The sequence below is a fragment of the Triturus cristatus genome, chromosome 12 (assembly GCF_964204655.1).
Source record: "Triturus cristatus chromosome 12, aTriCri1.1, whole genome shotgun sequence".
NCBI classification, from domain to species: Eukaryota; Metazoa; Chordata; class Amphibia; order Caudata; family Salamandridae; genus Triturus; species Triturus cristatus.
Genome location: NC_140595.1, coordinates 87,820,168 through 87,892,256, shown reverse-complemented (window position 1 = coordinate 87,892,256; position 72,089 = coordinate 87,820,168). Strand labels below are relative to the sequence as shown.

The 72,089-nt window shown below is 46.9% G+C and overlaps 1 protein-coding gene across 4 annotated transcripts; it reads left to right on the top strand.

Moving 5' to 3' along the window:
• Positions 1–12,826: 12,826 nt before the first annotated feature.
• DPM3 (dolichyl-phosphate mannosyltransferase subunit 3, regulatory) lies at positions 12,827–50,183 on the top strand. 4 transcript variants are annotated; one of them, XM_085637431.1, is made up of 2 exons: positions 12,827–12,847; positions 47,145–50,183. In XM_085637431.1, the coding sequence occupies exon 2, from the start codon at positions 47,193–47,195 to the stop codon at positions 47,469–47,471; it is 279 nt and encodes a 92-aa protein (XP_085493557.1). In that variant the 5' UTR covers positions 12,827–12,847; positions 47,145–47,192; the 3' UTR covers positions 47,472–50,183. The 4 variants fall into 4 exon arrangements, with proteins under 4 accessions (XP_085493557.1, XP_085493555.1, XP_085493556.1 ...); XM_085637429.1 differs by lacking the exon at positions 12,827–12,847 and adding an exon at positions 42,039–42,179; XM_085637430.1 differs by lacking the exon at positions 12,827–12,847 and adding an exon at positions 42,124–42,162.
• The last annotated feature ends 21,906 nt before the right edge of the window (positions 50,184–72,089 follow it).

Here is a 72,089-nt window from a genome sequence, read left to right as displayed (position 1 = left end):
TCACAAAGATCAGCCCAGAGTAGACTGCGCTGGAGAGAAGGCCAGGAACAGTGTTGTCTCTAGTCTATTGACGCTTAGGGCTCCTGCATCTATCAACCTGTCCTTGGTCCAAGCAAAAAAAGAAAATAATGCTTCAATAATAATAAAAACATAACATTTTAAAGAGGGGTAATATTGTTCGCTTCCCTTTTTTGTGTGCTTTGGGTCTCCATTGGAGGTTTTTGTAGGCCTCAGATATCTGCTGGTGGTGTCTGCAGTGTTGGTATGCATCAGGTCTTTACCGGTGTTGTCCACAGACCTTCGGTCTCCACTGATGGTGTCTACAGGCTCCAGGTCATTTATGGCATTGCTTCCGGTCATTACTGGTGACTTCAGGTCTCCACGAATGTATGTCGTTACAACGAATTCCGTTGCAACGCATGCCTTTACCACGCATGCGTTACAACGGAATGATTTTTCCTCGCATAATCTTTACCACTTATATTCCTTTACCACGCATACTTGCATGGTAATGGAATACTCTTGGTAAAGGTTATACCCCTCCCCTGTACCCTTACGTGATCCCCCTTCCCTCAATACTTTTTATAATTACCCCTGCCCGTTACCCTCAATTTATATATATATATTTTAAATTTGTATTTCCCTTACCTCTTCACGTCGTCTCTTCGTTCTTCCTTCGTGACTGACGTTATACGCCTTACATTTGAAGCGTCATTTCCTTTCACATAAAACGACGTTGATTTCCTCTACTTCCCCACGTTATTTCATTTTTTTTTGGGGGGGGGGGGACCCCTCCCACCCCCCTTTCTTTTCTCATTTTTCTTTTTTTTGGGGGGGGAGACCCCCCAAGCCCCCTTTTTTTCTAATTTTTGCCTTTAACTCACGTCTTCGCCGACACTAAAAAAGGACTAAATGGGACGAGGAAGAAGACGTTTCAGCTTGCGTGGTAAAGACGTTCGTGGAAGGAATACGCGTTGTATAGACGTTTACGTGGTAAGTGTACCGTTGTAAACGTAACGCGTGGAAATGCCTTTGTGGTAAAGGATGTTTCCCGTCTCCACCAGTGACTGTTGGCCTCTGGTGGTTGCAGGTGGCGTCTTGATGGAGCTGTCTGTGTGCTTCCGGTTTCTGCAGGAGATGATTGTAGGCCTTGGGTATCTGTTGGTAGTGCATAGAGATGTCTGTTTGCGTCTGTTCTCTTCTACCAGTGCATCTAGGCATCAAAATTCCTCTCCAGTGTCTATAACCCTCATATTTTGGGTGACCGTGTGGATAGGTCCCACATCTCATTGCCGCTTTGTCTACATCTAAACTTATGTTGGCAGCAATTGCAGCTTTTGGTCTCCTCTGGCTGGCACTGTGGCGTGGGGTGGTCACCTCATTCAGTATAATCACAGCCATTGTATGAGGGTTCAGGCCTCTGGCATGTGAGGCTACAAAGCTCGTGTCTCACCTGTAGTTGTGTTTGGCCTCATCCCTGTGCAGGCTGCATCAGCGCGTGGAGGCACCATCTGCCGTGTTCTAAGCCCGGGGCTTTGCTGTGGCTGTCTGAGTGTGTGTGTGTTGTTTATGCTGGGGGTGTCTGTGTGCCCCATCCTTCTGCTGGCACAGAGACGGCTCTGTGCACAGCTCTCCAAGTCATCCTTACTGTACCTCTGTCTAGACACGCAGTCTGTGCCTCGGTACACCTGGGCAGGCTGTGCACGAGGCGGAGCGAGCGCGGCCCTCCAGCTGCTTTCACTGTGTGTGTGTTTTTAGACTTTGTATTATAATTGAATCTATATTTGTCGGCCCCTAAGGCCGGGGTAGATCGCATTCCCTGCAGCGGAGGCAGAGCACCTCTCACTGCTGATTGGCAGATGTTGATGCGAGTCTGACGTTTGATAACGTATCTCTTCACCCAGGCACCCTACAGGTCTCCACGAGCCGAGGGCATGTACAGTCTCCAGCTTTACCTCGTTCATTACTTTTCTGCTGCAATGTCAGCTGGCGCTCGCGCACAGAACGAATGTTGTGGCTGTGCGCGCGGACGGAATTCTGACACTGTACGCGCGCACAGATGGAATGATGACATTATGCGCGCACGCACAGAATGGAATGTTAAGAGGCTGTGTGCGGAGATGGAATGTTGATACAGTGCGCGTGGATGGAATGTTGGCATTGCGCGCGCGCGCACACCAAATGGAATGTTACGAGACTGTGCGCAGGGATGGAATGTTGATACTGTGCGCAGGGATGGAATGTTGATACTGTGCGCGTGGATGGAATGTTGGCACTGTGCGCGGACATCTGATATATAACACTTCGGTCTCTGATGGTCGAGGCCAATTGCTCTCCTCAGCTGGCTCTCGCGACGTTTCCACTTTCCGGTTAATAAAACCTTCTGCACTACCCCATCATCTCTTACTTCGCTCTCCAGTTTGTGACGTCATTTCTCTTCACACCCTCGTTGTATCAGATGAATAAAGTAATTAACAATTCAGTTTACAGATTGTTAAGAACTCGACAGGAAAACCATCAAAAAGCAGAGGACCACTCGATGAAACACAATGTATATAGACACATACACAACAGAGAATATATTAAACATACATGTTAAACTGCACTCAGAGTATAAGAGGGGGGAATAATGTGGGCGCATTTAGCAACGTAGATTAATGCATCCGCTCCAGAGATCTGTGTGGGGTATAAGGTGTGCTGGCTCCAATCTCCCCCATTCAACTTAACCTTTCATGCTTCTCAGGTAGATAAAAGTGACGTGACTAAACATTGATATATAACCGCAATTTTGCCAGCAAGCAATATATAAAAAGTGAATATTATTTTATTATAGCACTGTTATCAACTGTATTCAGTGGCGGCTCGCGGAGGGAGTGCTGCGGGGCTAGGTGGGGCAGGGTGGGGGGTTAGTGGAGTCGGACATACAACGGCATGGAGTAAGACGTAAATAAATAAATAAAACTATTTACCTTGCGCTCGCTGCAATCCCATCTCGGCGGTGCAGCAAGCGCAAGGTAAATGTTTGTATTAGTTTAATGCAGAGAACATTGGGCACGTTAATCGTTTACTTTAGCAATGCGGGTAGTATGGCAGGTTTATCATCGAGGATGGAGTGGCGGAGGTTTCCGCGTGCAGTAAACTTTTGAGCGGGTTAGAATATCACGACAGCACTCAGGGGCTGTTTTGTTAATCACTGTGTTTGAACAGGGTACTGTTATGTTTGACAGATCGATCCGATCATTACCGCACGTGTTTATGCAAAGTTATTATAGCATCTAAGAAAGGATGGGTTTTATGTTATTTTCATACTTAAACAGCTTCCCCTGACGAAGTGCACTATAAAGGCCCAAAATGCATTGGGATCAAGTTTTCAAGTTGTAAAACGTGAATTAAATGTCCCTACGTGAAGCGGTAAGAGGCCTGGATAGACACAACTGTCTCAAGAGAAGAAAATGGGTCTTCGGACAGTATTATCGACAATAAGAAAGTCAAGTTGAATGAACTCTGGAAAAACATGGAATAAAATATTGAACATGAAAAGGTTGTAAATCACTTTTTGGAAGCTGTGCGATTGGTAACGCAGCACTGAGTTGCTGCAATCTGAGTTGGCAAGGCCAGTTTTCCCCCTGGAGCTTGTCTGTCATGGACTCACTGTGTTTAGATGTTGATTCTCCGTCCTCCCATGCAGTCTAGTATTGATTTGAAGCTCCTATTTGTGACTTTTATGTGTGTCGCGTGACTGCATTGTAGTGTATATTGTATTGCAGCATTTCTATAGCTCTTTCCTACCTGTGGTTAGGCCTCAAAGCACATTCCAGATGGTCTATTACTTGGATGGGGACTAGCGCACGGATGGGGGAAGGGTGGTGGATCTACAGGCGACCATTTTGTTTTTCGCTTGAGTTAAGTTGAAGATGATTCTTAAGCATCCGTTGTTCCACCACCATTAGACCACGGTTGAGTCCCAGCGGCATGACTCGCACTGGTTGTTCCAGCTGTAAGATCTGAGTATCATCGGCATAGATTGGGAAGGGGAATAGGTAAAGATTGAGCTGCAGGGGTGGTAACCGTTTAGCTGTCTGGGATGCTAGTTTGATAGGTAAATGGTGAAGAGTATAAAGGAGATAATGAGACAATTTAGCATCTACCCTGATGGGGCCTATAATCCAGCTGCGGGCTTCCCCCGATCCCAATGTAATATAGTCTTTTGGCAAATAGTTGGTGGTTCGCCATGTCACATGTTATCGGGAGGTCGATTAGGAGTAGGGCAGCAACTCAAGCATCAACAGGGTTCTTGTGGTCATCTCTGATGGAGATTGATGATGGTTCCATGCATCTCCCGGGCCTCCAAACATTCTATCTGTATCTTTTATGTTAAATGAAGGTTGAACTATAGGAAAAAGCTGTGTTTTTACCTAAGAATGGCCCACTAGATATTGGTCTGTAGCTTACTGGATCATCTTAGCTGAGCCTCTTTTTTTTAGTATTGGTTTAATGTAATATGTTTTCAGGTCAAACAAATTCTCCAGCTAATGTGGAGGAGTTGAAGCTCTCTCTCACCTGTGACAAAGTATTCTAGTTGAAAGGTTGTGAACATATTTGGCATCAAGGGTCCCTCAGGGCACTTGCCATGTTTACACTTTGAAGCAGATCGTTTTTATTTCTCTGTCAGTCGTTGTACAGGGGTAGCTTACCTTGTCTGCTCAAGATTGCCTGTTTTGCGGACAATGCCGCAGGAGGCTGCTGTTGCTTGGTGTTGGGATGAAATAGGTTTGAAGGTTATTCGTTTTTCAATGAAGTGTTTTGCTAATGCATCACCCAGCCCTTCTGATTGGTTTACACTTGCTGGGCTGCTAGCAGGGTTACTGAGTTCATTGATTATTTTGAAGACCTCTTTGGGGAATCTTGTAATGTCAGAGATGTGTTTAGAGTAGTGGCTTCTCTTGGCCTCTTTGATGGAGGTTATGTACTTTCCTGGCTGCTTCAGATGTTGATTTTTATCGTCGCAGAGGTGTGTGTCCTCCATAATCCTTCGAGGGATCAGGATTCTGTTGTTGTGCTTATGAGTTGAACCAACCCGCCTTTCTTTAGCTTGCTCAAAGCTGTATTGTTTTGAGTGGGACCACTGCCTCGAATGCATTTGTTGAACATCGATGGAGCTATTGTGTAGCCGTTCCTGATCGAAGGGAAGGAAGTGCGGAGTTGGTCTTGAAATGAGTTTACATAACAGTTCTTTCGTGTATAGTTGCTGTGGTTGTCATGGGGTCTGAAAACCTTGTGTTGCCACTGGTAGCTTGAAATGACTGAGGCAGTGAGGGTATTTTCTATGACTGATTAGACTTTTAGAAGACGAATGTAGCAGCAACTGTGTGGCCAGGAAAGCGGATGGATCCACTGATCAATTGGTGGCAAAGTGCTTCATTGTAAGCAAGAAGGCATGAAGTGTTGCATAGGCAGTAGCGGCTGGCAGGGAATGGGAGTGAAGGGTCGGGGGAACAATATTTAAAAAAAATACTACTTATCTCTTCCGCCGGCCGCGTTTCTGCTCCTCTTCTCCTGCAAGTCCCGGAATCAGGAAGTACCCAGTCTCCCCATAGCCAATCACAATGCTGCGATGCAGCATTGTGATTGGTCTGAGCGCCATGGATCGGCGCTCAAATGAGGACTGGGGGCCTGGTCATGTTTCCCACCATGCTGTATATGCAGCCTGTTGAGGAACATGCAAAGTGCGCATGACTGTTTGCCAAGACGGCCGGCCAAGCAGCCATGCGCACTTGGAGTGTGCAAACCACTCCTCTCTTTGTGCCTCAAGCCCCACCTGCCCTAACCGAGACCCGAACCTGAGAAAAATAAAATGATAATAACTGCGTTAGTATCATTTTATTTTTCCTGCTCAAAGGGCAGTGGGGCGACGCTCCTCCGCCTTAGTAGAGGAGCCGCCCCTGTGAGTAGGACTAGTTAATCAAACCAGGAGTTAAGATTGCCTGGGATACATAGATTCAGATTGTTCACTGAAATAATCGCAATTAAATCCACCAAGGCATTGCAAAAGCAGTGTTGTGAGAGGGCGGTCGATAGAGGAGAAGAAAGGGGGCTGAGGGGGTTGTGGATGGAGAGCAGTGAAAAAGTACAGATTTGTGTTTTGAGACAGTGAAGTCTTTAATGTTTGATGTGGATAAATTCTTTTTGTGAACTCCACCTGTTGTTATTTGGTCAATGTCGGAAGAAGTTTAGGTATCCGTTGGGAATTGCTTTGTGCAGTGTGGGCGCCTTCTCATTGCTTAGCCAGGTTTCAGTGATAAAATAGAGTCATGGTATGGGGTCTACCAGTGTGTCATAGATGTGATTTGTTTTTCTTCGTTCGATTTTTGTTTAGTGATCTGAAATTGATTGTCATGTAAGAGAAAAGATCATTGTCATGTGTGGAAAGAGTTGTTGTATCTGATTAGTTGTGTCTCGCTATTGATTGCTTCTGAAATCTGGTTGGCTGTGTTTTGCTAATGATTGCTTTTACTCGAGGGTGAGAGTTAGCAACTATCAAAGTCACTTTTTAAAGCCAGGTCTGAATCTATAATAGCAGCTGGGCTTTTAAAGTTCCTTCATCCAATGAGCATGGCAGGTGGGAAGGTATTACCAGATCCTCGCAGTTGGTGGTCTGTAGCGCCTACTAGTGTTAGTAAGCATGCCCTTTGTAGATTCCTTTAGTCAATACTGCTGCAGGTCTAAACTTTGTGATAGTGCGATTAAGTAGTGACTGAGAATGATTTGAGGTTTTCTGTTCCTAAGCTGGCCCATGTGCGGCAATAGTTCCGATGAGTGGTCTGGACGTGACTCTAGTTGCAGCTCAGGCCGGTGAGGCTGCAGCGGTGAACAGCAGGTGTAGTGGTAGGTTTGTCAAGCTGCTCCTGTAGGCAGAGCTGGAGTGTTTGTTCTCATATCCAGCTAGCATTACCCAAACCAAACTAGTCCTCAGTTATTTTGATCAGTGCTGAGTCAGGACTAAAACCCCATACTTGGCACTTGTTACAAAATGGAGTTAGCTTTATTACTGGTTAAGTAGCACATAAGGTTGAGCACTTGCTGCAGAGACCTGTAATGATGCAGCTAAAACCTTCAAATCCCTGTAAATCAGACTTAACCATAGACCCTACTGAGGGCGACAGAAGTACAATTGACTTGGACAATGGGCCACTTATTGTTAGACCCCAAGAGACAATTCAGTGTGTGGTGTGTTCTACAAAAAGTTTAAAAGCGAATGTTGTATAGATGTCACCGAGTCACAAACCTGTGTTCATTCAAGGGTGCCTACTCAGAGCTTGTAGAGTGCAGTGAGAACTAAGGACCCCTTAGTACTCCCAAGACCTGAGCGTGTTTGTCTCTCTCTCTCTCCCAGGCCACTAATAAGAATATTTATTCCCACTAATTTGCTGTTTAGTGACTGAAAAACAAACGAATCCCCGGATTCCTCCCTTCTACCCCTGCTCTGTCCAGGAAGAGGTTAATTGTGTTTACTTTCCCAGAGGAGACCTTGACAAAATACAAACAGAGCAATGTGCAGGAAGTGTGTTTGAGGTCAGCAGTGAGGCGCAGTGGTGGGGAGTTGGGGCATGGGGAGAGAAAAAAAACTACACAGTGTTAAAAAAAACTGTTGAGTTTCAGCCTCTGTCCTTACCTTTATTGTCCCTTACAGGAGGGGTAGCAAGGGACGTGCCAGGGGTACAGAAGGGCATGACAAGGGGCAGGTTGAGCCAAGGTGGGCCCGAGCCTGGCACCGGCCAGAGGATAACTCTAACCCAGCACTGGGTCCAATTGAAACACCAGCCTGGGTACGGCCCACTTTTCCCTTCTGTACCAGCCAGGGTACTGCCCACTTTTCCCTCCTGTGTGCAGTTTCGTAAAACAAATAAAACCAACCAGAGGCTTCAAAATGAATGAGATCTGTTATGAAGCACCATGAGCTTGGAAATGGGCATTTTTCACTTTCCAATTGGATTGTAGTACAAGAAAAGGAGAGTATGTCTAGCAGCCTGCAACCGGTTGAACCTCGAACTCTAAGCTTGTAACCTGCGAGCAAGTCCCAGGCCACATTCTGAGACGTTACAAAGTATTTTTCTTTCTGAGACTTCACAAAGGATTCTTATTTCGATTGCCTTCCCTCCATCGCTGTATAGAGAACTTTCATAAACAGTTATTGGTGGTAAGTAGGCGTAGGCATGAAATTCCGCTCTGCTTGCGGGGTTTGTGGAGTTTTTCCCACTCCACGTAGCACGCGGAGTTCCGAAAAACTCCGCTACGCAGATTTTTTTCCTCGCTCACGCTCACCAACATTAAGTTGGGGAGCGAGGAAAATCTTACTCCAGATCACATCCCGGTGAGGTTCCTCAATGTGGGCTGTCACGGATGATCGAGTTGAGATGCTTCCGTTTGCGTTGAGGAAGCTGCCGCTCTAGTAGAACATCTACTCAAGCAACAGAAAGAAGCAGCGCCGTCTTGCGCTGCATGTGGCGCCGTTCGCGCTGATTTTACAGCCCAGGACAAACAACCGGTGCTAAAAAGCAGTGCGAACGGTGCGACGTAACACACTCCGCTACTTGCATGACTCCGCTTAGCACAGCAGAGTTTTTTGGTCCGCCCAGGCCTGGTGGTAAGTCAAGGAAGGGCAATGGATGTGTACCAGTAGATGGAGTACCCTGCTCGTCTTGCAATGCAAATTTGTACTATGGGGAACATATGATGTGTTTTTAAGTCTGGTTTTTGACAGCAAAGTTGTCAAACCTGCCTATTGCTTACAATATACAAAGAGTGGGCATCAGGTTCCGCCCTCTTTCAATCTTTGCCGTACATGGAACAGCCTCTTTCATCCATAGGTTTGAAAGTCTGTCAATTACATCTTTGCTCATCCCAGAAAAGTAAGTATGTCTCACCTAATGCTATAATCAATCAATCAATCAGGGGGTTTATAAAGCTCGCTACTCACCCGTGAGAGTCTCAAGGCGCTGGGGGAGGAGTGCCACTCTGTTTAGCCGAAAGAGCCAGGTCTTGAGGGTCTTCCTGAAGGTGTTCAGGTTGGAGGAACGTCTGATGTCTGCCGGTAGCTCGTTCCAGGTCTTTGCCGCGATGTGGGAGAACGATCTTCCGCCTGATCTGGCTCTGTGGATCCGCGGGGTGTTGGCCAGTGCGAGGTTGGATGATCGCAGGTTTCTTATGGGTACGTGGAAGTTAACTCTGTCATTTAGGTATTTGGGTCCGTAGTTTTGCAAGCACTTGTAGGCGTCAGTGAGGATTTTGAAGGTGACCCTCTTCTCCACGAGCAGCCAGTGGAGTCGCCGCAGGTGTTGGCTGATGTGTTCGCGCCGGGGGATGTCGAGGGTGAGTCTGGCTGCGGTGTTCTGTATTGTTTGCAGTTTGCGGAGTAGGGACTTGTTGATGCCGGCGTAGAGTGCGTTGCCATAGTCAAGTTTGCTGGTGACGAGTGCGTGGGTGACTGTTTTCCTTGATTATGGGGGGATCCATTTGCAGGTCTTTCGGAGGATGTGGAGGGTGTTGAAACAGCTGGAGGTGACGGCATTGACCTGTCGGTTCATGGAGAGTGATGCGTCGAGTACGATGACGAGGTTCTTTGCGTGGTCTGATGGGGTGGGTGGGCTTCCGAGGGCGGTGGGCCACCAGGTGTTGTCCCATTCTGAGGGGGTGGTTCCAAAGACGAGGACTTCTGTTTTCTCAGCGTTGAGTTTTAGGCAGCTGTTAGTCATCCAGATTGCCACTTCTTGCATTCCTCTCTGAAAGTTGAGTTTGTCGTGGTGGGGTCTTTGGCGAGGGAGGATGAGCTGGGTGTCGTCGGCGTAGGATATGATGTTGAGGCCATGTTGAGGCTGTTTGTGCGTATCCTCCCGCATCCACTCGAGTACCTGGATTGAACTGCATGAGGGACTACTTCACAACTTTGGCCCCCTCTAGTGACTCCTGCTTGCTCCCTCTTGTGGATCTCCCTCTAATATTCTAATTCAAAATACCTTAGTACATTAAACCCAGACCTACTGACTTTCCTTGTGCCAGCTATGAATCCATGTATTTGGTGGGGAGAACTATTATAATTTAGCATTTAGTGATCAAATAATTCTGTGCTTACCCAAATTTCCAGAACGATTTCCTAATTTTCCGGGTAGATTTCTCTTGTGTCTTGCATACTTTTTAAGTTTCCTTTATTGACCACCTTGAAAACAAAGTAGTCTAGTGCTGAACACGTCACACCTTGGCTAGTAGGACCATGCTGGGCCCCTAGCTCAGCTCAGTTCTCCCTGTAATACTATAAAGTGTTTGAAAACCACAAAATTAACTGCTAGCCCTAATTGTGGAAACAGGGGCCACTGATCGTCCATGAGGCGCTTCTGATTAGAAGTCCTGGACAATGGCAGAGATGGGTGTGGGTCCTGTTACTTGAATGGCAGAGCAGAAGCGAGATGCAAGTAGAAACTAGGGTTTTCTTGGTATGTGTGTTTCACTACTAGGCTAACCTTGGGGACAGCAGGCCAGGATTGGATGCACTGCAGTTGTGTTTGCCTGTCCCAATTGTGGTGAGGACTGAGGTGCATCATGTGAGCTACTTTGGATCTGCTGTGGCTCTCAGGACTAGAATCCATTTGATGCAGGTAAGGACTAAGGTGCCATGACTCTGGACAAGGCCTAATCAGTGACAGAGCAGGGAGTGATTAAACTGGCCATACTGTGTGTTGGTCCCTGTACTTGAATAGCGAGGGTGCTGTGGCATGAAGGACCATTTTGTCCTCTGGGACCTCTTACTGCCTTGGTACCTCCTGATCTCAGAGGTCAGGGAAACAGGGACAAGAACAGCCATGTTTCTGCCTGAAGTTACCTTATCTTGTTCTTCCCATGCCTTTCAGTAGCAAAAATTGAGTCTACTAAAGGAATAAGTCTGGCAGGAGGGGTCAAAACCCTGAGATGCCATCACATGTAAAGGTTTTATGATGTCACTTCCTGTACCCGGGTATATAAGAGCAATCCTATTCCTCCCAAGTGAACCAGGGTTTATTGATAGAACAGACGTCCCTGGGATACATTATATTTGAGGTCCAATGGCAGAGCCTCTTGTGGGTCTGACTGCAAGGACAGGAGGGCACTGCAGATCAGGCTGAAGGCACTGTGTCATGTCTATGGAAGGCTCTAATGTCTGGGATAGCAGGGTGGGGTATGGAAGACAGGACTGAGGAGCAGTGACAGTGCTGGATTTTACAACAGCGAGGAGTGCGAGTAGTTAGGGTTGAGGTACTTTGGCAATGAAGCATGGGGGTCCCAGTGTTAGTACAGCAATGAGTTCAGCTGATTAGGATTAAATAATGTGGCAGAACCGTGGTCTGACACCATTACTGCAATTAAAGGATGGTCAGGAGGTCTTGATTGGGGTGACGCCGTAGAACTGTAAGTGATCACTTTACTGGGGTAGTGAACTGTTTATTGCAAAGCATTCGGAGCGTCATAGTACAAATGTCGCGGTGTCGATCAGGACAGGGTGCACGGATACAACTGTGTGTAAGCCCTATAATTGCTATGGCTTGGGGTCACTATTGAGGTGCACTGGTGGGGTTGTGTGTGGCCCCAAATGAGAGGAATATTTGGGGACAGCATATTAAATGGAGGCGCGCTGGCAGAGCAGGGTGAGGACACCAATCCTGGTGAAACCGGGCACTTCGGGAGGTAGTTGTAGGTGAGAATTGTAGTGCACTGTTTGTGGGTCCAAACAGTGGAGTAGCAGCTGGAAATCTGGATTGTGGTGCACTGAGGGTAGGGAAGGAGGGAGGGAGTAAGGGAGGGAGAGGGTAAGAGAGGGAGTGCGGGAGAGAGAGAGATTGTGTGTGTGTGGCGTGTGTACGTCCAGTTAGTGTAGTAGCAGGGTAAGATACAGGTCAGGCCTGGGGGGGCCCAGCAGATATGTTTGTAGAGATCACACTACGGGAACAGAACAGCATGGTATGTTATTGTAGATCAGCATTGAAGTGCTGTGTGTGGGGCCAGTCAGTGGAAACACAGAGGGGTCTTGTTATCAGGATTGAGGTGCATCGACAGAGCTGTGAGTAGGGGTTCCGGATGTAGTTGTAGGTCAGTGTAGAAGTGTTCTGTGGGGAGGGGGTGGTGCTGTGGAAAAGCAATTGTAGTAGGAAGTAGGAAGTCAACACACACACACGCATGCACACCCACCCACACACACACACACACCCCAATCTTTATTCGGTCTAATAAAGGCCATAAAAGTACAAACGTACATAAGATTACAAAATTCATCATTGCACATTGAAGTTTAAAACTATTCAGCAATCGATAAAACTACTTTAAAAGAAGACTTAACTTTAGCATGTTTTAAAATTCCATATTTCAGCAAATAACACGTTCAGGGGGCGATATATTAATTAGTGTGCAGTCCTGTCACTATAATAACTGAGGGAGGTGGACTGACAGAGCTGTGCATAGAGGCCGGCTTGTTGTCGTCAGTCAGTGTTGATCTGCTGTGTGGACCCAGTCAGTTGAATTGCATAAGGTGTCAGGCGCTTTTTGGCCGTTGCGGGCCATTGTTCTTCTAGTCTGTGGGGAGCTTTCACAACACCACCGAGTGTTTTTCTTCCCGCCTTGATCTGCTGTCTGGACAGCCCGGCTGGGCCACTTTCCTTTCTGGCCTGTGAAAAGGTGGAAGTGAGTAAATTCAACGTGGCGTGTCGCGGAGAGGGCCTGGCGAGTGAGCTGTGAACAGAACCTTTCCCAGGAATATTTGCCCGCGTCTGGGAAGTGCGATGTTTACTGGTTTCCATTCCCACCGGCTCTGCCTACACAGCCCACGGTAGGAACAATAGGCGGTGTGTGGGAACCGACGTGCGCACGCACTGCCGGCGTCAGCACGTCACCGGCAGTCCCACATCACTCAGGGCTCGCGGATCACCTGCTCGGAGGCATACAAAGGTCTCACTGGGAGTATGGTATTTACACAGACAAGTTATATGCAGGGGCCCTAAAATCCCTGTATTCTGCAGCTACAACGTGTAAGCAAGGGTTTACCATACTTGCAACATAATCAACCACTTGCTGCACAGTTTATAGATTTCGACCAAAAACAAAATATGTTTAAAGCTCAAGCAGATGAAATGTTACTTTAAAAAAAGTGGCTAACCTGGTGCCACACAGTGGTAGATTCTTTGCAGAGGTTAACTGGTCACCTTTCAGTTGCATGTTAAATTGGTATTAATAAGTTGAATTTTTTGCCCAGACAGTAACAGTGTGTGTTAAAATAACAAAGCAGCAAACTAATACTGCTACAGAAAGCAGCCGCAGCCTGTGCAGGGGAGAGCGGTGGGGCGTAGGGGCCGGGCACGGGGGGGGGGGGCGACAGACAACGACAAGGGAAAATGTATTATTTATTTAATATTCCGTCGTCGTCTGTCGAACACCACTCCAACACGGTCCCACCACTCTTACCTAAATCGGCAGCGGCTGATGGAAAGTGTGGCATTATACCCTTTAACCTCTTCAATGCCCGTGACGAGCTGGTCTCGTCATGGGCCGCGGTTGCGCTGTGCCCATGACGAGACCAGCTCGTCATAAACCCCGCCCGCTAATGCAACGGCCGGCACAGGGCGGGGAAAGGGGCGGGCACTGAAGGGGTTAATCGCCTTTCTTGCCGTTAATTTAGACAATCCTGCTAAACATTTTGCCCACCACTGCTGCATATGTCCAGTAGCGCTGATTGTAAGGTATACCCACACACATATAATTGTCTTTGAGGTTGGTTAATCTTTTTTTTTCTGTTTTGTTTATATCATGTTTTTTATTTTTTCTTCCATTTATGGTCGAAGGGTGTGTGATCTCACTTACTGGGATTTTGGTGAATGGGCATCCAGGTGAAGGATGATGAGGATCAGTCAAGATGGTGCCTCGGGGTAAAAGCATGCAGCATTTAATAGGCCCCACGTAAAGCTTGTTACAAGAAAGGGTACGTTGTGTAGTGATGCACTGTCTCCTATTGGATGTGGTTGATTGGACCACAGGGTCATTCGTTTTTTGTTTTTCAATAAAAAAAATCTTCCACTCTGAAAGTTTGTTTTTCAAAAAGAAAAATTGTAATAGTTTGGGTGGCTGGCCATCAAAACAGTTACCAACCACGCACCAAATGTTTAGTACCTTAATAAGAACCACCATGATGATGCGGATTCCTTTCAGGGCACAGAGATCACTGCTAGGGCAGCAGGGATCTCATAATTTGGTAAATAGTAGTATCTCTGGGTGGCTGATGGAATGTCCTCCGCCGCCCTGGCGGAATACAGTTCTGCCAACCAAACTCTAGATGTGGCCCTGTGTTTGCTGATCATCACGGTCATTCAGGTATATATGAAAGGGATATCCAGGTTCATTGAGACCGTACACATTATGGAAGTCTGGAGGAATGTTGTTCCTTTGGCAAATGAGGAAAAAAAGAAGAATGGAGAGGTTGTGCAGAGCCAAAGAGGTTGTGGTGAAAATAGGAGTCCATGATATAAGTGGGGCAGGCAGAATGAGTCGTGAATGTGTGCCGGCAGATTTGCTGTGTGGTGGAAAATTTAAATCAAGGCGCAAAAGACTTCCTGCATCAATTTCCAGTATAATAGTTTTGTTTATTTTCTCCTTGAAAAAAAGATATCAAAAACAATTAAGGCAATGGCTAGATTCGACAGATGCACTCTACCGCATAGTCTTATAGGAGGTAAAAAAAGTATTTGTCCATTCACAATCCATGTATCTTCTGGTGCTTCAGGAGGAGAAGGAGCCATCCATTCCTTTTCGGTTAGACAGAGTCGAGAATATGCAAATCACGACGTCTCCAAGCACACAGAAATCCAAAGCTGAGGTTGTGGTTTCAGTAGTCTTTTTATTCAATCATATAAGACACGCCCCTTCGCCTTGGGATTTCTGTGTGCTTGGAGACGTCGTGATTTGAAAAAAAGATATGGCTTGACCTTTTCAGTTTCAGCCTATTCAGTCTCTTCGGATGAGGATTTTTCTCTGCTTAAGCTGCCAGTTGCTGAGTGGTACTGCTTCAAGGTTGTTGTGATAAAGCACCCACAACGTATAGAATGGTAGAAAAACTTTGATTCAACAAAGCCAGATGAAACGTGATCCTCCACTCGCCAGCCACAGATTAACTGACAAAGTAAGAATCCATTCTGTACCAAAATTCCATCAGAAGATAAAAGAACATTCTAAACATTAAAGGCATACATCAAAACAAAAGCACATTAATGCAATAAAACAACTACGTATTACTACACATCCCCTCCCTTTCTACTCAAACAACTAAAAACAAAGAATGATATAACACATTATAGCAATAACAAATGAAATGAATATAAACTTCAAGAAGTCTGCAAATAATTCTCCAAATAGCTAGGAGTTCTGCAGTTCCTAGGATTTTGCTATTTTCTCACTCCTAGGGGCGGTGAAGTGTTGTCATAAACACGCTCGCTTATATCCCCACCAGCATTCTCACTTTGCCTCCTCGCCCCAACCACCGCATCCCTCACCAGCTCTTCATCATCCATCATCATGTAACTGTAGAGTTCTCCTTGGACATGTTCCTTGTTTTCGCTAACAGTGCATCTTCTTTGGTACAGAGTCACCTTGCACTTATTCCACTTGTTTCCATTCTCCAACTCGACATAACCATCAAACAATTCCTTAACCTTGAACGTTGCACGAATCCCAAAATTTGTATAATCCTATACTCACTCTTCCATGCCTTATTTTCACCCAGTCGCCAGCTCTATCACACCTTTGGTTTCCCCTTTTCCTTTGTTCTCTCTCTTCTCGTAGCTACTGCTGGTCAGCCGCGCCAGAGTCAACTTTGTGTCCAGCTTCCTCCTCCTCATCTTTTCAAAAGGAGAAACATTGGTTGCTCTATTTGCTGTGGTGTGATGGGAACAAATCATGTCATTCACCGTTCACCATCTTCTTAACAGCTCTTCCACTTTGACTGGCCATTAATATGACACCCTTCACTAAGTGGTTGGCCTTTTCCACCATTCCATTGGCTTGGGGGTTGTACAGTGAGGTACGATGGTGTTTATTACCCCAATTTTCCAAATATTACTTCATTTCATGCGATGTGAGTTGCGTCTGATTATCTGTAATTAATATGTGAGGAAATCCTTCCCCCAAGAACACTCCTTTTAATGTTTCAGTAGTACAACTCATGGTCACTTCAGGGATAAACTTAACAATCAACCACTTGGAATATACATCCACCATTACTAATGCATTCTTCATACTTTCCCTCAGCCTGTGCTAGGGTCCTATGAAATCCAAGCACAGCGTTCTCAAGTGTCTTCGATATGGCCCCGTACTGCCTGGATGCCTGTCTTTAGTCTTCTCTCGCTCTCTTTACATATTCGCATTTCTCCACCCAAGACGTAATCTGATTATTCACACACAGCCACCAAACATTCGCCCTCACCCTTTTTTTTGTCATGGTTTGCCACAAGTGGCCCTCAAGGGGTCGATTGCTAATCCTTTCCTTCAGTGCTTCAGGTGGCACAAATGTATTACTCCTCATAATGACATCCTTGTCTGCAAGTGTAAGCTCATCCAAGATCTTCACAAACATACAACCACACCACAGCTCCCTCCTATGCCCTGGCCAAAATGCTTCAACCATCAACTCCAGCCCAATCTAAGGATAAGCGTGAGAGACAGTCCACTTGCGCGTTCTTCCAGCCTGGAATATTGTAAACACGGAAACGATAGTCTTGATGTCTGGAGGCTAGCCTCACCAACCTGGCTGACCCTTTGCCTGCTCCTCCAGGGCTCAACACCTTGTTGAGGGGTTTGTGATCTGTGCGGATGCATAACCCTTACCCCACAGGAAGGTTCTGAAATTTTCCACAGAATAATTATGCTCACTTTCCGTTAAGGAGCACAAGGCAAAGGCCACAGCTTTCTCCCTAATACCATGCATCTGGGATAGAACTGCTCCCACAGCACATGCGCTTGCATCGACCGTCAATACCGATATGCTCCGGGTTTCAAAAGGCGCCAGAATGCCCGCCTCACACATGTCTTTCCTCACAACATCAAATGCTTTTTGTTGATCCTCCCCCATCTAACCATACAGCTGTTTTGCAAAGACATCCTTAAACCTGCACAGGAGACAGTTTGTAGGCCCCAGTAAAGTGCGGTTCTGCACGCTAGTGAGCTCCAAAGTAAGACGGCTTCACAAGTAGCCATAAGCCTGTGGAGCTTGAAACTCAGCGCGCGTGAAACATGTGTGGGTGAACGCGCTCAGAGATTCTAAGAAACAGGTCCGGACTGGCCGTAGCAGGCACCGGGCAATCCCCCGGTGCGCCGCACGGGTGGGGCCCGGTTTTTGGCCCCTGGAGGGATAACTGCAAAATCGGCCCTGTAACAAAATCGGACGAAAACCGGCCCTGGCAAAGAGCTCGGCGGCACCCCCAACCCCCTGGGAAGGGGGGGGGGGGGCGGCCGAGCACTTTGCCAGGGCCAGTTTTGGTTCCCAGTCCGGCCCTGCTAAGAAAGCCACGCAAAGAGTGCTAGAGCCGTTCGAGCCTCTCAATACATTGCAGCTTGGGGTTTATTGCTTTTATTGACAGACTTGCCTCTGCCGAATACCGTTTTTTGCATTGGAAATCTCACTGAGGAATATCTTTGCCTTTGAGAGCTCTGTAAGTGTAGCGGTGCCGCTTGTAGCCCGATACAGGATATGGGTCACTGAAGCTGGATCACTTTCTAGTCTGGCCAAAGGTGCCTTTCCTTTGTGGCTGGTGATTGTCGCCACAATGTATAGAAAGGTAGTAAAACCTTTAATTAAACGGAGCTAGATGAAAATTGATCCTCCGCTCGCCAGCCACAGATTAACGGACAAAGAATCCACGCCGTACCAAACTTCTATTAGATCTAAGATAACAGAACATTCTAAACATCAAAGACATACATCAAAATAAGAGCACATTATTGCAATAAAACAACTACTCATTACTACAAAGGTGTATAGCTGTGGCTTAATTGTATGAAAGTGCCCTCTTTTTGCATGGTTGCCCCCACATTTTGCTGAACTGCTGATGTACTGTGACTGAGTGTGCCCTGGGTTCCTGCCACACAGGTACCCATAGCCTATGTTCTTTCCCTAAAACTGCATTAAGACAAAACCCAATTGGCACTCTTTGGCCACAGGTCAGTCCCTTGTAAATGGTACCACAGGTACCAAGGGCACTGTGGCCAGGCAAGGCCTCTAAGGGCTGCAGCACTTATTGTGCCACCCTTGGAGGCCCTGCACCTTTACACATACACACTTCCTTTGCAGGCTGCATGTTTTGGTGCAGAACAAAGTGAAGAGTCGACATGGCACACATCCCTGTGTGTCATGCCTACAACCCACTGCCCTGGCATAGATCAGCCACCCCTATAGCTGCGTGCACTATACCAGTGGTGAGGGTACAGGTGCATGAGCCCTGTACCCCTACAATGTCTAAGCCAATTCTTAGACATTGTAAGTGCAGTAATGTTATTAAGAGTATATGGTACTGGGAGTTTGTCATTATGAACTCCACAGTACCTTAATGGCTTTACTGAAAACTTGGGTGTTTGGTATCAAACTTCTCAGCACATTAAACCCACACTGATGCCAGTGTGGGATTTAATGACAAATGCACACGGAGGGCATCTTAGAGATGCCCCCTGAAAAATGAAATAACACCAGTGTCCAGGCTGAGTGCCTGCTCACCAGCTGCCACCACCAGAGCTTCCTCAGGCCTTTTGCTGCTTCCAGCAACTGGCCCCCACCGGTTCTGACCCCCACTCTGGGCGGGAGAATCGGCGGGAAAAGCAAGGGAGAAAGGGAGGTGTGCCCCCCTTTGCCAACCTCACCCCTCAGATGGGGGAGGCAAGGTGAAGCACAAATCTCAGTCCCCGCCATCTTGCAGATGACCAACCAGAGTGAGGCATATGCCGCCCTCCCACTGGTGGGTGGCATAATAGGGGGTGTACCCACCCCAAGGAAGGGACCCATTGGTCCCAACCTTTACTTAACTGTAAAACCTCTAAATTTAGTATTTAGGGGTAGCCCTGAACATTGCCTCCTCAGATAAAACCAACCAAGAAGAAGAGAAGAAGAAAGACCAAAGAGCCTTGCTGAAACTAAGAAGAGGAGGACGCCCACTGACTTAGCCCCAGCCCTAAAGGCCTGTCCCCACCTCGAACCTGCTCCAGCGAAATCCCAGTGTGTCCTGCAGCCAGCAGCCTCAAGAACCCACAAGAAAGACGTTGTCTCCTGTGAACACCGGATTTGTTCACCCACAGACTCTGGCTCCGACCAAATCCGGGAGTCTGCACTACTCTGCACCCGACGCCCATGGCCCGATTTCAAGTGGCCCAACACCACGAGGAGTTCTCCCTGGTGGTCCTGACCTAAGATCTGGTGATCTCTGACTGGCCTCGACTCTCCAAGCGAAGCCTGCAGCCTCTTTCTGGAGTATACCCCTGACCGCGACCGGAGCTGGTAAGAAAACCCGAAGACTAAAGACACCCCTGAACCCAACGCCCCACAGCCTTGGGTGGCCCAACCGATGGTGTCCAAGCATCCCCAGTCATCCCAACTTACCTCTCCAACCTCCAGAAGATCTTCGTCCCTGAGTCTGCAGTCTTTGTTGCAACCGAAGAATCTCCATTGAAAACAACAGGGCACCCGATGCCAAATCAGCACCCTGCACCCAGCCGCCTCTGCGCCGCAATGGGTGTACGTTAGGTGCTAACTCAGATCCCCCTTTGCCCTGAACCTAACACCAGGAGCTTTGCTCCCACAACCCTGTTGCCTGCTCGCAAGCAGCCACCAACCGGAGGCCCCCTATCCCCCATTGGATAACATTGGGCCTCAGCACTCTGAACCTGGCCGCCCTAGTGCCGCTGAGGGTGTTTCAAGGGTGCATCCTTTACCCTGGGGGAACTCCCACAAACGTGTACTTACCTGTTTACGGATAACTTCATTCCTCTCCATAGAAATACATTGACTGTTTTTCCTTGAAAATTGTTTTAAGTGTGGAGGGTGCAGAGACAGAATATTGAGTAAAATATTGTGGTTCAGAAACATCGACAGCAAGAATATCGTGGGCAAAAATATTGACTTAAAGTGTGGGAAGTAATTTGTATTTAATTAATTAATATATAGTTGTTAATTAATGTTAATTATTTGATATTTATTTTGGGTAATGGTTTATTTGTTTGTGTGATGTTTTCACTTTTAAAGGGGTAAAGAGTGGGTATTAAATACATTTGAATTACTTTATTATTTGTTGTTAATAGTAATAGTTTTTAATTTAAAAGAATAAGTTTTAATTGTGTTTCATTATTTTATAGTTTAATTTAGGTGTGTGTTGTGGATATTATAGTGTTAAAGCGTGTGTAGTCAATTAATGTTTATTCTTTTTTTATTAATAATATTTTTTAATTGATTATTAATTATGTTAATTATAGAAGTAAATGTAATTAAAAATGTTGAAGTGTTTTGTTATTGGTGTAGTGTTATAGGGTAGGAAATAAAATTAATACATTTATGTATTAGTTCATTTTTTTGTTTTTACATTTTTTCTAGTTTAAAAGAATTCATTTTTATAAATATCTTTATTATTTTATAATATATATTATTTGTAGGTTTTTGCTATATTTAATTAATATCATAATATATTTTCTTTTTATATATTTAATATGTTTGATTTTTCATTTTTTAAAGTATTGTTTCTTTATTTTTATGATTTTTGTTGATTTTTAATTATTTTTATTATTGTTTTTACTGTTTTAGTGTGATTAGTAATTTTTGTCTCTCCGCTATCTAACACTTCCCCTAATGTTGCACTAACTGGGCTGGGAATAGTAATTTTAACCTCTCCGCTATCCAGCAATTTCCCTACTGATGCACTCACCGGATTGAGAATAGTAATTTTTACTCCTCGGCTAGCCAACACTTTCCCTACTGTTGCAATCACTGGAGGAGAAATAGTAATTTTCACCCCTCCGCTATCTAACACTTTCTTTAGTGTTGCACTCACTGGAGTGGGAATAGTAATTTTTACCCCTCCGCTATCCAACACTTTCTCTACTGTTGCTCTCACTGAAGTGGGAATAGTACATTTTACCCCTTTTCTATCCAACACTTTCCCTATTGTTGCACTCACTGGAGTTGGAATAATAATTTTTACCCCTCCGTGATCCAATACTTTCCCTACTGTTACACTCACTGGAGTGGGAATAGTCATTTTTACTCCTCCGCTATCCAGCACTTTCTCTACTGTTGCACTCACAGAGAGGTGTGGTGCAGTGGCCAGGGCAGCTGACTTCGGATCACAGGGCTCACGGTTCGATCCCTGGCTCTGGCGGCAGCTCAGCTCAGCACCATGTGACTCTGGGCAATAGCTCACTTAATTTCCACAATGACCCCCAGCGCCTTGAGACCCGTTAGGGTGAGTGGTTCCCGCTTTACAAATACGGATTTACATTTACTCACTGGAGTGGGAATAGTAATTTTTACCCCTCCGCTATCCAACACTTATCTTACTGTTGCATTCAATGGAGTGGGTATAGTAATTTTACCCCCTCTGCTATCCAACACTTTCCCTACTGTTGCACTCACTGGAGTTGGAATAGTACATTTAATTCCTCCGCTATCCAACACTTACCCTACTTTTGCACTCACTGGAGTGGGAATAGTTATTTTTACCCCTGTGCTATCCAACACTTTCCCTACTGTTGCACTAGTTGTATTGTGAAATGTAAGTTTAAATATTTTTTAATAGTTTAATGCTTTAAATTATTACAGATTTTTGTTTTTTTATATTTTAAATCATGATATATTGTTATTTTTTTTATATTATTTTAAACTTTTAACATCAATTCAAATAGTTTATTTATTGTTTTCACGAAGAACTCTGCAATTACATTGCGCAGAAATCTCTTTTATTCTCTAACTTTACTGTACTGGGGGATTTTAATCTGCACGTAGATGACCCCTCCTGCACGCAGGCCAGGCAGGTAGTCTACTTTCTCGAAGGGGCTAATCTATCCCTGGCTGTTAATTTACCCACTCATAAAGCAGGGCATATCCTGGACCTCGTCTTTTCTAACATACCGTCTCTAAAACGCAAAGCCCCGAGACAGCTGGTGTGGTCTGATCATTTCCTTGTACCCTTTTCCTTCAACCGGGCCAAATCCCATCATCCAGATAGCTCTTGCTATTTTGTGAAAAGGAACTGGAAAAAGCTCACAGCTGAGTTTCTAGACCCTGTGCTGCTAGACAGTCAACCTGAACTTTCTAGGGACCCCAATGCTGATTCCGCGACCCTTCATAAGTGGATTGCGGAGGCTGTGGGGTCCACTGCTCCAGGTAAAAATATGAAATCTTTTTAGAAAATCACCCTCCAGCCCATGGTTCTCGGTGAAGCTGAGGAACATGAAAAGCAGATGCAAGCAGCTTGAGAGACAGTGGAGAGTGGATTATGACAGTTTAGTGAAAGCCACATATAAAATATCATTAAAAGAAATGCATAAATCCGTAAAGAAAGCCAGGAGAGACTACATAGCCAAATGCATTGAGGAGGCCGATAAACCTGACAAAGCTGTTTTTAAAGTTGTAAATGACTTTCTTAATCCTCGCGAGTTGCTGATTGGTGTCCAACCCTCAATGGCGTTATGCGAAGAAATATCAGATTTCTTCGATAATAAAATCAGGAAAATCTACAACTCCTTTTCTACCCCAGGTGAAACAGTTAAATCTGACGTAGCATTAAGAAAAAACTCCAGGCCCCTTCTCTCAAATTTCACTTTGATCTCACAGAAGGAGGCTCTGGTGGCTATCAAGGGCTGCAAGTCAGGATCTCCCGAGGACCCTTGTCCTCCGAAACTTTGGAAGGAGTTAGCCAACTCCTCCTCTCACATGCTGTCTGAAATATGGAACACCTCCCTGACCACAGGTATCTTTCCGGACCTATGGAAGCATGCAACGCTCCTCCCTCTTAAGAAGAAACCAAATGTGGATTCAAGTGAACTCAGTAAGGATAGACCGATTTCTTTATTACCGGCACCAGCTAAGATGCTTGAAAAAATAGTACAGAAGCAATTGGCCAACTTTACTGAGAGCCACAATATCTTGCACGATACACAATCTGGGTTCCGTGCGGGGTTCAGTACGATAACCGCGCTAATTGAGGTGGCGGACTCAATCAGGCTGGAGCTGGATTCAGGGGCATCTGTCATGCTGGTGCTCCTGGATCTATCAGCAGCATTTGATACGGTTGATCACTCCATCCTAAACCAGCGCCTCCAGGACTCGGGGATTGAAGGCACGTTTTGCTGTGGTTTAAATCTTTTCTTAATAAGCGCACGCAGAGAGTGGCACTCCAACCACACCAATCCAATCGTAAGCCCCTATTGTGTGGGGTCCCACAAGGTTCGGCCCTTAGCCCACTGCTCTTCAACATTTATTTGGCCCCATTATTTGCACTGATTGCCAACTGGGGGGTGAAGGCGATTTCCTACGCCGAAGATACCCAGTTGGTATTTCCTTTTAAAAATTTGTCGAGTGCCTCGTTTGAGAATTTTAAGAGCTGCTTAAAAGATATAGCTCAATGGATGAACAATAACAAACTCAAGCTGAATGCCGACAAACAGAGGTGCTGTTCTTCGGTAACAGCCAACCCCCCCGCCGCAGACCTCTGGTGGCCGGAGGAAATGGGCTGCCCTCCCACCCCTGCAGACTGCGCAAAACACCTGGGTGTAAAATGGCAGGCAGACCTATCTTTCTCGGCCCAAATTCAACAGGTGACAGGTGCATGCCTTGGCAGTTTGAGAAACTTGCGTAAAATTCTACACCTTCTCCCAGAGAACTGCCACCGGAAGGTGGTCCATGCCTCAGTAACCTCTCGTCTGGATTACGTGAATGGACTGCATTTAGGCCTCCCAGCACACCAGATTAAGAAATTACAGATGGTCCAAAATGCAGCTGTAAGATTGATTAAACACATCCCACTTAAGCAGCATATCTCTCCGCATCTCAGGGAACTGCACTGGCTGCCAGTCACCAATAGAATAAAGCTTAAGGCCCTAACCCTAGCCTTCCGGGCATTCCACGGATCCTGCCCCTGCTATTTGAAGAAGAGGCTTAGCGCATATAAACAGCCTCGTTCTCTCCGATCAGGTTCCTTGAACCTGCTGTGCACCCCACGAGTTAGGAAAGCCCGGTTAGGGGGCAGATCCTTTTCACTCAGGGCTGCCATGCTCTGGAACGCCTTGCCAAACGCTTTGCGACAAGTTACCTCTGAAACCATTTTTAGGAAAGCAGCCAAAACTTGGCTGTTCAACCAGGATTAATTCCTTGTACTCTGTGTTCAACACAGGCTGCCCTGTTCACCACCAGTCGCTACAGCGCCGGGACACCTCTTAGGAGGTAGCTGTTCGCGCTCTACAAATGACAGTATTATTATTATGATTATTATTATGTTTTATAGTAAATATATATGTATAAATTATTATGTTTGTGCGTTTATTTTTTATTAAGTTTATTTATTATATTTTATTAAAATGTATATTACATTTATTTTGTTAAAATTATATTCAATATTTAATATACTTAATATATTATTTTATATTTATATAAAAGTCGATATTTTATACATCTATATTTTTTACAGCAATATTTTTGTACTTACCTGTTTAAGTATAGGAGTCGATATTTTTGTTGTCTATATTTTTTACTCGATATTTTTTTATATTGATGTTGTGTCAGTGAACCAGTGTGGAGTTGGTTTCTATGGAACATTGACAAAACTGCAAATTTACTAATAGTGATTTACTTACCTTTTGTCTAGGAAATGTCTTAGTCTGATATCTAGGCATATCACACTGTTTAGCCATAGTAATCTGAAAAGTAATCCAATAAGTGATGTACAAAGTAATCTGAAAAGTAACTGAACAGTAATTTCAAAACATTGATTTACCTGTAATTCAATCAACTGCATTTGAACCTGCATTCAATTGTAAAACATTGCATATGTTTTTGGAAAGGTATTATTTCACTTACCTGCACCAGGCTTGGCTTGGTTTTAGAAATAAAATAACTTAATAATATTTTTATATAAATCAAATTGGTCTCAGTTCGGTCTTTGAGTGTGTGACATCATTTGCTGATTGAGTGTGTACAACAAATGCTTAACACTACCCTCTGATAAAACCTTACTGCTCGCCCACACTACCACAAATAGAGAGTAAGGTGCTATCTACTTTTACCTCTGCCTACCTTTGGGGTTCCACTGGACTCTGTGCACACTTTACCTTATTTTGGTAGAGAATATACAGAGCCATCTTCCTGCACTGGTGGATCAGCGGTGGGATATACAACTTTGCATTTGTTGGACTGACTTAGTCACCACTTGATCACACGACAGAACTCTTAAATTATCTTTAGAATTCTAATTTTTGAATTTGACAAATTTATCCAAATTACTAAAAGTCTTGTTACGGCCTTGGTTAAGTCCCTTTAGAATTTAAGAAAAATAAAAGTTCACTTTAGTTAGATGTAAGAGGGGTTAGAAGTGTTTTAACAATGTCTCTTAACAAGAACCAAACTGTTAGTGAAGAAAACCACAATGGCACAGAGAATCAGGTTGAGGCACTCAACCTCACCCCTTATCTCCACTTAGAATTTAGGGAGTTAAGGTCTCTATACAACCTTAAAAATATTACCATGGGGTCATATCCCTCAACAGAAGCCCCAGGAGCTGTTTGCAGGGTATGCTAAGGACCATCCTTCTGAGAATGGTGAAGACCTCTCAGATGGAGAAGTAGAGGAGGGAGGGGATGAGGATAACTACCACCACCCCCACCCCCAACTTCTTAGGGAGAGAAGGGCCCCTGTGGGCCTGACCTCAAGAGTAAAGCTCTCAGCATCTAGAGCCCATACAGGTGTATCAGGTGCTACTGAGGACACTGAGGAAAGGCTCAACGAGGAGGACAACCTTTTAGTAAGGTTGACCAAAAGATTGGATCTAGAGACCAGACTTCTAGCTCTAGAGAAAGAGAGAGCAGGGATGGGCTTAGCTCCCACCAATCGTGGCAGCAATTTACTAAGTAAGGATAAGAGCAATCTTATGATCCTAAAATCCCCAAAGGGATTTTACCTATATATGAAGAGGGTGATGATATCACAAAATGGGTCACAGCCTTTGGCAGGGCCTGTGAAATGAGAAAAGTGAAGAAGTCACACTGAGGCGTACTCCTCTGGGTAACTGTTCACTGATAACTACTGGGACAGACTCCTAACCCTTATAGGGGCAGGTGCTGGGTCTTATGACCTCATGAAGAGTACTCTGATTGAGGCCTTTGGACTCACAACTGAGGACTATAGAATTAGATTCAGGGGGGCTCACAAAACAAATCCTGGTTTGACTTTGTTGACTACTCAGTTAAGACACTAGATGGTTGGTTAACTGGAAATAATGTGCATGATTTCAATGGACTTTACAATTTGTTTATGAAAGAACATATTTTAAGTAATTGCACTAATGAAAAGTTACATTAGCATTTGGTAGAACTAGGTCTCATTTCTCCCCAAGAATTGGGAAAGAAGGCAGACCAATGGGTTAAGACAAGGGTGACAAAAACAGCCACTAGGGATGACCAAAAGAAAGGGGTTACTAAATCTCCCCAGGGTAAAGGGGAAGAGAACCCCAAATATAACAAGCCTGAGTCTTCTAAAGGGCCCCACAAACCTACACAGGGGGGTGGGTCCCCAAACTCTTCCCAGTCCAATAATAGGTAAAAGGGAAAGAACTTTGATCCCCTAAAGGTCTGGGGTCACAACTGTAAGACATTGGGACACTTAACTGGAGATGCTACTTGTCCCAACAAGAAGCCCCCTAGTCCTCCTACAGCTACTCCTGGTGTAGCCAGTCACCAGATGGGATCAACAGTGTGCCCAGAACAAATCAGGGTTCACAATGAAGCAGTTCTAGTCACAGAGGGTGAAGTTGAGTTTGCCACTTTAGCTGTGTGGCCACCCAACTTAAAGCAGTATTTGTAATAGCCCTGGATCAATGGGACTAGAATAGAAGCTCTGAGGGATACAGGTGCCAGTGTCACTATGGTGAGAGATACACTGGTTTCCACAGAGCAATACCTGATTGGGAAATCTTACCCAGTCACCAATGCTGACAGTGTTACTACTAACCATGCCATGGCAACATTAGACTGGGGCAAGGGAGTTACTGGCCTGAAACAGGTAGTGGTCTCTCCAAAGCTCCCAGCTGCCTGTCTGCTTGGTAATGGCCTGGAAACCTCAGCAAGGGCTGAGGTAGATTTACAATCCCATGCAGCAATGCTAGACATCTCTGAGATTGTGTGTGTCAAGAAAAGAGCACAGAGTCAAAACAGGGTGAAAAAGAAATGATGGAGCCTAAAAGAGTGGCTCAACCTTCAAAGCAGTTCTGGTCCTTACCAGGCTGAGCTATTAGGCCTAGGGGGACCCACTAGGGAAGAGCTATGCCTTGGACAGCAGGACTGTCCAACTCTTGAAACCCTGAGGCAGAAAGCTGCTGCACGGGAAAAGGGAGATGTCAGTGTCTATTGGGAGGAGGGACTACTGTACACTAAGGCCAGAGACCCCAACCCTAGAGCCACTAGGAGAGGGGTAGTGCCTCAGATATACAGGGAGTTCTTACTAACTTTAGCTCATGACATCCCCCTAGCTGGACATCTGGGCCAAACCAAAACCTGGGAAAGGCTAGTTAGCCACTTTTACTGGCCCCAAATGACTCAGAAGGTAAAGGAGTTTGTTAGTTCCTGTGTCACCTGTCAAGCCAGTGGCAAAACATGTGGACACCCAAAGCCCCCTTGATTCCACTACCACAGGTTGGGGTTCCCGTTGGATGGGTAGGTGTGGACATAGTGGGTCCACTTGAACCTCTCACAGCATCAGGAAACAAATTTATACTAGTGGTAGTTGATCATGCCACTGGGTATCCTGAGGCAATTCTATTTAGGACTACTACAGCTCCTGCAGTAGCCAAGGCCCTCATTGGTGTCTTCACCAGCGTAGGGTTTCCTAAGGAGGTAGTTTCAGACGGGGGTCAAACTTCATGTCTGCTTACCTAAAACATATGTGAAAAGAGTGTGAAGTGCAGTACAAGTTTACTGGAGAAGTGTGGCTCAAGTGGAGAAGTGTGGCTCAATGATTAGAGCGGCAGACCCTGATGCAGAGGTCTAGCCTGGGACCAGGGTTCAATTCCCCGCCTCGGTGGGTCTTGGGCTCAAAAATTCCACGGACCTGATAATTCTCGCTTCGGTGCCATTCCAATCATGGAGTCCCACTCTGCAACTCTGGGCAATAGCTTGCTTAATCTCCACAACGGCCCCCACAATGCTAAGGATGCCTGGCCTCCACCTTGGGGGTGCCCAGGAGTGGACGCCTCACAGGGAAAGCCAGGATGGGTTCCACAGCGGTATTCGTACAAGCGCCTTGAGACCCTTGCGGGTGAGTAGTGCGCTATACAAGTATCAATTTACTACACCCTATCACCCAAAAAACAATGGTCTTGTTGAGAGGTTTAACAAGACATTGAAATGCATGATTATGGGGTTCCCTGAAAAACTCAACATGAGATGGGATGTCCTCTTACCATGTTTGCTTTTTGCCTACAGAGAGGTTCTTCAGAAGGGGGTAGGGTTTTCCCCCTTTGAACTTCTGTTTGTCCATTCTGTAAGGGGAGCACTCTGTCTTGTAAAAGAGGGTTGGGAGAAGCCTTCTAAGAACCCAAACAAGACACTGTGGACTACGTACTAGGCCTAAGGTCCAGAATGGCAGAGTACATGGAAAAGGCTTCCATGAATCTTGAGGCCAGCCAGGAGCTCCAGAAGCACTGGTATGACCAAAAAGCTGCACTGGTAGAATTTCAACCAGGGCAAAAGGTGTAGGTTTTGGACCCAGTGGCACCAAGGGCTCTTCAGGACAAACTGAGTGGCCCATACCCCATCGTAGAGAAGATAGGTGGAGTCACCTACTTGTTTGACCTGGGCACAAGCAGGACATCCAAAAAGGTGATCCATGTGAACCACCTTATGCTTTTCCATGTCAGGGCTGACATCACCATGCTCATGGTGACTGATGAGGATCAGGAGACAGGGAGTGAACCTCTCCCTGACCTCTCTTACAGCCCCAACAATAGGTCAGTTAGTGGAGTTGTCTATTTAGACACCCTCTCTGGCCAACAGCAGGCTGATTGCAAGCAAGTCTTGCAGCAGTATGCGGAGCTCTTTTCCTTAACCCCTGGTCAGACAAACTGGTGTACCCATGCTGTGGACACTGGCGACAGTGTACCTGTCAAGAACAAAATCTATCGACAGTCTGATCATGTTAAGGAGAGCATCAGAGCTGAAGTCAGCAAGATTCTGGAGCTAGGGGTTTTTGAACACGCTGAGAGCCCATAGGCCAGCCCAGTGGTTCTAGTCCCCAAACCTCATCCACAGGGTGGAAAGAGAGAAATGAGGTTCTGTGTGGACTATAGAGGGCTCAACTCTGTCACCAAGACAGATGCTCACCCTAGCCCAAGAGCTGAGGAATTGATAGATAAAGTGTGTGCAGCCAAATTCCTAAGTACCTGTGACTTAACTGCAGGGTAGTGGCAGATTGGCATGGAGCAAAGGAAAAGACAGCATTCTCCACACCTGATGGGCATTATCAGTTTACTGTTATGCCTTTTGGTTTAAAGAATGCCCCTGCTTCCTTCCAGAGGTTGGTGAATCAAGTCCTTGCTGGACTGGAAGCCTTTAGTGCAGCATATCTAGATGATATTGCTGTCTTTAGCTACACCTGGCAGGATTGCCTGATCCATCTGGGGAAGGTTTTAAAAGCCCTACAAACTGCAGGCCTAACTATCAAGGCATCCAAATGCCAGATAGGGAAGGGAATAGTTGTATACTTGGGCCACCTTGTTGGTGGAGGCCAAGTGCAACCCTTACAGCCCAAGATCCAGTCCATCCTGGACTGGGCAACTCCAACAACCCAGACCCAAGTCAGGGCATTCCTGGCTTGACTGGGTACTACAGGAGGTTTGTGAAGGGATATGGGTCCATTGTGACTCCCCTCACAGAACTCACCTCGAAGAAGATGCCCAAAAAGGTCAACTGGACAGTTAGCTGTGAAAAGGCTTTTGACACCCTGAAAGAGGCAATATGATCAGCCCCAATTCTTAAAGCTCCAGGCTATACCAAGCAGTTCACAGTGCAGACTGATGCCTCTGAGCTAGGGATAGGAGTGGTCCTATCCCAGACCAATGATGAAGGCCAAGACCAACCTGTTGCTTTTATAAGCAGGAGGCTCCTTTCCAGGGAGCAGCGTCGGAGTGCCATTGAGAGGGAAGCCTTTGCTGTGGTTTTGTCCCCGAAGAAGCTGAGACAATACTTGTTTGGTACCCACTTCCTAGTTAAAACTGACCACGTACCTCTCCAATGGCTATGGCAATTTGAAAGGTGAAAATCCTAAACTTTTGAGGTGGTCCATCTCCCTACAGGGAATGGACTTTATAATGGAACACAGACCTGGGGCTGCCCATTCCAATGTAGATGGACTTTCCAGGTTCTCTGAAACAACTAAAAGGTGTGTGAGGCACTGAATAAATGAAAAGACTAAACCAGCTGAGACGTCTTTCTCTCTGTCCACCTCTGTGCCACAAGTGTGTCCGATGCCACCTGGGACAGGGGCAGGGGCAGGGAGACAGATGTGTCTTCTCGGTGCTGAACTTTTACAACCTTTGGCCTGGTGGCATCATCTGGTAAACACACCGACAACCTGTACAGTCTGCCCCAGGCTGGGCGGAGAGCACTAGCCTGTATAGACTGTGCTGGGGACTACAGTCTACACCAGTATGGGCAGGGTGCCACAGTCTACTGCACCAACCTGTATTATCTGGGCCTTCCTGGAAACTGCACTGGCCTGTATTGTCTGGGCCTTCCTAGAAACTGCACCAACCTGTATTGTCTGGCCTTCCTGGAAACTTCACTGGCCTGTATTGTCTGGGCCTTCCTGGAAACCACACCAGCTACTATTGTCTGGGCCTTCCTGGAAACCGCACCAGCCTGTATTGTCTGGAAATTCCTGGAAGACACACCGGCATTTATTGTCTGGACCTTCCTGGAAACTGCACCGGCCTGTATTGTCTGGACCTTCCTAGAAATTGCACCAGCCTGTATTGTCTGGCCCTTCCTGGAAACTGCACCAGCCTGTATTGTCTGAGCCTTCCTGGAAACCGCACCAGCCTGTATGATCTGGACCTTCCTGGAATCTGCACCGGCCTGTATGGTCTGGACCTTCTTGGAAACCGCACCAGCCTGTATTGTCTGGGCCTTCCTGGAAACCGCACCAGCCTCTATGATCTGGACCTTCCTGGAAACTGCACCAGCCTGTATTGTCTGGACCTTCTTGAAAACCGCACCAGCCTGTATTGTCTGGGCCTTCCTGGAAACCGCACCAGCCTGTATGATCTGGACCTTCCTGGAAACTGCACCAGCCTGTATTGTCTGGGCCTTCCTGGAAACTGCACCAGCCTGTATTGTATGGGCCTTCCTGAATACTGCACCAGCCTGTATTGTCAGGGCCTTTTATGCAAACTGCACCAGCCTGCATTGTCTGTGCCTTCTTGGAAACGGCACCAGCCTGTGTTGTGTGGACCATCCAGGAAACTGCACCAGCCTGCATTGTCTGGGCCTTCCTGGAAACGGCACCAGCCTGTATTGTCTGGTCCTTCCTGGAAACCGCACCAGTCGGTATTGTCTGGTCCTTCCTGGAAACTGCACCAGCCGGTATTGCCTGGTCCTTCCTGGAAACTGCACCAGCCTGTATTGTTGCTGTATTGTCTGGTCCTTCCTGGAAACTGCACCAGCCTGTATTGTTGCTGTATTGTCTGGTCTTTCCTGGAAACTGCACCAGCCTGTATTGCCTGTGTCTTCCTGGAAGCTGCACCTGCCTGTATTGTCTGGTCCCTCCTGGAAACTGCACTAACCTGCATTGTCTGGATCTTCCTGGAAACTGCACCAACCTGTATTGTCTGGTCCCTCCTGGAAACTGCACTAACCTGCATTGCTTGGCCTTCCTGGAAACTGCACCAGCCTGTATTGTCTGATCCTTACTGGAAACTGCACCAGCCTGTATTGTGCTGTATTGTCTGATCTTTCCTGGAAACTGCACCAGCCTGTATTATCTGGACTTTCCTGCAAATACTGCACTGGCCTGTACAGGCTGCACCGTCCTGTCTACAGTGATCTGTAAAGTCAACATTGGCCTTTGCTGTCTACAATGACGTGTATGGACTGCACAGTCTGCATCTGCCTGGACTGCGCCGGCCTCGACAGTGAGCATCGAACTGTACATAGATCACCAGCCTGTACTATCCGCACAAGCCTTGGCAGACAACGCTACCCTATATATCCTGCCCTGATTTCTACAGTCTGACTGCCGTAGACAGTGTTCATGGGCCTGAACACACAGCACCAGCCTATATTGTCTGCACCATCCTGAACAGACTGTACAAGCCTGTTAGCACTACACTGGTCAGCACGGTTCACACTGACATGGACAGGCCTGGACAGCCTATAGCAGCCTGTGACTCAGCTCCAGCCAGGGCAGGGCCCAGGGTGCTATAGAGGCCCCGCTGACCCCAGGATATTGCACCCGCCAATGTAGACTGGCCCAGGCTGTAGATACTGCACTAACCTGTATGAGGTCTGTGAAGACAGCGCCATTTAGTGCTTTCTATAATAATAATAATGGGTCTTGTAGAGCGCAATGGTGACGCACAGCGGCGTGTCCCCGCGCTGAGAGTGTGAGCGTGTTCAGAGGGAGTCCTGCGGGGAGGGCCACTATCTGGTGTACAGATATGTTTTCAGCTTGGCTCTGAAGATAAGCTCTGATGGTTCCAGACGCAGTGCTACTGGAAGTTTATTCCAGCATGATGCGGCGAGGTACCTGAAGGACCTGCCACCCATCCTTGCTCTGGACACCTTTGGGATAGTTAGGCGCCCTGAACCAGAGGATCTCAGCGCGCGGGATGGCTCGTATTGTGTCAGGAGACCCTGAAGAGGAGGGGGTGCCCTGCCATTAATGATCCGGTGACAGGTGCAGAGGGCCTTGAATTCTACCCTGCTCCTGACCGGAAGCCAGTGCAAGGCTTGGAGCGCGGCTTTGGAGGCTGATCTTCTAGGAAGTTTGAGAACTAGCCGAGCAGCGGCATTTTGCAGGACCTGTAAGCGGCTCAGATTCTTCTCGGGGATACCTAGATAGAGAAGGTTGCCATAGTCCATCTTGGACGTGACTAAAGCATGCACTAATGTTCGGCGGGCTCTAACGGGAAGGAGCTCCAAAACCTTCCTGAGAGTCTTAAGGATCCCGAAACAGGTGCCGACCACCCGGTTGACCTGGGGGCCAAAGGTAAGATCGGAGTCGAACCAGACACCTAAATTCCTCGCCTCCAGGCAGGGGGTAGGTGTTGGTCCCAAGCAAGGAGGCCACCACGCCGACGTCCACGCCGCCCGGTCTCCCCCTACCACCAGCACCTCAGTCTTGTTGCCGTTAAGTTTAAGGCAGTTGGCAGACATCCAGGCAGCAAGATCTTGCATGCATGCTCTGAAGATGTCCGCCGCAAGGCCGGGAGTACGCGATAGGGAGATGACCAGCTGCGTGTCGTCGGCGTATGACACCATGCGCAGACCGTAGCTCTCCACTATGGAGGCGACCGGGGCCACATATAGATTAAAAAGCGTTGGGCTTAGGGACGAGCCCTGTGGAACCCCCTGATCCAGTGCCATTCGCCTGGAGTAGCAGTCACCCTGCCTGACTTGGAAACCACGGCCCGAGAGGAACGACTGAATCCATTTTAGCGCTGCGTCATCCATCCCTGCTTTGTTCAGACACTGTAGCAAGGTGGAATGTGCTACAGTGTCGAACGCAGCGCTGAGGTCCAGCAGGATCAGGGCCATAGTGTGGCCCTCGTCGGCCCCCTGTCTGATGGATTCGGAAGCCATAAGGAGTGCTGACTCAGTCGAGTGTCGAGGTCTGAATCCAAACTGGGTGGCGTGAAGGAGATTAGACTCTTCCACAAACTGCATTAACTGCTGGTTCACCAACTTCTCCGCCACTTTCGAGAAGTAGGGAAGGAGGGAGATGGGACGCAGATTCTCCAGTTTTTCGAAGCTGATATTAGGCTTCTTGCGGAGGGGGAGCACCACTGCTTGTTTCCATTCCCAAGGCACAGTGCTGGACCTGAAGGAGATATCCAACAGGTGCCTAATGTATGGCTCTAGTGTTGTCAGGCTATCGGCCAGCCGTTTAGGAGATGCTGGGTCCCGTGGGGAACCTGATTTCACTGATCTACATATGTTGATCAGGTCTTCAGCTTGCGGGGTAGAGAAATTGAGCAGCAACTTGTGACCATCTTCCTCTCTAACTGACGCCTCGAACTTTCCATCTGCCGCTGGTTGGGCAGGGAAGGTGGTATAGATTTTGGACACTTTGTCACTGAAGTAATCAGCAATGCGGTTGCAGGCAGCCACAGAGCAGTCCTCTGATCCCGCTGAGGATTTAGGGACAGCAAGATATTTGTATACACAGAACAATTCTTTCGCTGAGTTCTCTGCATCCAGAATTCTTTCGGCATAGTGGGCAGTTTTCGTTATCCTGATAAGATTATGATATGCTCGTCTGTGGATGAGGTATCTCTCTCTCTCCTGATTGTCATATGCTTCCCTCCACTGCCTTTCAGCACGCTTACACTCCCTCTTGGCACCCCGCAATTCCTCATTAAACCATGGTGCCGATCTCTGTTTACGACCATCCTTCTTTGGATGGTCTAACGGGGCCGTTTGGTCCAGCGCAGCCGTGATGCGGTCGTTAAGTAGTTTGTTTACCGAATCCGCATCATCGCCTCCAATGGGGCCATTGGCTATCAGAGCCTCATTGACCCGAAGCCATGTTCACCTCTAGTTACTGGAGGTATCTAAGGAGCCATCTCATATGCACCAACAGCCCTGCCACGTTTCTCAGTTCCATGCGTAGTGTGCTGCTCCAGTCCTGTTTTTTTTGCTTTGACTTCTGGGACGTGTAGTCTTACAAAAAATGTGTAAACGTTTCAGCATTGAAAGGAAGAAAAAAAACCTGGACAGGAGCCACACATCTCGCAAGGACCGGGGAAACTTGACTGCTATGCACCACGCCTTAAACCCATCTACCATTTTGAGTAGCATTTGTTGAAATCTTCGTCAGACTCCCCTTCCAGAGGGACCACCTTTTGCTGGAGAGCTCCTGGGTTTTCAACTAGGCACTGATTCTGTCCCGTACTCTGCCCTTCCTTCATGCCGGGCCCCTTGTGACCTCTAGCGGCCCTGTGGTGGACTCTTCACGCTTCCCCCAGTAGGTAGGCCTGACCTCAATCAGTCTTCTCCGCTGCCCAGGGCCTGCTTCGCGTGTTGTGTCTACCCCGGGCATCTGGCTCTCACACTTCCTCTACGTCAGAAGACCCTGGTCTGATGCCAGCCTGCAGTGGGAACGTCCACTCCCTTGAGTTCCCACTGCCCTCTGATAGAGCCGCGGCTGATTCCCGCTGCCCTCTGTGCCTGGCACAGTTTTCGCTGCCCACAGAGCCATGGGCTGGTCTCCCACTCCCGGGGCGCTATACCCGAGGCACTTTATTTTTGGAGAGGGAAAGTTCTCGCTGCGGCCTGAAACGATAGCTTTTGCTCCCTGAGTGGTTTCCAGTCGACAGTACTTTCATTCTTTGCCCTTGGCTTCCTCAGTAGTGTCCGTCCCCCTCCCCCATCCTTAATCGACCCGTATCACTTCTCCCAGTGCCCACTCGTCTAGGTCTGGTGTCCAATGCCCAGAACCCACCCCACTACATAGTGTAACGCTCTGTTGTGTTCCCCCACTGAACATGGCGTCCAAGTAGCCCTAGGTCACGTGTAAAACGTGCACAACCTCGTAGCTTTTTATTACTAGCAGCACATGGCCTCCTGGTACACGTAGTTTTGTTATTTACTTTGGAAATATGGTACATATACCCCAAGCATCCAAAGGGTTCTAGCCTGAAAACCAGGAGTGGCTTGGTTTCACACATTTCAAGGGCCACCTGCCAGCTAGGAGTACGGTGTAGGGCAAGGGTGTCTCTCTTATGGATTGGAAAGGGTCGCAATTTGTCTTCCCCTCGCTGACTGCCAGGAGCAGTGCCCTTAGGGGTTGGTTATTAACGAGAAAACAAAATGGCAAGTTTTTTCAGGGTTTAGAGGCAGGGTACAGGTTTAGGCAGGAAAGGATACTTGATGAAATTTCAGAACAGCTGTAGTGTCTCTTAAAGGCTTGTAGGGCTGGGTCAGTTGGAGACAGACACCTGTAGCCCCACAGATGACTTATTCAATGCATTCCCATCGACTTGTAAGCAATATTCTTATCGAAAGCTTTTTATTTCCCGGGGCTGCTGGCAGTTCAATTGTCATTAAGGTTTTCAGATGACTCCGTGCCACCAGGGGTGCAATGTCTCTGCCACGGTCAGTTCTTATACAAATTATTGGCTTCACGTGTGTTAGATCAGGTCAACTGAACTAAGACAACAGCTCCCAGAATGCATTGGATTGCTAAAAGAAAACTCAGGTCTGGATCACTGTGTTCTTGGGTATGAATAGTCAACTGGTAACTGTAATCTGGCATGGTGGTAGTGAGGCAGAGGAGGATGCCAGGCTGAGCCAGTGCTTAATTTGAGCTGGTGGTTTCCGGTGCTTGCCACTGGCACTTGATTGCCAACACCAGCACTTATGAAATTCTGCCCCATTCTGGTGCTGTTTGTCTAATTTAGAGATTAGCACAACAGTTGTTTAGTAGTTCTATTAACCTTAAAATGACTCATACCTGCCGGCAAAGCCATTCTTATAGCTTTGGGCGCCTGGAATGGTCTCAGTTGCCACACTTGGATGTATGTGCTGGCAGTAGTTGTGCTGGTACTGTCACTGGCATTGCTGGCAGGGGCAATTTGTGGTGCAAGCTGCAAAGACTAGTTGACGGAGGCCTGACACTTTTTTTTTTTTTTACAAATTAAGTACTGGGCCGAACTCTCAAGTTTTGAAAATTATTAGCAGCAAAAACTCAGAGGTCGAAGTGGGTGGGATCTGAGGGGCACGACGTGCCCATACTTTTTTAATTTCACAAAAACAGTTCCCCTACTTTATGTTACAAGGTAACCTTCCCAGGTGGTAAATTCCGACATTTGAGATGCCTCAGCTGAAGTGGAGGGGAGGGGAGAGAGTCTCCTGTACTGAAGCCGAGGGTAGGGCAGACAGATGAACAAGAAACAAGCCTGCTTGCAAAGGTGTCTGCTGCATGAAAGAAATGTAAATGTGAACATTTGGTTAATCTGCAAATATAAAAGCTGTGTGGAAGCCAGTATGGGTTTAAATTGTTGGAGCCAATTATTCGTTTTGAAAGGTAGTGTGAGGTGACCTGATGAGATGTGCAGTGAGTGCTTTTAATGGACAGTTATATAGAAATGTTTGCAGTAGGTACAATCTGCACATTACTCAGATCTATATTTTGTAAGCATATTTTCTATCTTAAATCTAAATGATTTTGTGGCAACCTATTTTATACTGTGTGTAAGGCAAATTTCCAAATAATGACATATATTTTCACAGCACTGTCATAGGCTGGCACCTCGTAATACTAAAAATACACAAGTCACTATTCCCCACTGCACTAACCAGAAATTAATTCCATGGCTCTCTGGTTACAAGCACACAAATCTGCAGTGATTGTATTAACCAATAGAGGTTTCACAGGGTAAAATAGTTCATGTAAAATAATTTTGTAAAGCACACGGTTACCCAAAGGTGTCCTAGTGCTAGCTTAGCAGTATGGACAGAAAGAGGTCTAGAACACTACTGGACCTAGATGTTAAACAGCCACGTTTTCAAATTGTTCCGGAAGGTGAGCAAGTTGGGAGAAGAACGAATATAATAGGGAAGCTGATTCCAGGTGTTGCCTGTGCAAGTAATGACGCTTCTGCTACCCCAGTTGGTTCTCTTAACTTTGGTAACCACCAGGGTCTTGGCTCCCAAGGAACGAAGTGTTCTGTTGGAAATATACCATTTAAATCTCTGCCTAAGGGCCTATGTTATGTAACGCCTTAAAGGCCGTACAGAGAGCTTTGAATTTGATTTGGTGCCTTATCGGAAGCCATTGGAGCTTTCCAATTTCATTTTTTACTGACTTGAATTTGGGTATGGTTAAAAGAAATTTTCCCTTTGAATAAACCTTATGGTCAACACTTTGCACTCATACAGCCGCCATACTTACAATTCACTATGTCTTCTAGATGTTAATTTGGGTATCTGCATAGACAGCATAAAGCATGGGTCTAAATTCCCTGTCTGTAATTTTTTGCTGACTTATCTAAATTTAACATAGCATATACTCTGGGCATCGACACGTTTCGGTGGTATATTCACAATAGGGCCACCTTCTTCAGGACAGTACATTTTTTCTCCTCTTAGTTAAAAAACCGGGTCATATATTGACCGGTGCAACTGCACTCAGTTTCTGCTAAAGAATTTTATTCAAATCACTACAACTGGAAGGGCGAAGTGGGTAACATATTTCATGATATCTTATTCAATGCAAATTCAATTCTTCGATGCAGAGAAGTTAATGTAGTTTTAGGCACTTGCCCTCTGTTTTGGCCCCTTCAGGTTATTAAGATCGAAACTTCAATCCAGATCGTTAAAAATTATTATATAGACAGCTTGTAATCCGATCGTGCTTCATCTACAGGTGACGGGTCTCAATGTTTGCCCATCACTTTTACAATAGGCTCGCTTTTTCATGGCTTTTCATCCAACGTAACCGCTTCGCCTACGTGCTTTCTACGACCATAGTCCAAGTTTGTCTTGTTTGAATTTGGGTATGCCAGACAGAAGTCTGGCTGCAGCGTTTTGTAAAAACTGCAGTTTGTTAAGGTGTTGCTGCAGCATATTAAGATACAGTCCATTACTCTAGTCTAACTTTGCCAAGACAGGAGTAGTCACAACTGTTTTTTGAGACTCTCAGGGAAAGAAGTGCAGAATATTTTTAATCATCCTCAGTGGGAAGAAGTTAGAGGCCATCACCAGGGCCGGACTGGCCGTAGCGGGCACCGGGCAATCCCCCGGTGTGCCGCACGGTTGGGGGCCGGTTTTGGGCCCCTGGGGGCTGTTTTTGTTACAGGGCCGTTTTTGCAGCATAGCTGCAAAATCGGCCCTATTACAAAATCGGCCGAAAACCGGCCCTGGTAAAGAGCTCGGCGGCACCCCCAAGCCTCGGGGGGCTGGCCGAGCAGTTTGCCAGGGCCGGTTTTGGTTCCCAGTCTGGCCCTGGCCATCACTGAGTTTACCTAGTCACCAAAGGTAACTTTATTGTACATTAGGACACCCATGTTTTTTGCTTTCTCAACTGGAATAGGCAAGGATCCTAATTCATCTGGCTACCAGGCTGGAAACCAGAAGGAGGTTTTGTTTTCAAATATAATCACTTCAGTTTTTTTCGGAATTTAATTTTAGGCAGTTATTGCTCATCCACGTACTAATGGCCAAAATGCACTCATGAAATTTAAGGTCTGTTTATGGTTCCTGATTAGACAATGAAAACAATTTGAGTGTCATCAGCATACGAGGTAAGGGAGAAACCAAAGGATCTAATAAGAGACACCAATATTGACACACATATATATTAAATAAGGTAGGTCTGAGCGAGGACCCCTGAGGACTCCGCATGGGAGAGAGAAAGGCTCAGAAACAAAAGAGTACGAGGCCACTGATTGCTTCCTATCAGAAGGGAGCAGCGCAAATAGTGCCTCTCTCACTGATTAGTTTAACTTGCATTTATTTTTAATTTAAAATGTGTTTTTTTAATATGCATTACCAGTTAGTTGACGGTGAAAGACTAACAAAATAAATAAAACCAGAATATGTTGTTCTTTTAGCCGCACCTTTGATCCCACTCTACGCTCACTGACCCCACCCCTATTGGGCTCTGGATCAGAGTCCCAATACTTTTTCTAATGTACTTCGACCCCTGCAAAAACTAAATATCATATTTAATTACTTCACCGGAAGTGGTGTCACACAAACTTTGTGATAAATGACAACAATTAATTAGCATCAATTAAATGATAAAACAACTAAAACAATTAATTCGGAAACTAATAACAGTAGCAAAAGTTCATGAGGTAGCGGGATGGCTGACAAAGTTTGTATAGAACCCTGACGGATCCAGAACAGCTACTCCCACCAAAACATTCAGTGGCACAGCCAATAAGTCTCATTCTTTGAAATCTATTTGCTTGGCCAATGTTTTTAACCATGCAGCACAACATCCTGGATGCTGTGCAGCATGGCTAAAGTAGATCCAAAAATAAACTTTCACACAACTCCCATCTGAGTTTGTAGTGAGAATGTGACAAGCCAACCAATAATAAGTAATGGGCTTTCTCCAAGCCACTCTGTTCATGGTAAGCCACAATATGCTTTGCAACAGACAGTGCATGCGCTGTCTAGTAAGCTTGACCTAAAAAGGAGTCTGAAGAAGGGCTTCCCCAGAAGTGTTGTTGCTTCCGGAAGGTTTTGCAGCTTCCAGGAGCCACTCTGCACTAAGCTGAGCAGGGGAAAGAGGTACATTTAGATATAAGGTTCTAGTCCTTTCAAGTAAGTGAGCGATATTTAGCCAACTGTGAGCAAGAGTTCCAACCCAACTCAAAATGTATGTGTCTTTCACAATCTGTGCAACTTGAGTTCTCTTTCCAAGTTAGGGGAGAAATTCGGTTACAAAAGCAATCGGGTCCCTCCGGGTATCAGACCCTCTAGTATTTAAAAACAGACATTGAAACGCGCCCCATATTCATGTCCTTAAATGTACTGCCAAATAACAGTGATTTCTGAAAAATGAATGTGAAAAACGTTTAGGTAGTCCATGCCAGTGAATGATTTAGTTCATGTTTATATTTCACGCTGTACTTAATGTTGCACCAAAATACATGTCAGATAGCAGGCAAAATAGATAGATCTTAAGAATATACTTAACTCAAGCGCGTACCTTCGGAAGGGGGCGTTTGCGGTGTTACACCTCCTAATAAATTACTTTTCTGAATAGTTGTGGATGGGTACTTCCAGTCGATTATAGTGTGGTGTCTTTCGGATTTCACCAGGAATTTTTACATACACACACCCTCACTTAGTAGCCCTACCAATCTGCATTCCTCTCCCCGTGTACTGCCCATTAAGCCCCTCTCATTATCTCTGCCCTCTTATAATGTATTTTAACTTTAAAGGTCAGCCTAATTTGTGGAAAATCTGAAGCTCACACCCCCCCCCCCCAATCTTACTGACCAAGCTATGCCCCTGACTTTACTTTTGAAGCCAATCCCTTACTTACATGAGCCAGGTCCCTTTTAGAGGCCTGTCACTTTAGCATCCCACTTAAAGCCCTGCAGATAACAGATGGGAGGAAGCCTTCCTGCTCATCGGGGCCTCATCGAGAAAGTTCTTTAATCTTTAACTGAAAAAGCGAACAATCTTGGAATTGTTGGAAGTAAAACATGAGTGGAACTCGGTTCAGCTCGTTTCGACCTCTGGCCTTTTAATTGTATTGTGTCTCAGTCCCTGTCTAGGGTGGGCTAGGGCTGATTTTGGAAACGCTGGTGTGTCATTCGGGAGTTGTGTGGGAGATTAAGGCCGGGCGCCTCTGAACAGGGCCGTTGTTGTCCGCGTGGTGTGACTGGTTCCCGGGCAGACTCGCATGGGGAGTTATCATTTCTCGGCTTTGGTCCATTGCAGGAATGTGAGCATGAATGCACCGCTCGGCAGGGCAGCGGCTCAGGGTTGCCATGACAACGGCGCCGGAATGAAGCCAGTGACGTTTCAGTTTCAACACTCGTCACGCTTAGGGAAAACTGGACTATACCTCCCGGCATGCCTTGTGGCACCGAGACCTAGAAATATCTGTCCCTGGCTGTCGTCGCATGTTTATGACGTAAAGGAGCGCGGCGAGCACTGCAGTGAGGTGGCGCTGGCAGAGATCCGGTATAGTGTGGAGGGAGGTGGGTACACTGTGTCGGTTATTGCAGGTGCTTCTCAGCACTGCTTGATCCGTTTATGCAGGGGGTGGATGGGACCTATGGTTCGGGTTCTGCTTAAGACCACCCATAAGAGACCTGTCTTGTTTATGTCGGGGAAGGGGGGGCGCTCTATGAGCCATGAGATGAGGCTCACTTGCAGGCAGCATGTGAAATACCTTTTAAACTCAGCGGGTGAGCATGCTGTATGGCAGCATAAGTCCGTATTATGTTATGGTACTTTATGCCACATATATAGGTACATAAGCGTGTGGCCGCAAAAAGCCGTAAAAACTATCGGCTACAACGGCAGACTGGCATGTGACGACTGTGTTGGGTACTCTAGTGTAATCTGCTTGACGGGATCCTCCATTTTATTCTGTAATCTTGTATGCTTGGATTGAGTTCCCATTTAGCCAGTTGACTGGCGATTCCCTTACAAACGGCACTGCTTCAATAAACTAATGTTATTACTAGATCTACGTCTTTTCACCAAGCCCATGTATAATGATGCAGAATTCTTAACAACACGTAAAAAAAGCTGCCGAATTTCTTACAGCGTTTTACTGTGCATAGCAGGCAAAGTCCCATAATCCCTGACAGCATGTGGCTGTACACCACAGGTAAACCTGCAGAATCCCTGACAGCACGTGGAAGTACATGACTGGTAAAGCCGCAGAATCCGTGACAGCATGTGACAAGGCACAGCAGGTAAAGCTGTAGAATCCCTGACAGCATGTGGCAGTACAAAGCATGTAAAGCTGCAGAATCCCTGACAGTATGTGGCAGTACATGACAGGTAACGCTGCAGAATCCATGACAGCATGTGACAGGGCACAGCAGGTAAAGCTGTAGAATCCCTGACCGCATGTGGCAGTACAAAGCAGGTAAAGCTGCAGAATCCCTGACAGCATGTGGCAGTCCACGACAGGTAACGCGGCAGAATCCCTGACAGCATGTGACAGGGCACAGCAGGTAAAGCTGTAGAATCCCTGACCGCATGTGGCAGTGCAAAGCAGGTAAAGCTGCAGAATCCCTGACAGCATGTGGCAGTACACGACAGGTAACGCGGCAGAATCCCTGACAGCATGTGACAGGGCACAGAAGGTAAAGCTGTAGAATCCCTGACAGCATGTGGCAGTGCAAAGAAGGTAAAGCTGCAGAATCCCTGACAGCATGTAGCAGTACATGACCGGTAACGCTGCAGAATCCCTGACAGCATGTGACGGGGCACAGCAGGTAAAGCTGTAGAATCCCTGACAGCATGTGGCAGTACACGACTGGTAAAGCTGCAGAATCCCTGACAGCACGTGACAGTACATGACAGGTGAAGCTGCAGAATCCCTGACAGCACGTGACAGTACATGACCGGTAAAGCTGCAAAATCCCTGACAGCATATGACAGTACACCGCAGGTAAAGCTGCAGAATCCCTGACAGCATGTGGCAGTACACAGCAGGTAAACCTGCAGAATCCCTGACAGCACGTGACAGTACATGACTGGTAAAGCTGCAGAATCCCTGACAGCACGTGACAGTACATGACAGGTGAAGCTGCAGAATCCCTGACAGCATGTGGCAGCACACATAAGGTAAACCTGAAGAATCCCTGACAGCACGTGACAGTACATGACTGGTAAAGCTGCAGAATCCCTGACAGCATATGACAGTACACCGCAGGTAAAGCTGCAGAATCCCTGACAGCATGTGGCAGCACACAGCAGGTAAACCTGCAGAATCCCTGACAGCACGTGACAGTACATGACTGGTAAAGCTGCAGAATCCCTGACAGCATGTGGCAGTACACAGCAGGAAAAGCTGCAGAATCCCTGACAGCATGTGACCGGGCACAGCAGGTAAAGCTGTAGAATCCCTGACAGCATGTGGCAGTACAAAGCAGGTAACGCTGCAGAATCCCTGACAGCATGTGGCAGTACAAAGCAGGCAAAGCTGTAGAATCCCTGACAGCATGTGGCAGTACATGACTGGTAAAGCTGCAGAATCCCTGACAGCACGTGACAGTACATGACAGGTGAAGGTGCAGAATCCCTGACAGCACGTGGCAGCACACAGCAGGGAACGCTGCAGAATCCCTGAAAGCATGGGGCAGTACAAGGTAGGTAAATCTGCAGAATTCCTGACTGCATGTGACAGACAGTCCTTGGCAGCCAAAGCCTATAGAAAAGACTTGCAAAACCTTAGTGCATGCAGCATTATCAACAAAGCACAGAGCTAGAGAGCCAAAGTCAGTGGCAAGCTTGCTATTGACAGGTAACTTGCAACGGCTTTAGTCACTCCGTGGTAATTCAGAAATACCTAACCATGTTGGTCGTGTAGACCAAAATCCGCTGCAAACCTTTCTGCGCGGGTGCATTGCATCATCTTAAAGGTAGCAAAGAAACCCTATAATTCTGGAAGGAATCCTGCTTTAGTTTTTGGCCATTTCTCCAGTTCACAACTTGATATTTTCTTTCATATTTATCATATGTATACTTGGGTAGGGTTTTCATGCCTCTCCCTGTCTCCTACAGCGCCTTCTCGTATGGGATCATGGGGTTCCTAGCTCAGCGCCAGAATGCTCAATTACGATTGAAAATGCGTTCTTACCTCTGACATTCATGCCTTGGTGTTCCTGTGTTTTTTTTTTTTTTTGTTTTTTTTTTTGATGGTTGGCGAAATTAGTGGTTCTATTGCGTTTTGGTTGACGGGATTTCATGAACGTAGATAATCTGTCTTGGTCTCTGTATGTTTGAGTGTACTGTTCACGTAAGGTGTCTTCTTGTTGGGTTTAATATGGGAAGAGTCATATTAAATTATATTCTAGGGTAGCCTTTTGAGTGGGACTATATAGAGGAGGCCTCTGTATTGAGGGGTCATGTGAAAGTATCTTTGTGTTGAGATGTTCATGGGGGCAGGGAGGAGGGGTCCTTGATAAAATAGCCCTTTGGGTTAGGGGAAGGCTGGCACTTACCATCATGTAGAGGTGGATTGCTTTGAACTATGGAGGGGCGCCATGAGGTATTCTTTGGGGAGGGGTAGGATCTATCCCAGCGGTCATCCTCTGTGTTGAGCCAGCCTCGTGCTTGTCTGCACCCTGTTAGGACTTGTGAAAGCCCTTCCACCCTTCTTTCCTTGTTACATCTCTTAGGCCCACGTTACTAGTCAGGCAGAGCAGCCTTACCTAATGGAATTCCACTCCACCTGAACCAAGTTTATTTAGGGTCTGGGAGTATCAGAACTGATTTTTACCATGCACGAATTCCGCACAGTAAAATCCCATGCAACACAGCCGCTAGGCCTCTTTTCACTTTTATTCTGAAAAAGGGGAGCATACAGTCGGTAATTGTGTGTGGTTTTACATCTGGAAAAATCAGTCCCACATAGTAATTCACCATTCCATGTGGTTTAACTTGTGACTGTTGGTGCTGGGGAAGATTTACCACATGGTAATAATAAAATCGAATTTGATTTTACAGTGCAACTCTGAATGATAAACCAAATATCTAATTGTGTACATTATGGACATACCTTAGAGGTGAACAGATATTTAATGCGATCTAAATGTTCTTTTGTAGGATGTGGTTACTCAGGAATGGGCGTTTTGATATGTAATAATGATAACTATAACAATGGAAACCGCTTTGAGACCGTGTAGATCTTTCAGAGACAGCAGAGAATGACCTAGTGTTTCTCATCATTAATGTTATTATAGTTTAAAGGAGCTACTAAGTAACCTAAATGACTATTTGTTATGATAGCACGGGTGTGTGTGTGTGTGTGTGTTTTTGTTGTTTGTTTTGTGTGGTAGATGAGACGTGGCACATTTTCCCGCAAAATGTTCTGCAAAGACCATGCACTGTCTATAGGTATCCCACCTTTTCCCCCATTCATCAACTGTTAATGTTGCCCTCCCACATTATACAAATGGCATGTTTCTGTTGTACCTTAGTTGGCCATAGAGTACATTTTACCCTCCTCTAGTGGAAACACTAGCCAATTGTCGGTCCTCGACAAAGCCAGGACTTTTCCCTAGTTCAAACACATCCACCAATGGTTTGAAAAATTGGACCTAGGATCATTTTGGTCTGATCCCCCTCGTTGGAGGCTTCTTCTAAGCTGCTGCCAAAACACGCTACTGGGAGCACATATACACAAGTCTTTCTCGCAGTTCCTCACTTGGTAGGCTCACAGATCGGTTTTTGTCTATCAAGGAGCGCCCATTTTATGAAACCATTCTTGACCTTCCTTTCCAGTAAGTAGCAAAATCCTTATATCTAAATAGAATGTCGCTATGATACACTGGAGCTGGGGTCATTTACTGCCCTATGGAATTCAAACGGGAGCTTTGTTCACTCCTCCGTATGCACTATGTGCACGTTGGCTGCAAATGAATCTATACACCATGTATTCTTCTGCCCAGCATACGCAAAGCCTAGAGGGAAATAGATAAGCCCACTCTGTTTGTACTATGGCTTCTGGAGATACGAGGAGGCAATAACAATCTAGAAAGAAAGCACAACTATTTACATTCTTTGCTCTAAGTTGATTTTCATTAATGACTGGATTAATGAGGAAAGCTTAAGGTCTTAAACTCTAGGTTAGTCCAAAATGGGCTGCTTATACAGTTTGCCTCCTTTGCACATATCTGACTCTGTTTTTTAGGTGGGGTTACTGGACCTGCTCCACTTTTTATTTCTTTTTAAAGAGAGCCATCTTGTGATTTTTATCATTTTTAAAGAAAGTTATGCTATGTTAGGTCACAATTAGTCTTAACAATTTTCTAACATTGCATTTAAATCATTATTTAATTCTGTAAGTTTTATGGAATGAATTTTCCGAAATAAACTTTTCTTTACTAGGCAGTGATGAAAATGACAGGACCTTTGAAAAAGGAATATGATCTTCCTCGGTCGCTCACCCTTTCTTGTTTGTTTTCCCCTTTTTGTTCCAGTCTTATACCAAGGATTGGATAGTGTCGGGGCACACCTCTGTCATCACCATGACGAAACTGGCCCAATGGCTGTTTGGGCTGACCCTGCTTGGAACAACCTGGGTCACCTTGAACTTTGATCTCTTGAGGCTAGACTTACCAGAGACCTACAAGCAAGTGATTTGGCCTCTCCCAGTGTACCTGCTTGTGGCTTTCGGCTGCTACTCCCTGGCAACTATTGGCTACCGTGTGGCTACCTTTAACGACTGTGAAGATGCGGCTAAAGAGCTTCAGGAGCAGATCAAGGCAGCAAAAAAGGACTTGTTGAGCAGAGGTCTAAAGTTCTGAGTTCTTGATTTGAACTGAAGGTTACTGATTTGCAAGACAGATTGACTTTGTAAATTTGAGACTTTTTAAATGATCAAGTGGTTTTGGTGCAAAGTAACTGCTGGTAACCATAGTGACAGGATACCGCCCAATGGTCATCTCTTTGAGCGATCTTACTTGTTAGATTGGATGGCACACGGATACCAGAGGCTGGCTCCCTGCATCACACCTGCTGCTGTTTATCTGGATTACCCCTCCCTCCACCCACATTCTGAACAGACTTGACCTACTCCAAAGTAACATTCCTTTGAATATTGTTTGATGTTGACCACATCATGGCAATAAAGTTCCAGAAATAAGACTATTTTGACATATTATCTTCATGTCTTCTCGATTGTCGTCCTCTGTCCCAGAAACCTTCTGAACTTGAGATATGATCTTTACTCTGGTTTTCATTTTAGGTGATCAAGAACGAGAAACAAAATAATCTTTATATATTTTCTGTAAAATCATGTTTATATTGTCAGATTAATGGGCAAATATGTGGGCCTGTAAAGGCAGGTTATCTGAATTAAATGGTCTCCTAAAATTAGACATCAAGGCACTGGGGACTCTGTCCTGGTTGGCTTTTTGGCTTAATTCACTGGATATGACTGTAGTAATTAAAGTCCGTTTTTATTAGTAACCAAATGTTGCCCTAACCTTTGATGTGTGTTTCTGTACGGAGGAGAGAAGTGTCAAATCTCTGATTTAAAGTGCAACATAAGCAGTATTCTAGAAATATTGGTATGATGGCACCAAACGTCCGTTTCTGTACCATGGATTGGGGGATAAAGAACAGAGTAACATACTCTGCCATGCTTCCCCTGCACTTTGTAAGCATGGTACAGGGAAGACCCCTCAGAGTTTCTTTCTCCATCCATTTCTAGTCCCATTCCTGCTGTCCTACCCTTGTCCTGGGCATTTGCTCCGCCTCCCCTAAACTTGTCTTTCCCCCTTCATGCTCAGGATTGTCCTTTAGGTGCCACATCTAGCCAACTTGCCACTTCCCACAGCTCCCCTGTCCTCTCTCTTCAGTCACCAAGCATTTTAATAAACAGTCCTACCCTGTGTATTGTCTCCTAACATTGCCCCTTCCTAACCTCACCCCTAAGATGCAGCCACCAGGTCATTTGAGAGACAAATCCTTCTCCCTACTTGGATAACTCATTTCACTTATTTTCTTACATTATAGATGTCCATGCGCTGACCAGAGTTTGGTATAAGAACACAAAATAAATAAATAAAACGTGTTGTACTAGTGCTACACGTAAACATGAAGACGGGAGAGCCATCCTTTGAAGAAGCCCTTGTGCCTATGCTGCTAATATTGCTACATAGGATATAATTCTCGATATTAAGAGGAGGTATTTCCGGTTATTTGAAACAATTTCAGGAGTTCAGTTTGCGACTTATAAATATACTGTTGTATGCAGTTTTAGAAGGCACTTCTTTAAAAAAAAAAAAATATTGCTCAACAATTGTGAACATTAGGTAGGACATATTCTTTGCAGAAACTAATTTTCGTTTTAAAAAGTTCATATTCTCAAATTGTTGTACAATAAATTATGGTTCTTCTTTGAGAGCCAATAGTTATTTGTCTTTCATGCATGACATTGTGGGTAAAGCCTGTAGATTTTTTTGTACTACGTTAGAAGACATCACTTTGTGTGGAAAAGGATTTATAAAAAAAGTTTTTAAAAAATGCCCATACAATTGAGAGACAGCATCTCGGGCAAACTACTCTTAGAACTAGAATGAGTTGCACCGCCGGGAGTGAAGCAGTGTTCCACAAATTGACTGCTTACATCTTTAAATGCGGCTGCCTCAGCTCCTTGTGTTAAGAGGTGAAGAGATTAATTTCGTATTTGTTTTGTTAAGGCTCTGCCCACCATTTTATAGAGATTGCATGCATTTTGACCACCAAGAACCTCTAATAATCATTCAGGTGGTTAGTTAGTTAATGTACAGATTTAATAACTGTAGCATGTCACACAGTAGATGACCTTAAATGTTTGAAGTGTGTACCGTATACCGGTCAGTTGAGCTAGCAATCTGCAAATCAGTTTGTGTCTTAATTTTATTTGACAGATCTGCACTCTAACAAGGTTTGTCAACAAGAAAAATTAACTTTTTGGAGAAAAAAAGTGTACAGGTTTTGAAAGTTATTTGAACCCCGTGACATTTTAAATCTAATTGTAGTTCCCAGCTAGACCTCGTGTACAGTACTAGTTACAACGCTTCCTGAGGAGAGTTTGTCCTGACAAACAAAAGCGCCATCTTGAGAGTATTTTTGTAATTTAGTTCGGCACTATCATAATGGTGTAGAATGATGTTGCCTGCTTTCATTCGGCAATGTTGTTGACACTGTTGAAAATGTCTAGCCCGACTAATGAAGCTGTGATGTCCAAGCTCTGCCGTCTTAAGAGTACATTAAATGAAAGCCAACCATTAAGCAGCATGTCTGTGCTATCCCATAATCATTTAAAATGTAATTTTCTAATTGGGAAAACTTCAAGAAACCGTTTGAGATAAGACTTCGAGATGATTAAAAGCATAAAACTAAAAGAGTCATAAACCTCTAGTAGTTCACAAAAAAATCTGTAAATGTCGGATCCAAAAAAAACTAACCAAGGGAATGGGGATTCCGCTGAATGCGTGAAAAAACAAGACCCCTGTCCAAAGAAAAGAAAATTATCTTCTGGAGTTCCCTCACTCGCCCAGGGTTGCCCCTAGGTGACATGCTTCATTATTGGGGCCATCCCAAACAGCTACTGCTTGGGGCGTGCTGAGACTTGCGGAACTACATAGGAGCACTTTTTGGAAAGAAATGTGGAGTGCAGTGTTCATGGAGTGGTGAAAGTGATGTTAAAAATACCTAGCTAGTGAGCTAATATGTTGGTATGGATAAAATGGGGGTTAACTAGTAAGGAAAAGTTATAACTATTATGTGTACACAGTCTCTAATATTCGGTCGACATGTTTTGAGGTATCCCCTAAACCTCTTCTTCAGGACCACACGGAGACCAGCCATATGCGTGCCACTCCTTGTTAAAACCTATAATAAAGTGAGGATGCACACCTAATGTGTGAGCACCCGTTCCAAAATACATACGGTTTAGTCTAATACTCGTAGTATTTATGCTTTGGCAATACTATGCCTCATGGTCTGCTGGGGTAGAGGGTCTTTTAGTCATACCTTCGTCAAAGCACACCTCCGTCTAATAACACCTACTGGCACCTGGGCGGACCGCATCTTGACCAATGGGAGTTGTTCTACAAGTCTCTCCTACTTTGGCACTTTTTTCTAGATAGCTAGCCAACATGTGCCTTGTGGTGTCAAGTGGGCCAATACTATACGATCAGTCTTAGTTTTCCTTCAGAGAATAGTGAACTGTCTCTTTCTGCTACCAAAGGGTATTCAAACCCCTAGTTGTTAACTAGGCAACAGAGCGATGTAAGTCTAGTGGCATCTGCATAAGTTTTCCCTGCTTCTCAGTGCCACCCTCAGGATAAAATCCGATCAGACTCCTTACTAAGACCCTCCTCTTTCCTCTGACTGTTTTGTGGTTGTGATGGTGGTGTGGGAATGGAAGGGGGTGCACTAAAAACATGGCTGGCTTTTTCCGGGTGGACACTGGTACTGTGACTAAAAATTGAGAACTTCTTTGAGGTGAGGAAAGCGCAGTACAGCTTCTCTCCACCTAGAATATGTCCACAGCCTCCAAGATCTTGAGTTTTTCGGTCCTTTTATGTTTTCTGCACCTAGTTTTGGGTGTTTGAATTTAGGAGCATTTAGAAATTGAATTTAGGGCAACTGAATTTATGAGCTGAACTTGGTGATTCTTCACCCTTCCCTCCTTTGTAGCAAAGTTAGCATCTAGGAAGGACCTGGCCTGGCAGTTTGGGTTGAGTTGCCTGATTGGCAAATGGCTGGTCCCAGTCTGGAGTAGCATAGTGGGTAAAAAGATGATGCATGAAATGTGGCCAAAGTGATTGCCATTGGCCCAGACTTTTGGAAGCCTTCCACCCATTACTTTGTTTGTTGAAGTACTTTGCAGTACTATAGAAAGCCACTGCATGACCAGTGCCATGGGCTCTTCGTTTCTGTATTGCTAATGCTTTCCATTCCCATGGTGTGATCAGCACCATTGGATGTACTGTACTGTATGGCTAGTACTTTTTAGTTTGCTTGGTGCCAACACGATGGCCTGTTCCTTTCAGTGCCATGAATGCCTCCGGTATGGCCAGTACCATTGGACAGTACAGTACTGCCAGTACTTTCAGTCCCATAGGCAGCTACCATGTGGCCTGTGATTTAGGTGCATACTGTACAATGTGGCCAGTACATTCAGTACTATAGATGGCTACCATCCAGCAGATGGATTTAGGCCCAGATATCTGTACATTGATGAATGTATGACATTGTTCTGCATTCTGTCCATCATGTGTTCTTTTTGCATTTGTCACCCCGAGTGGGACGGGTATGCCCAGATGTGGGTCCCTTGCTCACCATGCCACTGGAGTCGATCTATCCTAGCTGATGAGGGATGAAACCCCGAAACCAGTCCCAGGATGCTTGTTTCCAGTCCAGGGAGCACTTGGCCTGGCAGTTCGGGCTGGACTGTTCCCATTTGGCACAGGGTCAAGACTGATTTGCATTTGACTGAGTTCAAACTGGAATGGCATGGGGAGCAAAAAAACGATGGATTTAGGCCCAGATCTCTGTACTGGGGTGAATGTATGACATTGTTCTGCATTCTGTCCATCAATTGTTATTTTTGCAAACCATCCATCAATACCTTTTGGCTCCATTATGACCATTTTAGAAGACTACAGTAGGTCAACCAGTTTTCAGTGCTGTCAAGGGCTATGTTAGGAAAACAGCTTTTCAGCGTGGTATATGTTTACATATGGCCAGTACATTTCGGTAATAAAGGTGACTACAATATGAGCAGAACTTTGCAGCCCCAATCAGGAAGTTGCACGATTTGTCACGGATAAGGAACAAACGCGGAGCTGCTGTTAACATTCAGGTGAAGGTGGAGTTGTGAGACCTGGTGACCCTATTGGGAGGCTGAGGCAACCCATGAGAAGACCAGGCAGGACCTTTTATGAGCCAGGGTGGGAAAGTTTACTCTGCTGTTTGTTAAAACCTTGTCAAAGTGTTTGCTGACCTGTGTGAACAGCCTTGGGGTATTTTCCAAGGGTCTTTATCCACAGTTGGTTCTGTTTGAGCTAGTGTGATTGTGTGCTCGCACCCAGTTGTGTATGCTCAGCTGTGAATATCATTGTGTAAACACGTACACGGTGCACTTTGCACTCTTGCAACAGCGTTTGAGACTCTGGTATTTGGGGCCAGCACAAGGGTCTGTGAGCTTTAATTGGATGTGGATGGTTCTGTGTCCTTGCACACTCCACATGAGCCCAAAATTCTCTATTTTGCTGGGTTTGTGTTGTGCACATAGAAATGCAAACTCACTTCTCTTCCAACTAGGGCACCAGTGTTAAGGTGACAAGATGGGACACCACCTTTTCTGAAGTGGGCTACCATTTACAGACTAGATGTGTTAACCGAGACTATACCTCCCAGAGTGCAGGTGTATTAAATGTAACCCCATGACTTAAAAAAGTGAGAGTAGCTGCCCTGAAGTCAAAACTGGTAACTTTGTCAGTGCTACAAACACAATGACACTTGCTACCAAACCAGTCCACACCAGCACCTGAAAAGCTCGGTTCTTTGCCGAGAACCTTTTGTGCATAAATATAAATATGGCACACTGCTCAAATAATCCACCATCGTTTGCAGATTATGTAAAAATGCCCTTTTTTAAGCAGATAAATTGTAATTGCTACCCAAGCGGTGCACTGTATCGACTGATATGTTAAAAAAAAAGTTAATTGGTTTCCCTGCAGCTGTTGAATGCAGTTTTCACGGATTTAAACAGATGATACTTTTGTTTGGATAGGATCAACATCCCTATAGATGGATGGGGAAGGCCTTTTGTCTGTAGCAAGGTAATTAGTAGAGGTAGGCAAGAATAATTCCTTCTTTACCATGATTTTTTTTGGTTTTACTTGTCACATAGATACTGAACTCAAAGCATCAGTTATTTCAAGAGCCAGTCAAACTTTAGTAAGGTACCAGACATGTAGCATCTCTTTCTAAGAAGCGGTGACTTAACCCTGGGCGTAGTGGGGCTACATGGAGCATCGCGTAGTGTGGCCAAATCTGCGCACTCCGCGTAGCCCAACTACGCGCCGCCCGCCCGCCCTCCTTTTAAAATAACTTAAAGTATTTAAAAGTAAGAAAATGCCTTACCTGAGGTGCGGTGTCCCGGGGCTCCCTCTTCCTGGTTCAGTGGCAACTTCTTCCTCACAAATGCACATGCGTGGACGCCCGCATTTAAAATGAGGGCGGGTGGCGGGCAGCTCTGCTCCGCCGTGGCGTGTGCATAGCGCTGCCTACTATGCCTACTTCGTGGCCCACGAAGCAGGCAGCACTATGTACACTCTGCGGGCGGAGCACTACGCCCACCTTGTCAATTAGTGAGAAACATATGGAATGTGTTATAGTTAGGGTGACTGGAATTAGGAGTTTCTGGTGTATTTTGGGCATAACTATGGAGTTACCACAATTGCCATATAATCCATCAGCTGCATCGTTTGAAGATTTTAGCCCCAAAAAATACTAACAACAATGCACACATGTGGCCGCACAGTGATAGCCCATTGCAAAGAATACCGGTCACCTTTCAGTAACGGCCTGCTATTTTACGGTGTTAAACTTGTAATAATAAGGTGAACCCTTTCTCCATTCAGTGTTAAGTGTAACTAGCATTGGCAAAGCCAGTACGTCGGGTGTTGGCTGCCAGCCTTCTAGGTTTGTCTAGGCTTGCTTTCTTTGGCCATGTTTTTTTTGCAAATGTTATTGTTGGGGTGGGAAAGGGCAGGCCCCTCATCAATCAAGATCATTGGCTAAAAGGAAAATATTTGTTTGGTCTCTAAAAACACACCGTAGTCTCAGCAGTGAAGGGAACTGCTTGTGTACAGATATTCTCCTTGTGAAATGGCAAAACACGGCCACTCAGTGAAGTTAACCATTGCCTGACGTTGACTGACCCTCAGCCATAAACTGTAGTGGGCACCAGAAAAATGTGAATAACCCAATAGCTGAATGGATGAAGAGTGCCGGCTGAAAGCCACCAAAGGTATATTATTCATACAATTTTTTGTAAAATCAAAAGTTCCTGGTTAACGCCAGACCTACTATAATAAAAACCTGATACTGCCACAAAATGTGCACCATTTGGGTGCGCGTTTATGGTGCATTGAATAAGTGAGGCACACCTTGTGTTACAAAACGTGGCACATGTAGGCTTGTTCTACTGCGTGGAACGTTGTCTTTTTTTTTTAACTCTATTTTACTCTGGGATATTAGGGACTTTTTTTTATATACTATGTTATTCCACGCAAGACAAAAAATCTCGTGATTAGCAGTTTGAGTAAGATTTGTGAATTATATATCGTTTTTATCATGAAATCTATGTACCTTATATAGCACTCTGATATTTTTTTTTTATCAATTTGTTTTAAACGGTCAAAATAGCTAGATAATAGTGCTACAAAAATGGTGGCCTAATTTGCCTTTAACTTCATAATATGCTTAATAATTTACCACGAAATTTTGTCAATGCTGACTTTTTATTTAGTCCACTCACTGCCGCATATTTCTAGTGGCCTGTAGTGTCGCGATATCTCCCCTGACGTGACACGCGTTGGCGTGCACGTCAGGGTACGTCATTTCAGCCCCAATAAATGTGACGTCACGCAGGCACGTAGGCAGAAGCGCCACGGCTGCGGGGACGGAAAGTACGCAACACCGGTGTCCCGTGTCTTATTTACCGCACACGCTCTGCACACATCCAGTGGGGGCCGACTGCAGATGCCCCCAGCGACACCACAAACTGGCGACGAGGGTGGGCGTGCCCCCGCTCCAGCTCTACGCGTCCGGTAGGTGTGGCGGCCGTCAGCGCTCCTCGCTCGCGGTGCTCGTGCCCCGCCGGAGCGCGCTACTGTCCCTGCCTCCCGGGTCTGCCTAACACGTGCGCGGAAGCACCGGAGTGCTCCGTAGTGACTGCTGCCTCGCGCTGGGGCCGTCTTTGGCATCGGCGCCCCAGCGCGTTTCGGTGACCTCAAGTGCCCCGCCCCCCCGGGCCTAGTGAGCGTGCAGCGCCTGTCGTGCCCTGCCCCCGGTCACGAAGTGTGCCGCCTGGGCCTGCAGCTGCCTGGAAGGCAAGACCACGTGCCCTGAGCCTGTTGGGACCAACGATCACGGTCCCTGCTGTCCTGGAGCCCCCCATCCTGAGGAATCTGACGCTGTGCAAGGGGGAAAAGGTCCCGCAGCCCACGTGGAGGCCCTCATTGTCCTGGGGTGGAGAAGGTCTCGCCCAGCGCTAGAGCGCACGTGCCCGAAGGTCTCGCCCAGCGGTGGAAGGTCTCGCCCAGCGCTAGAGCGCACGTGCCCAAAGGTCTCGCCCAGCACTAGCACCCACGTGAGAAGGAGGCTCTGATCAAAGCAAGCCGCGCGTGTGCAACATGGCAACGATTCCACCAATAGAGCCGTTCTCTGTCGAGGGGCCCCCATCGACGGTTGCGGCCCGATGGAGAGACTGGGAGGACAGAGTGCGCATCTTCTTCGAAGCCACGAAGGTCCACAGGGATCAAAAGCGCGCAATGATAATTCACCTAGGTGGGAAGGAGATCCACAACATAGTGAAGACGCTTGCGGAAGCCACCCCCAAGACGCACACGACGCTAATAGCGGCGCTCAATGAACACTTCGAGCCAATGGCCAATCGCGACTATGAACGCTTCATATTTCGCCAGGCGCGCCAGTCGCCGGAGGAGTCCCTCGATAAATTCTATGCTCGTCTAAAGAACTTGGCGGCCACCTGCGGGTTTCGAGACGAGACGGAGGAGATAAGAGGCCAGATAATACAGGGCTGTGCGTCCGTCAAGCTGAGGGAGAGGATCTTGGAGGAGTCCGGTAAGCCCCTAGCTGATATCCTGACGATGGGCCGGACGAAGGAACTGTCCAAGGCACGCGCTGCACACATGGAGGCGGCCCTGCAAGTGCCAGTAAAGACCGAGCCGGTCAACGCGGTGGCAGTCAAGCCTAAACAGAGGTGGCCCCGACGAAAGCCGGGCCCGGCGACTCAAGAACAACCAAAGTCCTGTGGGTACTGCGGTGGCTCGCCCCACACCCCGTCGGAGTGCCCAGCGCGAGGGACCAAGTGCAGAGGGTGTGGACGTTTTAACCACTTTGAAAAAGTGTGCCGTTCGAAGGGTTTCCGAAGGCCCCGCCAAGCCGTGAACACGGTCGAGGAAGGAGGTCCGGGGGCCAGCGACATGGACGACGATGACGAGGAGGAAAAAGTCATACACCGGGTACACATGATAGGCACGGCGGCCCGCCGGACCAGGAGACTGCCGCAATGCAGCATCCGAGTAGGGTCACAAGACGTCACGACCGTGGTAGACACTGGGGCCAGCATCAATATCATGGCTGCCGCGATGCACAAATCCATGCGCCCACAGCCCGCGCTCCAGCCCTCGACCATCACGGTGTTCGCCTACGGACAGGAAGAACCGTTAAAGGTACGAGGAAAGTTCAGAACGGTGATATCCCATGGGACGAGGTCCATCACGTCGAATGTCTACGTCACTGAGGACGGACAAGGCATGCTCCTGGGCTGTCGGGCGGCAGAAGATCTGGGAGTGGTGACGTTCGCGTTCGGAGTACACCAAGAGTCAGTACACCACACCCTGGAGGAGTTCGAGGACATCTTTCAAGGGATAGGCAAGTTCCGGGGAAAAGAAATCCACCTGCATATCGATCCCACGGTCCAGCCAGTAGCCCTCCGGCACCGCCGGATAGCGTTCCACCTCAGGCCACTGGTGGAAGCGGAATTGAAGAAGCTAGAGGCAGCGGGGATCATCGAGAAGGTGTCCGGACCGACCCCGTGGGTGTCGCCAATTGTCGTGGCGAAGAAACCCAAGCAGCCAGGCGCAGTCAGAATATGCGTGGACATGAGGCTCCCCAACGCTGCCATCAAAAGGGAGCGACACATCACCCCGACCATCGATGACATCGTGGGGGAAATGGCCGGCGCCCAGTGGTTCTCAAAGCTGGACCTCCGATCGGGGTATCACCAGTTAGTCCTAGACGAAGCATCCCGGAACATAACTACGTTCTCCACCCATGTAGGTCTGAGGCGTTACACGAGGCTGAGCTTCGGGGTATCGAGCGCTGCGGAGGTGTTCCAGAACGTGATACAGGAACTGATCGCAGGGATCCCCGGAGCGATCAACGTCAGTGATGACATCATGGTCCATGCCACGACCGTAGCGGAACACAACGAGAGGCTAGTGCAGGTGCTACGACGGATACGAGACGCCGGCCTCACGCTACATCGAGAGAAGTGCGAATTCCTGTGCCGGAAGATCCAGTTCTTCGGCTATACCTTCTCGGCCGATGGCGTCAACCCGGATCCGGACAAGGTCAAGGACATCAAGGAGGCAGCTGCCCCTGCCAATGTCACGGAGGTGAGGAGCTTTCTAGGCATGGTGAACTATTGTGGCCGGTTCATCAAGGATCTGGCGAATCTCACGGCGCCACTGAGAGAACTTACGAAGGAATCAACTCCCTGGACATGGAACAGTGGCCAGAGCCGAGCCTTCGAGGAAGTCAAACAGGCACTCTCGGAAGCCACGACGCTGGCCTTCTTCGATCCGGCCAAGCTGACACAGATCGCTGTCGATGCCGGCCCAGTTGGGCTGGGCGCGGTCCTGCTGCAGAGGAAGACAAGTGCCGAGGAATGGGCCCCAGTGGCGTTCGCCAGCCGGTCCCTCACTGAGACGGAGCAGAGATACTCCCAAATAGAAAAAGAGGCAATCGCCATTCATTGGGGGTGTCGTCATTTCCACCTGTATGTCTATGGCAAACCCTTTGTTGTGACCACAGATCACAAGCCTTTGATATCCCTGTTTGCCGGCACCTCCACTAAGCCACCACCGCGAATCGAAAAATGGATGCTGCAATTACAAGACTATAACTGCAAGATCGAGTATCAGCCGGGTGCGCGGAATCCGGCGGACTACCTATCTCGCCACCCCCGCACAGCCACTCCAAAAGAAATGAAGGAGGCGGCAGAAACAGAAGAGTATGTCCGGTGCATCACGGCGCGGTCATGTCCCCGGCCGGTGTCCATGGCTAGCCTGTCTCAGGCCACCAGTGAAGACGAGTGCCTCCAAAGAGCAAGAGCGGCGGTCCGTGACAACAGCTGGGCCCGTGCCAGAGAGGAATGGAAGAGCTTAACGCCTCAGGCGAAACAGATAATGGAGAGCCTGCACCATGTGAGAGCAGAACTGACGGAAGACGATACAGGGTGCTTGCTGAGAGGCCACCGGCTGGTCATACCGACGGCCCTCACCCAGAGAGTGGTGGATCTGGCTCACGTCGGTCACCAAGGTATGGTCAAGACTAAGTCAAGGCTCCGAACCAAGGTGTGGTTCCCTCTCATGGACGAAATTGTGGAGGCCACCGTTCGAGAATGCCAAGCGTGCCAGTTAACCGGAGAGGTGCCCCGACCAGCCCCCGTAGTGATGGAGCCTCGCCCGAGGAGGCCCTGGTCCAAGATCAGCGTCGATTTCGGCAGCCTGCCCGACGGACGGCACACCTTGGTGGCCATAGATGATCACTCCAAGTACCCGGAAGTGGAAATATTGACGGTCCTGAGCGCTCAGGAAGTAATCCCGAAGATCGAAAAAATCATGGCAACACACGGAATCGTCAAGGAGATCAGAACTGACAATGGGTCACCCTTTCAGAGTCAAGACTTCGCGGCGTACCTACAGACTCTTGGGATCCACCACCGGCGAATCACCCCCCGATGGCCTCAAGCGAACGGAGAAGCTGAGCGCTTCATGAGGACCCTCAATAAAGTTATACGGATTGCCCATGAAAAGAGCCAGTCAGTAGAACTTGCCATTTTCACATTTCTCCGCAGCTACCGCCAAACGCCCCACTCAATTACAGGAGTAGCCCCGGCGCACCTGCTGATAGGGCGGGTTGTCACAGACTCAATACCGCATCACCCCGAATGGAAGCCCGAAACTCCCAACGACAGTGCCATTGATGCGCGGCGACGGGAAGCGTTTGCTCACGCCGACGCCCGCCGGCGGGCGGTGTCCTCACCACTAGCCCCAGGTGACAATGTACTGATCCGCAATCGGGTGCCAGGGGGCAAGTTTCGCCTGAATTTTGAGCCTCAGCCCTGGACTGTGGAGAGAGTCAGAGGCACGTGCGTGACAGCCCGAAAAGGGGCCGAGAAAATAACAAGGAATGTGTCATACTTCAAGAAAGTCCCAGTGCCCTCCGGAGTGGAGGAACGATGCCAGGAGAGGGCTAGGATGGACATGCCGCGAGATGAGACACCAGTAGAGCCCGAGAGCCAGGCGAGTGGAGGAGCGGAGTCCACAGGTCACGGACTTGACACCAGGCAGTACCAACCAGAGAACTTGCCACCGGAAGCAGCCGGCGTGCCTGAGACCGGAGAGAGCGGTGCAGATGGCGACTCCGGGAGTGGAGGTCCGGATGCTGCGGTGGACCGTGGTGGAGTGCGATATGATCTGCGGCCGCACCCCGCGCCCTCGAGGCGGCTACGAGACTACGTCAAGTAAGACTGTTTAAGTTTGTGTTTGTTACAATGTCAGACTGTTGATGCCGAAGGCAGAGGTGCGGGACACTATGAGACCTACTGTCCATACCTTAGATTGCTGCCACGAATCTGGGGTTCTGGTTTTTTTTGTTGTTTGTTTGTTGGGGAGGAATGTAGTGTCGCGATATCTCCCCTGACGTGACACGCGTTGGCGTGCACGTCAGGGTACGTCATTTCAGCCCCAATAAATGTGACGTCACGCAGGCACGTAGGCAGAAGCGCCACGGCTGCGGGGACGGAAAGTACGCAACACCGGTGTCCCGTGTCTTATTTACCGCACACGCTCTGCACACATCCAGTGGGGGCCGACTGCAGATGCCCCCAGCGACACCACAGTGGCCCTGGCAAAAAAAAACTGAACAACTGCCCTCAGGGACTGAACCTCCGACTCGGAGTCGTTCCAAGACCTCAGACATCGCATCTCTGAGGGAGACACGCGCTCCAAACACCACCCAGCCTCGCCCAAAATATCATGTGTGCTTGCACTGTGCGTCTCAACCCCTCGTGGGCAAACCCGGTGCACGCAAACAAACCTCAGCACACCTGAATCTCATCCAAATGAGACTGACACACGCACTGCGTGCACCGGCTCGCAGGGCGCCATCTTCGAAAAACACTTGTTAGCCCGGGGCTAGTATCCCTCCCCAGCTGGGGATCCCGAGTGTGCGGACAGGCTCAATGTTTACTTCTTTGGAGGCAACAAAGCAAGGAGCTTTACTCGTGAGAAGGCAAACAACGGCTCGCCTACAGTGATCAAAATGGCTGCTCCCTGTTAGTCGCTGATGTCAAATGCATTTTGTCATATGTTTTAAAAAGCTATGTTTTTGGAGCATTTTTGTGCAGTTATAGCAATTTGGATTGAATTGGGTCGACCTTCGTTTATGCTTGAAAAAAGTGTAATTCTATCGGTTTACTATTTTATATATGTGTTGGTATATTTAATTTATATTGCAGCATATAGAAACAAGCATTGGAATAGCCAATAGGTCTGACTTTTGGGACCTTATAACTATTTAGTTATGCAGCACAATATCCTCGTTGCAAAAACATCAACTGTTGCATGGCTAAACACTTATAAATTCTCAAAAGCGAGACCTATTGGTTGTGCCAATGCTTGTTCTTCTTGCCTACAGCTTTCTGCCACAACTCGTGAAAGGTCTTCCTTTTTACCTTTTAGGGCATTAGTCATGAGACTCAGCGGTCCCAAGAGCCCCATGTATGCTCATTCACCATTAGAGCATGTATTTCCTCCCACTGTTGTTATGATCTCAAATTGTGGCTTAGACACTTCAGATATGCAGGTACAGCAGAAGTTCTGGAGGGAGGTTAGCATTCATATAACAACAACTTCATTCGGTCTAGTATATTAAATCACAATTTTGCCTTGTCTGAGCAGTATCCGCATATATGCAATGAGTCCAGTTTGAGGGTCAGATGGTCGATATATGCAATCAATATGACTGAAAGTAGTTGGTTCTGTTTTTTTAGGTATTTCCCCCAATATGATTTTGGAGTAGAAACGCACTAAAATGCTTGACCAAAACATCCTGTTGTGCTGTTAACCGGGATCGGTCAGAGTCCCTGTTATTGATGCATTTATCTAGGAGTGTTTTAATGCGCTGTAGGTAACCTTTCAGTTACCTCAAAGTGCAGAGGGATAGAAACTCTGCCCAGTTTGAAGGCGGGGCACTGTAGGGTAAAAACGTGTCCAATCAGACAGGGTCGAGTAGGTATCTGGTGTTCTATGGTGGTGGCCTCCTCGAGTCCAGAGAGCTGCATTAAAAGGCGAGACTGTATAGTTCTGTTTCCAGGAACTTACTGAAGCGCAGGTACACCCAACTCTGTAAAAGCAGGGGATGCTGAGATGCATCAGTGGTGGTATGTGCGCTCCTCGTTAGAGCAGGTGGGTGCAGGTTCACGATAATTGTGTGTGTGATCACACCACAGCAGCTGCTGTTGCATGCTAGTATGACCACTTTGCAGGGTGCATCTCGTCTCCAATGAACAGGCACAATTTTGAGGATGCTGTGAAAATCAAGTTACTAGAGAGTCAAAGGAAAGACTGGAAGCAACAGGAGTCAGAACTTGAGATGGTGGGTGGGATGCAAAAATCATGACCTCCACGGCAAGAAGCCTGTCACAGGAAGCTCTTCCAGGCTGTGCTGCGGGACAGGGCCAGCACTGCGAGGGGGTCACATGAACAGGAGCCCGGCCTCCTTATCACGACCAGCAGACGTGGGGAGGGAAAACAACATCGCCGGCCCTCGCTGAGCTCACAGACTCAGAGATGGGGCCGCTCGAACCCTCCGCGCTGTATAAAAGCGAGCACTTGTATCCTCAGAAATATAATGTATGTTAGACTGCACAATTAAGAATAGCCAGGGCATGAAAAGGCGTCATGCACACAGAATGATAAAGCGGTTGGCATATGGTCCCAGCCCTGGGGCAATGCAATTGTTTTTTTAAAGTATCAAGAAAAAAATAACACATCTCAGCCCCACAGACAGGGCCTCACATGGTCCTGTTCTAGAGACCTAACCTGGGCTTAATTTGTGACAAAAAAAACAATTGACGAAAAAAGAGGAGGAAAAGGGAGGAGGGAGATACGAGCAGAGCATCAAAGAGCTGGGCGAAAAGGGAGGGGGGAATGCGAGAAGCAGAGGAGCCAGAATGAAAGTGACGAAAAGGGAAGGGGGAATGCGAGGAGCAGAGGAGCCAGAATGAAAGTGACGAAAAGGGGGGGGGGGGATGCGAGGAGCAGAGGAGCCAGAATGAAGGTGACGAAAGTGATCGCGATCAAGCGCAAGGCGAGGGATGCGCTTAATGAGACTGAGAAATGCCATATGGTGCCTCTGCTCAATCACGCGCCCGTGCACATGCACTGCCAGCTGTAGCCGGCGGTATCTTTTTTGAAGCCCTCCTTACTTAAGGTCTCCGCCAGACCAGCGCAAGCGCTGGGTCAGGCGAGACCTAATACAAGCATTGGCATAGCCAATAGGTCTCGCTTTTGGCACCTTATAAGTATTTAGTTATGCAACTGTTGTGTGTGTGTGGTTGTGGTTGAGTGTGTGGTTGTGTGTGATTGTAGTTGTGTGGTTGTGTGTGGTTGTGTGTGTGTGTGTGGTTGTTTGTGTGGTTGTGTTTGAATTGGCCACAGGGCTATCTTGGTAAGACCTGGGCCACCCTCTAGAACCGGGCAAGTCAATAGACTAATCCCGGGATGCCAGTGTAATGGAAAGAAGCAAAGGCACTCTAGCTTATTGTCACTTCATGTGCATAAGAGAAACTATGGTTTGGAGGCTCATCTAATTTTTTTTTTCTTAACCTGTGTACTAAGAGCTGTGCATACATATCTAGATCTGTTTTTGTGAGAAGTTACACAAACAATATAAATATCACTTACTATTGTTATCATAGTGCTCGTTTTTCATCCCAGTGTAGGGTGTAAGAGTGTTTTATGTCAAATACACATTATACAGAGACAATGAATCAACCAATTGTCCAAATGAATGTACAGAAATGTTGAACAACACGAAGGTTAGAAGGAGCACAGGCCTTGCTGGGACTGTCTGCCATATGGAGACTGATTCTAATTCACTGGAGGGCCCAGGCCAGTGCCATACTGTTGTGCAGGCAGCAGAGTTGGTGCTTGAGGTGCTGGACCCTCGCCCACCCCCACTTACTGGTGACGGGCCAGACTTTTAGGAGAGGGATACATTTCAGGGCGGGAAGCAGCAGGTGCATTGAAGTCCATCACAGGCTGAAGGGCATGTAATTAAGCCCACCCTATTGGTTGGGAGCATTGGAAGCGGCCGGCCAAAGGACTGAATAATTGAGGCCTAGGCATTTCGGGAACAAAATGATGTTGGTTGGGGCACTGTCAGCGCACTTCAGCAGAGGACGAGTGGTGACAAACTGGGTGCAAGGAACACCAACCTGAGGCGCTGTTAGCGACCGCTGCGGGGGCACACAAGGAGCAGCAACTGACTGGAGAGGGCGCTCGCAGGAAGAAGGAAGCGTACCTGGAGGATGCGTCAAGGAAAGACATAATGCCACAGAACAGTAGGGCTGGCATCTACAATCCCTCAAGAAAAAGAAGGCGGTCATGACAGCGACTCAGCAGCACCAGAGACGTCACCGCAGGCATCTCGTCTTGGGAGAAAAACTACCCCTAAAACTGCGAGCCACTGTACCCCGTGATACCCGGAGCTCGCCATTGCAATCACATAGCAAGATTGATCTCATACTTACACTGCCTGATTACTAGGGTATGGAAGCCTGCAAGGAAGTGCAGAAGAGAAGGCACACTGCGAGCTTCAGATACTGGGCCCACCTAGCCTCCCACCTGGATTCAAGCTAGCCTGGCTAATGAGGGGTGTTACCCTGAAACCGGTCCAAGGTTGCTTGTTTCTTGTCCAGGGAGGATCTGGCCTGCCAGTTGAGGCTGGACAGTTCCCATGAGGAATAGGATCAAGACTGATTTGCATATGACTGAATCTGAACTGGGGTGGCGGAGTGAGCAGAAGAACAAAAATGGCTTTAACCCTGATCTAATAGTGACTGGGAGTGAGTGTCTGAAGTTTCAGCGCTCTGTCCATCATCTCTTTGTGTTTGCGGTGGTTGAGCTAGCCAGAGCAGAAGGAGACATCCATACCCAGGATTGGTTCATGAGATGGGTGCTGGGGATGACACCCTGTGGATAAGTGGCAGAAAGGATCTGAAACAGCTCATGGCAAGCCAACAAGTTGTTGTCACAGCAGTACAGAAAGATAGGCACCAAAAGAAGAGACAGAGGGCACTCAGTGTGGCGAACGCAAGGAAGGTTTTAAGCCTGGCATCTGAAGCCATCACGATTTTGTCTAGTGGCTGCACTGCAGTCAATGTACAGCTGTTGCCAGTGAATGATGAGAATGAACAGTGCTTAACTGCATGGGTCAGCCCAGCATGGGACTTGAAACCAGGAGGAGGAGGGGTGTGCTAGCAGGATGCCTGCAATAGCATTTAATCACACTTGTCATGTATATTGGCAGTATCGTGGGGCAGCCAGGTTATGCACAATTGGCACAATATGCACAATTGGCGTAATTGGCATAACTCCTGTGAGTGATCTATTTGGAAAGTCTGAGTTCGCCAGCAGGCACAATCAACCAAGCGCCTCAGATGTAAGCACGGCACCCGGTGCAGACACACCATTGGCTGAGGTATGTGGGCTGTACAATAGGCCAGGAGCCAGCCAAAGCATAGATGGAGCCACACAAATGTAAGCATCTATCTTGTCACGAGCAGCCCTTGAGGAGGGTCAGCGCTGCAAGCACAAACTAGAGGGCACAGGCATGCAAGGAGGGGCCTTTCCTGCACTGACTGTAGCAGTTTAACTACTGAAAGCCGTGAGATGATTTAGAAACCATCTTGCGTGCAATTCAGCCGAGCAAGCATTAGCACGAGACCTATGGCCTGTTAATTACAAGCATCGGCCGCGCGGCAGTAAAAGTAACGCCGCGGGGCCGTAAAAGCGAAAGTCATCGCGATCACTCTGAAAGCGAAAGTGATCGCGATGACGGCGACAGCTTGCAGTGCATGTGCGCGAGTGGTGCGCGCGCATCAGTAATAACGCCATATGGCGCATCTGCTCAAGCGCGCGCCCATGCACTGCAAGCTGTAGCCGGCGGTAGCATTTTTTGAAGCCCTCCTTACTTAAAGTCTCTGCCAGCTCAGCGCAAGCGCTGGGTCAGGCGAGACCTAAAAAGGTTTTCACTAGTTGCTTTTAGGTCCAAGAGAGGGGAAAAAGGACAATTACACAAGGTTTCAACCTCTTATCCGACCTATCACTCTTTTGTCACCGGTAAGTACTCACGAGAAATCTTTTTTTATATAGGTGCATCAACAATTCCCCATAAGCAAAAACAACTCATTGTCTATTAAATTATTCCAACTTTTGTTTTTTTTATTTATTAAAATTATCAATTTTTCATGTTTACCTTTTCTGTATTTTCTCTTTTTGTATTCAATTAATCATAAAACATTTATATACATAGTCATTAATGTGGACATTATACACATTATTGTCAAATCACAGTTGTTGGACAAATGAGAAACCCCCAAATAACATTTGGGGGTTTGCATTCTCACCTCGCATACTGTTCATACACCCTAAAAACATACCACAGAAAAAAGAATTTTTTTTAAAGCGATAAAATGCACAGCTGGAAAGATCATATGGGATACATATATTTGGTGATTTCCCAAGATCGACTGTAACAAATATAACATCTATTTGTATATCCTCCTTAGTTTTGTTTCAGGTGATCCTTGAAAAATGTATTTTCCAGATGTGTCGTACAGAAAGATAAATATGAAAAATTGATAATTTTGATAAATAAAAAAAACAAAAGACGGAAAAATTTAATAGACAATGAGTTGTTTTTGCTTATGGGGAATTGTTGATGCACCTATATAAAAAAAGATTTCTCGTGAGTACTTACCGGTGACAAAAGAGTGATAGGTCGGATAAGAGGTTGAAACCTTGTGTATATTCAATTTATATTACAGTGAATGTCAACATATCAATCAATCAGGGTTTGTAAAGCACGGCTACTCACCCGTGAGGATCTCAAGGCGCTGGGGTTCAGTCGAAGAGCCAGGTCTTGAGCTCCTTCCTGAATTGGGTCAGCGATGGGGATTGCCTGAGGTGGAGGGGCAGGGTGTTCCAGGTCTTCCTCCTGTTCTAGTCTTGTGGATCCAAGGGATGGTGGCCAGGGACAGCTGGGCGGAGCGGAGGTGTCTGGTGGGTATGTGGAATGAGAGACGGTGGTTCAGGTACACTGGTCCTGAGTCATGGAGGGCTTTGTAGGTGTGTATGAGGAGCTTGAAAGTGATTCTTGTGTTGACTGGGAGCCAGTGGAGTTCTCGGAGGTCTTTGGTGATATGGCTGTGGTGGGGGATGTCAAGGACCAGTCTGGCTGCGGCATTTTGAACATTCTGTAGTTTCCCCGAGGAGTTTTCGGGTGACGCCGGCATAGAGTGTGTTGCCGTATTCGAGTCTGCTGCTGATGAGTGCGTGGGTGACCGTCTTTCTGAATTCGATGGAGATCCATCTGAATGTCTTTCAAAGCAGGCGAATCGTGTGAAAGCTTGATGAGGAGACGGCGTTGATCTGACTGTTCATTGTGAGAAAGGAGTCCAGTATGATACCGAGATTTAGTGTGTGGTCCGTAGGTGGTATTCCCAATGCGGAGTGCCTCAAGAAGTCACCCCATTTGAATGGGGTGGGTCCCAGGATGAGGACTTCGGTCTTGTCCAAGTTAAATTTGAGGCAACTGTGTTTCATCCAGGTGGCAATGGCTTTCATACGGAAGTTGTTTCTGGCGGTTGTGGGTTCGTTGGTGAAGGAGAGGATCAGCTGGGTGTCTTCGGCGTAGGCGATGATGCTGAGTCCGTAGTTCCTGACAATGGTCGCAAGTGGGGCCATGTAGACATTGAAGAGGGTGTGGCTCACGGAGGAGCCCTGGGGTACTCCGCAGTTGATCTCCACATGTTCGGAGAGGAACGGAGGTAGTTTGTCTCACTGTGTTCGACCAGTAAGGAAGGAGTGGATCCAGTCCAGGGCCTGGTTGCGGATGCCGGCGTCGTGGAGTCTCGTGATTAGGGTGCGGTGGGAGACGGTGTCGAAGGCGGCCTGAGAAGTGCGGTCTCGGTGCTGTGGTTGCTTTTGAAACCAGACTGGGAGATGTCCAGGACGTGGTTTGCTTTGATGAAATCGGAGAGTTGGGCGTCGATGGCTTTCTCGAGTACCTTGTCCGGGAAGGGGAGCAGAGAGATGGGTCTGAAGTTCTTGAGGTCTGTCAGGTTGGTGGATGATTTCTTTAGCAGAGGGTTGATCTCGGCATGTTTCCAGTCGTCCGGGAAGGTATCAAATTGTGCATACTTTTTTAAAGATCCCAAAGATTCCCGGGCCCTTCCAACACCTTTATTTATCATACCAAGAGCTATCTTGTGAAGTTAGAATTATATTGCACTAGGTGTCTGACACATTCTCAGTATTAGTATCAGTATTAGTATAGGTCAATAATGTTGGGCCTCAGCATCTACGGATGCGTTTCTATAATTTTCTCATCTTTCTTATTTACAGAGTCTAGGTTGATGAGTATATTGTTATAGGGTCTGTAAGATATGTCCGTTGCACATCTTTGGGGTGACTCTTACAGGAAGACCATTTTGTTCCTTTTATGTCCGATTTTGCAGTTTGCGTAGTCTTGGTGTCTGTTAAAGATCAGTGTTATATTTTTTTTTAGCCATATTTTCTCTTTTGCAAGTTGGAGTGTGGTAGGTTGAGTTTACCAGGTAAGGCAAGCTGTCTAGATGCAAAAGACCTATTGTGGGCTTTGTTTGCTTTTTATTTGATTGCTTTTCTTGTCCTAAATTTTTCATTTTCTGTTTATACCCGTCCTGTAGCATAGCCTCTTTATCAGGCTTCTAATTGGCTGCTCACTTTTAGGTAACTTTTTGCTTATGCATTCCATGAGTGCATGTGTTTTCCAGCCGTTTTCCTAGTGTGCTTCTCTTCCTCCCCTCCATGTTGCTTTCTCTTGTTAGTACGCTTCTCCTGTCACCCTGTGTTCCATGTTGCAATCTCCCTTGTGCGCTTCTCCCCTTGACCCTATGTGCTTTTTTACTCCCCCGTGTGGTTCTCCCACCGCCCTCTGTATTGCTTCCTTTCTCGTATGCTTCATTTCCACTCTCCCACAACCTGCCTTTATTTTTAGGTCTTGCCTGACCCAGCGCATGCGTTGGTCTGGCGAGACTTATTGAGAGGGCTCCAAAAAGTGCTACCAGGCCAGCCTAGAGCTACAGTGCATGTGCGCGGGCGCGCGCGACGTGCTTTACCGCGATTACTTTCACTTTAGCGGCCGCTTTGATGTTTGATCGTGATCGCGATCACTTCGACTTTCGCGGCCGCACGGCCGCTTTGCATAGCCAATAGGTCTCGCTTTTGGGACCTTATAAGTATTTAGTTATGCAACTGTTGCATGGCTAAACACTTATAAGGTCCCAAAGGCGAGACCTATTGGCTATGCAAATGCTTGTTATTTCATTTCAACCCCTCCCAACCACGCCCTGCTGCTTCCACCAATCTGCTGCTCCGCGGGCCCCCAACCCTCGCAGACCTTTCACATTTTTGGAGAGCCCGACATAGGCTATTTGCTGCCCGCACCTCTCTGAGGTGCATAAAGTACTTTTGTGCAAATTTTTCGTTTTTTAATTTATTGATCCATGTGGCATCCATCATCTTGGATCGGTGAATTTAAAACAATCACGGAAAATGGTGCCCCCTTCATGATGCTGGTGCATAGTGGCCTACGCGTGCTCACACTATCACGCATGCCAACAATTTGCGGCCTGATTCATGACATTCTTTTCCTCCCATTGGACCAGTCGAGCCTGCCTTGACTCCTGGGCCCTGAATCCTGGGTTCTGATATCCCTCCACCCCTATTTAACTGGTCCAGCTTGATGTGAGTCCTGGCAGTCCCCCCACCCTCAGCCACTCCCCCCACTGGAACAGTCCACCCTGATTTGGGTCTTGGTTCTATGCATCACACCCAACCCCATTTATTGGACTATCCCAGCCAGATTTAGATTCAGAGACCTTGGGTGCTGGGTCCTGGCATTCCACCACCCATCGGAACAGTCCAAGCTGATTTGGATGCGACAGGCCTTACCTGCAGGCGTGCAGGGGGAAAGACTGGCTACACTGGGTCGAGGACTGAGGGGCAGGGTAAGGGCTGCTATGGATGACTTTCACCTTCTGACTTTGGAGCTGGGGAGCCATGTTCGAGTCTCGGCGTTGCCTCAAAATACTGTGATTCTGGGCAAATCACTTAATCTCCCCATGCCTGCCAAAAATGAATGTGTAACGTGACTGGTGCTCATGTAAAGCGCTCCAATACCTCTGGGGCTAGTAAAGGCTATATAAAACTGCAAAAATAAATAAAGCACGTATTGCAGTGTATACTTTGTTGAGCCTGTGGCTTTCTTGTTTGTACCTACTAGTAGCTGACATTAAGCAACATACATTATGGGTGCAACTTATGGAAACTGCAATCCGCAAAATGTAGGTCAGTCTCATGAGGTTATGACATAATGCAATGACTAGGAAAGCTTCATTCGTCCGAAACCGCCCTCCAGAACTGGCATCTCACCCACGACCAAGCAGGGCCAGCTCATGTGGGTGAAAGGCAAGAAAAAAAGGTGAAACCAATTATGTAGACTCAGCCACATTTTCACTGAGTCACACACAGGGGAGGTAGTCAAGCAAATGTCACCACCCTTGCAATTAAGGGATGAATGTGACATGGGACGCAAGGGAAATCCCCAAAAAATGCTTGATTTCAGAACTCGGTGTTTGATCCACCCAAAACCGGTGAGAGTTCGAGTGCCTTCATTTGACTAATTGTGGCAAGGCGCTTTGTCTCTTGCGGTCTGTTTTCATTTGCACTGCTGTGTTAGTTGATGTTTGTATAGCAGAACTGCTGCCATTGATGTGGCTTAGTAATGCTTTGACCCTTTGCAACACTCTGGGAGGCCTTTTTTGTGGTTCTAGAGTGGCCAGCGGTTATTGGGCAGTGACATGTGTTTACACTTTTGTTTACCACTAGTGCACCTCACCTTGTGATATTTTCGCTAGGTGGTGGACGGGTTAGACACCTCAGATACAGCATGACACCTTAAGGCATGGCTTAAGCGGGGTTCCTTGGACAGATGACATTGTTTTATGGCCATTCATAATTTTCAACTGTGGCTCACAGGCCATTTCAAGACCGTCAGGAGAAACTAATAAATATTTGAAGAAAAAAAATGGCACAGCTCTGGGGTAGTGGGTCAATGAAACTTAAAATGGTAACAGAGAGGCGTTTTTAAAGTGGGAATAAAATAGGGAGGGAGAAAGCAAATGAAGTGAGCCAGCAGGAAGGAAGGGTTAGAGGAATGCAAATAAGGAAAGAACAAAGGAAAGTTAGAAGGAAGCAGGATAGAGCATAGGTACAGGAAAATAATGGACATAAGGAAGGAAAGAGAAAAGGAAGGAGGGAAATTAAGAATTAAGTTTGGAGAGAAGGGTAGCAAGAAGAAAAGAAGGAAAGAATAAAAAAGAAAAAGAGAAATAAGGAAACCAGAAAAGTAGAATTATAAATGAAGCTGTAAATGCATAATTTTGAAGATTTTCCCTCAGGGATACAATTCCGACAGGCCTTCATGTGAATGGTCAGGATTTCCCACTGTGCTTGGGACGTTTTGTGTGGCTTAAAGTGGGGGTTATTTTATTTTTCTGGTAAGTCACACAAAGTAAGCTCAGTGTGGAGCGAGTGCAATGTCTTCTAAGAACAAGACCCTTCTTTACAGGTAAATTACAGCTGTGTGAAACAGCAATGATGTGGCAACAAACATTTTTAAAGTGTTTACGCACTAGTTGCTACATTTTCTATAACACCGGCCATATAACCCTCCAAGGCACTCGGAGGTGCAAGAACAAGTAGAATCAATGCAGCAACTTTACCACAATATGTCCAGTCCTTACTTTCTGGTTCTGGTTGCAGTACTGGACAACTCAGTTGGCTGACGTTCCAACTGCTGTGTTTTTAGTAAAAAAAAAAAAAAAAAGTAAACATTCCTTTAACACTCGTGTATCAAACAAACATTGGTTCCACCCAAAAAAAGGCAATGATGACATTTTAGGATGCCAAGAATCTTGGTGTCCAATCCCAATGGCTATCGAGGCCCAATATCAGATGTCATATTGGGACACAGTCTGAGGCAAGTCATGG

Bases quoted from the DNA above. Each gene is read 5' to 3' on its own strand.
- DPM3 (XM_085637428.1), top strand. From the start codon at position 42,855: ATGACTGGTAAAGCCGCAGAATCCGTGACAGCATGTGACAAGGCACAG. The intron at 42,906-47,144 runs GTAAAGCTGTAG...TTTTTGTTCCAG, and splicing joins CATGTGACAAGGCACAGCAG to TCTTATACCAAGGATTGGAT.